We start from the raw sequence: 72,089 nt of genomic DNA, 5'->3' as shown, positions 1-72,089 counted from the left end.
TCTATCATGACGTGTTTAGCTGCCTAGCGCTGCACCCTTCTGGCTGCATTGTGATCTGCAGGGAGGGTCCCGTGTAACAAGCAGCTCATGAGTGGGTCAATCCAGCTTGGCTCTGTTTGAACGACGGGAGCGACCTCCTTTGCCCCCCCGAGAATGCTAGGTCGAGACAGGTCCTCTATGTGCACGGTTCTCATGGTGATGTCGCTAGTGCTGGCTAACTTGGATAGGGCATCGGCCTCAGCGTTCTCCGACCTAGGGATCTGTCTGACGAAGTGTGACTGGAAGTTTAGCAGGGCCTCTCTGACTTTGGCTAAGTAGGTGACCATGGTCGGCTCGCGAGCTTCATATTCGCCAATGACCTGGTTGACCACGAGCTGGGAGTCGCTGCAGATAACGATATGCTTGGCTTTTACTTCTCTGGCTAAGGCTAGTCCGGCTATCAACGCCTCGTACTCTGCTTCATTGTTAGACGCCTCGAACTCGAAGCGTAGCGCGTATTCCAGTTTCATGTTGCTTGGGCCGTGCAGAACTATTCCGGCACCGCTGCCCTACTGGTTCGAGGAGCCATCTACGTGAAGGATCCAGGGCTCCTCATCCCAGCTCGCGGTTGACCGAGCTAGGTGAGGTGCCACACTGGCTGCTACTTCACGAGGTTCGGACTCAACCGACCTGGGAGCTTCGGGCTCACCCGAGGTGGGAGCCTCACGCTCAACCGGCCTGGGAACTTCGGAGCTGAATGTGCATTCGGCTATGAAATCTGCTAAGGCTTGGGCCTTAATGGCAGTTCGCAGCTTGTACGTGAGGTCGTACTCGCTGAGCTCGATGGCCCACTTCGTCAACTGATCGGAGACCTCGGGCTTAAGCAATACTTGCCTCAGAGGTTTGTCGGTAAGGACGATAACAGTATGAGCTTGAAAGTACGGGCGGAGCTTCCGAGCTGCAATTATCAATGCATATGCTAGCTTTTCCATCTCCGGGTATTTTGTTTCTGCTCCCTGCAATACTTTGCTAACATAATAGATGGGTCGTTGGACCCGATCTGCTTCCTTTATTAGTACCAAACTGACCACCTCGTCGCTTGCCGAGAGGTATAGTTCTAAAACATCGCCCTCATCAGGCCGGGTTAGGATCGGCACACTAGAAAGGTATTCCTTGAGCTCGTCGAACGCGAGCTGGCAATCTTGGGTCCATCCGAACCCTTTGCCCTTTATTGCCTTAAAGAACGGCAGACAGCGGTCCGCCAACTTAGACATGAAACGGCTTAGGGCGGCTATGCGGCCATTCAACATCTGAACCTCCTTTGGCTTTCAGGGTAAATTCATGTCTAAGATGCCCTTAACCTTATCCCAGTTGGCCTCAATGCCGCACCGGTTAACGATGTATCCCAGGAATTTACCCGAGGTCACGCCGAACACACACTTGTTCGGATTTAATCTCATATTGAACTTACGCAAAATTCCAAAAGTAGAATGCAAGTCTTGTATTAATTCATGTGAGAATTGGGTTTTGACGACCATGTCATCTACATAGCATTCTACTTTTCTGCCGATTAACGGCGCAAACAATTTATTTACAAGCCTTTGAAAGGTTGCCCCTGCGTTTTTCAACCCGAAGGGCATAACCTTGTAACAGTATAGGCCGAATTCAGTGATGAAGGCAGTCTTTTCTTCGTCCGCCGGGTCCATCTTGATCTGGTTATAGACCGAGTAGGCGTCCAAGAAACTTAGTAACTCATGCCCTGAGGTCACGTTCACCAAACGGTCGATTCTGGGGAGCAGGAAGCAGTCTTTCGGGCAAGCCCGGTTCAGGTCGGTGTAGTCGACGCACATGCGCCACTTGCCATTGGCCTTCTTTACCAGGACGGGGTTGGCTACCCAGCTTGGGTAGTGGACTTCTCTTATGAAGTCCGCCGCGAGGAGCTTCTCGACTTCCTCGCCGACCGCTTCCCACCGTTCCGGGGGTAGGTTGCATTTCTTTTGTCTAACGGGCCTAACTACAAGATCAGTGTTCAGCTTGTGAGTTATGAGTTTGGGGTCTATACCGGGCATTTCTGCCGCGGACCATGCAAAAATATCTAAAATTGAAGTAAAAAACTTACCAGTTCGGATCGTAGGGGCCCCTGGACGGAAGCGCCGATCTGGAGCATCCGAGCTGGGTCTGCTGTTGAGGTCGGGACCGCGACTGCTTCTTCTGTGGGCGCGGCTCGTTCTTCGCCTTGCTCCGTGGGTCATTCCAGTTCAAGGTTATTGGCCACCTTCGTTTTCTCCTTTAGGGTGGCAACATAGCACTTGCGGGACTCGAGCTGGTTGCCCCGCGCTACTCCCACACCGAAGTCTGTTGGGAACTTCATGGCCAAGTGGTAAGTGGAGACAACCGCCCGTAGGGCATGGGTGATCGGTCGACCTACTATGGCATTGTAGGGAGAGGGGGTTGCTACCACTAGGAAGTTGTGTTCGAATCTGACAACACAAGGCCATGTGCCGATCTCTACAGGTACTGTTATTTTCCCAAGGGGCCGGACTTCTTCTCCGCTGAAGCCTACCAAAGGAGTGTCTGCGGGCTTCAGGTCGCTTCTCTGTAACTGGAGCTGGTCAAACGCGGCTTTGAAGAGTATGTTGGCCGAGATGCCCGAGTCGACGAGTATGCGTCTAACCTCGAAGTCGTTGATTCTCAGCTTTATTACGAGCGCGTCGTCGTGGGGGTAATGGACCCCTCGCGCATCGTCTTCTATGAAGAAAATTGGCTCTTCCGTTCTCGTCCGCTTTGGGGGGTTCTGTTCCTCCCGGGTGACCTCACGAACCAACGTCCGAGCTGCCGCTAAGGTGCACCCTGCAACGATCGAACCTCCTGCTATCATGTGGATGGTTCCCCGAACTGGCCTCTCATCTGGGGGCTGTCTCTGCGGTTGTTCGGCTGGCCTGCTACTGGACTCGGGAGTGTCTTTGCCATGCTCCCCTTGCCGACTTGTTCTATTACTATTATTAGTGTTATTATTATTTTCTACAAAGTTTCTCAAATATCCGCGACGGATGAGCTCCTCTATCTCGTCGCGGAAGTTTTTACAACTCTCGGTACTGTGACCGTGGTCCTTGTGAAAGCTGCAATACAGACTTTTATTTCTTTCATTGGGATTCCCCCTCAGATGGGGCGGCCACTTCACGTACGGGGCGTCCTTGATTGCCATCAGGATTTCGGCCCGCTTTGCGTTCAGTGGAGTGTAGTCAGCTCGATCTGGTGCAAGAGCTTGGAACAACTGACCCGCCTTTGCACCCCGAACTATTTCCTTTTTTCTTCGGGTGTCCTCTTGACTGGAAGGTTCCCCTTCTCTCTTTCTTTTTTCGGGTGCGCCCTCACCCTTCTGGTTGATCTCCTCTTCGGTGGCTATGAACTTATCCGCAAGCTTTAGAAAGTCGATTATGGTCGTGGGTTGGTTGACGACCATGTGCCACTTGAACTCTTTGTGCTTTACGCCCTTCTTGGCCACTGCTAGGCGTACAGCGGGGTCCAGGCGCGGTATCTGCATACAAGCGTCGTTGAACCGCTTGATATAACTTCGGATGGACTCCCCTTCTCTTTGGGCTACGCTGAAGATGCTTTCTTCAGTCCGCGGGCATCGTTTGCTGGTGACAAAGTGGGACGTGAAGGCTTGTGCGAACTACGCCCAACTTCTTATCGACCCAGGTGCCAAGTTCCAGTACCACGTGCGGGCTGCTCCCGTGAAAGTAGTGGAGAAGGCCACGCACATGCATGACTCACTGGCTCGCGCCAGGTGCATCTGTGACTGAAAGGCGTCTACATGATCATTCGGGTCGAACGACCCGTCATACTTGTCAAGAGGGGGAAGTTTGAAATCCTTGGGCATCGGGACTGCCAAGAGTTCGGAGGACAGGGGGGATGGAACCGAGAGGAGGGGAGCCTTGGCTTCGGCTGAGCCTACCTCTTCTTTGCCCATGAACTCGAGCAAATCGCGGGTGACAGATCGACGAGCTCGGCGGTGGCGTCTCTGCTTCTTGGTGGGTTCAGCGTTCGTGCTGCTCACCTCCGCGTTGTCTACAATGGTTTGCGCCGGGAGTAGCCCGGTCTGCTGGTGATGGCTGTGGATAGAAGGGGCCTGCTTAGAGTCTGTTGCCAAGATCTCGAACCGGTTTTCAAGGATTGGGGTTCCGAACTTCGACTATCAAGGCGACGTTGACCTGTCGGGCCGGGGTCCTCCCGACCTGTCTACCCGTGGCGAGATCGGGGTAGCCGGTCTCTCCCGTCTGCCGTGGGGGGAGGCCTGGTTTTTTGGGAGATTTTGGGGGGCCTCTCCTCAGCCGGAGTGCTCGCTCTGGCGACGAGATTTGGCTTGCTGCGAGGCCAGGTGCTGAGGTTGGAGTTGAGGCTGTTGAAGCTGGGGTTGGGGCAGCTGGGGGAACTGCTGCTGATACTGGTACCGGGAGACCTGGTGCAGCACGTGCTATTGATAGAGCTGAAGTTGTTGGAGTTGTTGCATTTGGGCCTGCATGGCCTTCATGCACTACATCAGGTCCTCCAGCTGGTTCGGGCTGGCCGCTGGAGGCACAACCGAGGGTTTGGTGAACGTCGTTCCGACTGTAGCGGGGAGTGGGGCGATGACAGGTGCCATTGTGAGAGGCACGTTCAAGCTGGGGATTCCATCCGCTGAGAGGGGGACAGTGAACTGTCTGATACAGACAATAGGAGACTGGGGTTGCTCCCTGGAGTTACCCATTTCCGTGCCTCGTCCGACGTCGCTAGAGGAAGCCATGAGCGTTGGGTTGTTTCAAGGAAGAAGAAGTAACTGAAAGAATTCAAAGGGGAAGGCCTTTTGAAGCGTTCCCACAGACGGCGCCAAATGATGCGGCGCGATCCGGGCACTCCTAACTGGCGGCTGGCCGGCTCCTTGTCGGTAACACGCGACACCTGAGAAGATGAAAGGAAGGATTCCCGGGGACTTGCCCGGTGGGAATACTCCGATGCTTAAGTTAGTACTGTGTATGGGGAGTAAAGAGAGAAAACGAGAGCTAAGAGTGGAGGTCGCGCTTTATCACTATATTTGAGAGGTTAGAGGTCTCAAGAGAGAGTTTCTCCTCTGCCCTGAGGGATTTTATAGGAGCGCTCTTGTGAGATCGGGCATAACCGCCACTGGGTCCCTGCCACAGCCGTTACCTACCAGGGCTGAGTAGGTGGCCATTGGGACGTACTCCTTACTCGGGCGAGTGACACACCCCCAAAGTGATAGACACGCCTCTGCCTACTGAGAGACGTGGGCACAGACTGTCGAAAGGACAGGGACTGCGCTGTCAGTTAGGGACGTGGCCCAGTCTGACGGGTACGGCTTATTAAATAGAAGCTTCCTGAGGAATGCTCGTGCGGCCCATTCGCGAGCTACTTTGCAACGAGCTTCGAATACTTCAGAAGTACCCTTAGTAGAATTGGTCCTCGGATGACTTGCCTTGTTCGGGAGCTCAGGCGAGCCGACTTTCTTAGCTCGCAAGTTAAAGTTTTCCTCGGAATATCCCTTGAGGTAGCTCGGGGGACCTGGAGCCCGCATTGTGGCGAGCCCCTCCTTTACCCCGCTACCATGTAGCAAGCTGCTTTATAGACCTATCACTTAGCCGTACTAGACCACAATACTGAGCTGTCGCTTACGCTGAGTCAGCGTCCACGTGTCGTCGTTTCATAAGTCGAGTCAAATTATCCTTCATCAATACTCCTTCCAAACTGAACCTAATGGACATGACATTTAAACACAAAGGAGTGGTGAAACCATATTCAACGTAAAAATGGAAGTGGCTTTTCTTTTTTTTTTTCTTTTTTGCTTTTATTGAGAAAATGTGGAATAGGGTAATGGAAAGATGAAATTTGGGGCAAGACCAGGAGGTCCTCCTTATGTGCAGAATTAACTATTTTATTTTAAATTTAAACAAAATTTTACAATGGCCACCCCTGTATCAAGAGAAAATTTAGAGGCTTAAAAATAATATAGGCTTTACAAATATCAATGAAATTAAAGGCTCTGTTTGATTAGTGGATTAAGGGTAAATCCTGGTTTACTTTTGCTTCCAATTTGGCCCTGTTTTCTAATGTTTGTAAGTAAAATGTTTGGTCCCCAAATCAGGCACAAAATTTGTATCCGGTTCAAATTTGCATTGCACACAAAGTGAACTTTTAATATACAAATTCTAAGTTATAGACGGATGATTTAGATCCCTTTCAACATCAATAGGATTTCCATTATGTAAGCACAAAGACCATTTTTAGATACTAGATGGCCATTCATTTTTTACTTCTTATCCATAAAGAATCAAAAGCTTTTGATATAATATAAATTTTTTTGTGATTTGACATGAAAGTGAAATTAGTAAGAAACATGGAAAAAAAATTAGGAATATTCTATGCCTTTTACATGTCACCCCTAAGGCAAATTTCTTTTTGGTAGTCAAAATAACACACTCATTAACTGATAGAGTCAGCAGAAATTACATCCAACAACCAAAAAGGAGGTCTATCCCACCATACCTCATCTTTTAGCCCATTGAGCTAACACATGAGCTGCCTTGTTAGAATATATATAAACTTTATGGAATCGAAATCTATCAATATATACTCCCAAGGCAAAACTTGTAGAATTGATATTTATATGGGAAAACACATTTTGTGAATTAATTAAGGTACATTGTAGATCACCCCCTAACTGTTCAATAATTATTCATAAAACTTGATAGTAAATTATCACTTTCTTTCAATTCTTTTTAAAAGTATGCCACCATGAAACAAAATTTTTATAAAATTATACCCTTAAAGACAAAATAGCATTTTTTTGCAACATGAGATAAATGTAGTGTGAGTTTCATTTATTTGATAATTAATTGGACAAAACCCTACTTATTACCAATTATGATATTGTAGTTTTAGGTGTATTTTAGTCATATAGAAGAATATCAAATTTTTTATAAAAAACTTATTTATTTTATATTTATATCTAACATATAACTCTCAATTCAACTTGATAAAGCCTTGTACCAATTAAGGCTCAAAGTATCGATACTCTCGATATGCAAAAATGTATATAGAGAGTTTTTTGCCCATCCAATTGTCAATAGGGGTGCAACTTGGATTGGGTTGGGTTGAGAATTTGTTAAATTTTCAATGGGCCAGAATCCTAACCTGAGCCCCATGTAATTGAAATTCTTCAATCTTGCAGACGACAGACCTAGATATATTACATGATGTTTCAATATTTAAAACAATTAAAAGTATATAAGTCATGGTATTTAGCTTATTGGTTCCCCTGAAAAAACCAATACACAGCACTACTTTGATCCTTGGTCCCAACTATATGGGTCGACCATATGGTTTCTCCATCATACTCAGTCAAGGATATGAAAAACATTACTTTTAGGAAATGTTGGCGTAAAAAATCCATGAGTTTGACCAAAGTTTTATATTGACTGCAGACTTCATACAACCCTCCTCCATTTTGTAATGAGACCAGAAGTAAACCCCTTTTATCACTTACTTAGAGCATTCAGGCCAATTGATTCTTTTAGGCTCAGTTTGGAAGGAGTACAAATGCGAATATGTAGAGTGCAAAACCTTATATTTTGCATTATTTTGTATTTGTACTCTTTCCAAACTAAGCCTTAATGTCATTTATGCATGAATCAATTGTATGGCATTCACACCAAGTGCTTCACCTTCATTACAAATGGAAGTAAACATTTTATTTGCAGTCTTTGACATAGTAAGTGGTTATTTCATGTCCTTTGAAGCATGGTTTAAATTTAGGGAATCTGTCCATTTGGGACCTTCTATAAAATGAAGATTTTTTTTTTATCTTTTGAAAATTTAAGCACAATTTTTTGATAATCTTTGTTTTTTATTTACTACTCTTATTACTTGATAAATAATCTCAATACTGACCCTAAAATTTTGGAATTTTTTTTTTTTTTTGTATTGGTTTCAGAAACTAGCTGACACAAATAGACTCAAAATTTAGCCAAAATGCCAGCCTTATTAGAAACTGATATTTAAAACCAAGCATTATTGAACTAAGAGCTCTTCCACCTTTCTTGTGGGCCTCTCTTGTGGGCTTCAAAGTACAACATGGGTTTTAGCCTTTTGGGAGATGTTTATCCACTTTTGGGCCATTTGAATCCCAAGGGAGAGTGGGAGACATATGGGTATGGATAGAGATTTTACCATATTTAAACAATACATATTTAATTCCCTGCACGTGGTAGACCTTTTGTCTAAGTAACCGAAAAGGCTAAAATACCATAAAAACATTTTTTTTTTATTGTTACAAGAAAGAAATTCAATTGGACTATAATTGCTACATTTGTTGGAAAGTGAATTTTAAAAGCATGGAAGCATTGTCTACGTAGATGTTGCCACAGTCTCTACATCCCACCATTAAAGTGGGTTTGGCTTTTCTGGGCCCACCATTAAAGAATTCCACTTGGTTGTGGGATTCATCATGCATGTACACAGAATAATTTTCAATTTTTTATTCAAAAAGAAAAAAAAAATAGAACCTTCGTTCAGTGTATAATACGGGATGTAGAGCTGTCTACACTGTCAAAAATACAGAATCCGTTGAAGATCATCCAGAGGATGAGTCCACAATTCACCAGCAGATGGACCATTACAGCCCATTGTGGTGGGCCATAAGAGCCAGAAGTCCAAAATCAGAGAATCGAATCTTCAGTGAATCCTGCCTGCGTGAACCTCCTGTTTAGAATCTGAACAGCCAATAGAGAGCTAAATTCTATGATAAAATGATTGAATCCATAATGTCGGGCCGAGGGAAGAGTGAAAAGAATAGCCCATGATTCAGAAATAGGCTGGGCCCCTAAATTTACCCATCTCCTCTCTGCCCATGTGAAGTCCAATGAACCCACAGCCATAGAGCTCCTAATGAATTTTGCAGAAAAACACTTCCATATTTATGATGTTATTTCAATAGGTAACAAAGTGAGAGATGTATAGTATTTATTAAAAGAAGTGTTCTTTTATAAATTAAAGAGGTTAGAAGAGTCAAAGGTGGACAAAAAAAGACTTGAGTGAAAGTAATAAAAAATTATTTAAGCATTCATAATTTGACGATGGATGTGACATTGAATAGACACACAATGACAAGAGAGGATTTACATAGCCTAAAGTTGGGACAAAGCTTAATCACTTAAATGGTGATAATAATGATGATGAATCAAATAACTTAAAGTTGCAATTCCATTAACCTTAACAAGTAACCCAATCAATGCATTTCACAGTTGATCCAGAAAAATATGTTTACCAAAAAAAACATAATTCAAAAAATCATGGAAACATGATTTTAAATTTAGGCTTTATTTAATTGCATTTAAAATAAAGGAAAATGTATATATATATTGAAAAATGTTTACTGAGTTATATTCTTAATTTTCCTGCAGCTTCACTTATCTTGTAAAGAGTATTGGAAAAATGAAAGGATATGACTAAAGGGCCTAGCCCATAAACTTGGGCTTCATGCAGTGTAAATTCTTTAAATCAGTTTTTCGACTTGCACCATCAGAATAGAGGTGCAACTTCGGCTGGATTAGCCCAAAACCAACATCAAAAGTCAGGTTTGGTTGATGTTTGGCTTTAGGATTAGCGTTGAAAAATATGAAACCAACTTAAGATTAAGGCTGGAGCATTGCCCAACCCGAGCCCTTCAAATTTGAATTTATAAATATGCATGAGTACATTAGAGAACCTTAATTTACAAATCTTAAGTATAAGAAATGAAAATTTTAGCAAAATGAAGTCAAGAAATAAATCCAACTTGATCCCAACTCACCCAAAAAAGAAAGTTGAGTTGGGTTAGGGTTACAGTTGGGGGTTCAACAACTCAAGTTAATTTAGAGCTGGCCACAATCCTTACTGACCTGATCTGATTTGCACCCTTACCTTTGTTCACAGTGGTTTGCAAAACGCAGATGAATATTGACACAATCATCTATCTAGATAAGTTTATTTACCCATGTTTTTTTATTTTCCGGGTAAATAAGACAATGATGGTTTTAGCCATAAAAAGTCATTATTAAAAGAAGCAATTTCCTTCATGTGGGTAAGTTACCTGGGTAAGTGATACCTAGAAAAAAATTATCGATTGACCCTACATAAATCTGAAAAAAGAACATGAATATCTGGGTCAATGGAAACCAAAATCCCATTGTCTGACTTTCCCCTCTCTCAAAATTGAAAAAACAAATGGGTCCTAAAGCTGTGTTTGGTTGCAGTGCAATTTTATTTGCACTAGTACAAATGCATGGGAGTGCAAATTAAAAAAATGCAAATTATCGTTTAATTTTATTTTGGGTTTTACTTTATTCTACTTCACATCTTAATTTACTTTATTTGTACTAGAATCAAAGAAATTAAGCTACATTTTGAAACAAAAATAAGTAAGAATTTACATTCAAATTATTTGCACTGCCATAGTTTTGCATCAGTGCAAATTTATTTGCATTGCAACCAGACACAACCTAAGACTCAATTTAAAAAGAGTATAAACACAAATATGTCAAACGCAAAACCTTGCATTTGCATTCTACATATTTGTATTTACACTCTTCCAAAACTGAGCCGACATCTATTGACACACTCATCTACGCCTAAACGAATGAATCTTAAAATTACAAAGTCATCTATTGACACAATCATCTACGCCTAAAGTAGATAACTAGAACACCCCTCCACCTGCAAATAGTAGTTAAACTGTGATCTTTAGGCTATGTTTGGTTTAAAGGAAATGGTAGAGAAAGGAAGGGAAAGTTAGGGATTCCCTACCTTTTCCTTCAAACCAAACAGGCAAACACAACTTTAATAAACCAGCCCAACTTGAAATTGAAAAGATGGGTCCAGGGCCCCCAGGCTGGCCCAATTGATTTAGGTCCGACAGCTTCTGAGTTGATGATCGGACTGACCTTGGCCTCTATGCCCAGTTTACTGTGGGACAGGCTTGGCCTGAATCATTGACATAATATTGTCCACGAGGCCCAAGTATTTAGCAGGCTAGGCCTAGGTCTAGGCCCAACGACTTTGCAGGCCGTGTTTGCCAGTATCTTTCAGCCTAAATGGGCTTTTAAAAAAATTCATTTTTAAAACAGATTTTTTTAAAAAGGTGCTGGATTTTAGTGCTTGGCTGGTCATGGACATTTTTTATTAAATTTCTTTTTTTTTTTTTGTAAATGTGAAATGTTAAATGAAATCTTCTTTCTGCTTTTCAAAAGGTTAAGGTTTTTTATGCAATAAATCCCCTTTTGAACTCTTCACTAAATGATTTCTCTCCAATATTAAAAGAACAAAAAAAATGGAGAAGTGCTTCCAAATATGGCCTAGATTTGGATTCACATTTCCAACCTGGGTTTGGATACACATTTTTATGCAACAAAGCCCCTTTTGAACTTTTCACCAAATGATTTCTCTCCAATATGATTCTTCTTTCGCATGAAACTTTATGGCCATTTCTTGTCAAAAGTAAGTGGGGATTCTCTAGATTTGTTCAGTGTTTTGCCAGTATTTTTGAACTGTCATTGATCCAAATGGTTGGACCGTTCGACTTGGGAACCATCTAATCTATCTATTCTGATTCACCCTTAACCTGTTATTTGGCCAAAATCATTGACTTGGTCAGTGACTTGTTGACCATTGACCCGAAAAATGGTTTTTGGCCATTTTTATTTTAATTATTTTTAATTTAGAGCAGGCCTTCCGTTCGAAGCGGATGGTTAAACCACTAACCCAGAAACTGTTAGCCAAAGTGTTAGGCAAGTCTTTCCACAGTCTTCTAGGCTTTGACAAGTTCAAAAGATCGAAATTCAGTCTTTTCCATTTAGTAATCAAAAGCTGGAAGGATGAGAAAACGCATGCACACAAAGACCTAAAAAGACTGAAAACTCTGAATTTTGGGAAGCTTTAAATGAAGTCTTTTGGTCTTTTTGTATGACTAGTATTTAATCATGTGCATTGCATGTAAGAAAATTTTCTTCATATTAATTACTTGAATTTTAGATATATCATAGTTAAGATAGAAAATGAAAATTTACAAATGTAATAATATGATTAAAAATAAATTCAAGTGCTTGTAGTAAAAATGCATGTTAATTGCAGATGAAAATTTTAAATTACAATAACAATTATTATTATTATTATTATTAAATTTTTAATAATTATTTTTATTTAATATGATGAATATATAACATTAGAAATGTTCCCAAATGTTTTTGACAAAAATCTGTACTTTTTCATTTTTTTGTGTTCTATCTTTTTTTTTAAATATTTATTATTCAATTATGACATATACATGGATTTTTTTGAAAAGTTATATCATTGAGCCATCATCCACATAAGAAAATAGCTTTTCTTTCAAATCAGTTTTAAATTATATATTTCATCTACATTATATAAATAATTTTGACTTATCACAATTAATTTTTGTTTAACATAATCAATATATAACTTTTTAATATATTCTTTTGATTACTTGTACTATTTTACTTTTTAAAGATTTATTATTTAATTATCATATCATCAATTAATCCACCACTAACCCACCACCCAAAAAGGAAAATAGTTTGGTTTCTAGATCGACATTAAATTTTGTATTACATTTTCATCATTAATAAAACTATTTCTTATGTATAATACTTACTTTTGTTTGATATAATGACTGCATAATATTAGAGATGTACCCAATATTTTTTTATTTTTTATAAATATATAACATTAGATATGTGCCCAATTTTTTTTCTACTTTTTATTTATGTGATCCTTTGTATTTTTTATTTTTAAAATTTTTATTATTTGACTATGATGTCATTTCATTTCTTGGCTGATTTTAAATTTGGCATTCCATTTTCATCACTAATAAAAATACTTCTTAGATTTCATATCTATTTTTGTTTAGTATAATGAATATACAATATTTTAGATATACCCAATTCTTTGTTTGCATTATATATTTTATTTATTTTTATTTTTATTATTTAATTATGATATTATTTATTAACTCATTTGACCCAAAATGGCTGAATTGAGTACCTAGTACCAGGAGGGAAGAAAATAGTTTTGCTTTCAAATTAATTGTCAAAATATATATTTTTGTAGTATTAAAATTAATGTTGTGGATTTAATTAGTAGAATTTAATGATGAGAAAAATATATCTTAAATATATGATTTAATGAGAGAATATACCTTAGATATGAGATTTAATGAGAGAGTATAGAAAAATAGTTTTATTTCCAATTGGTTTTAAATTTTACATTTCATTTTCATTGTTATATAAGAAAAAAATTTCTTATTTATCATACTTACTATTGTTTAATATGACAAATAAATGATGTTAAAAATGTTCCCATTTTTTCTAATCATACGTTCTTTGCATTTTATCTATTTCTGAATTTTATTATTTAATTGTGACAACATGAACTTTTACTTTAACAATTAATTTTATTTAATATGATGAATAATTTTTGCTTTCGGATCAGATTTAAATTATATATTTCATCTACATTATATAAATATTTTTTTTCTTATCACACTTAATTTTTATTTGACATAATTAATTTATTCTTTTGATTACTTGTACTTTTAATTTTTTAAGGATTTATTATTTAATTATCATGTCATTGATTAATCCAGTTGACCCAAATACTAACCCACCACCGAAAAAGAAAAATAATTTGCTTTCTTGGTTGACATTAGATTTTGTATTACATTTCCATATTTGATAAAATTATTTCTTATGTATAATACTTATTTTTCTTCAATATAATGAATGTATAATATTAGAGATGTACCAAATATTTTATTTTTTATAAATATATAACATTAGATATGTATCCAAAATTTTCTCTATTTTTTTTTATTTTTGTGATTCTTTGCATTTTCTATCTTTAAAAATTTTATTATTTGACTATGACATAATTTCGTTTCTATGTCAATTTAAAATTTGGAATTTCATTTTCATCATTAATAAAAATACTTCTTATGTTTCATATTTATTTTTGTTTAGTATAATGAATGTACAATATTAGAGATATGTCCAATTCTTTGTGTATTCTATATTTTATTTCTTTTAATTTCTTATTATTTAGTTATGGAATTATTTATTAACCCATTTGAACTCAAATGGTTGAATTGGTTACCCACCACCAAGAGGGAAAAAATGGTTTTTTAATTACTTTTCAAAATATTTATTTTTATATTATTAAAATTAATGTTGTGGCGTTAACCAATAGAATTAAATGATGAAAAATATATATCTTAAATATAGGGTTTAATGAGAGAATATATCCAATTGGTTTTAAATTTTATATTCCATTTCCATCATTAATAAAAGTATTTCTTATTCACCATATTTATTATTGTTTAATATGTCAAATATGTGATGCTAAAATGTTCCCAATTTTTTAAATTTTTAAATTTTTTGCATTTTATCTATTTTTAAATTTTATTATTTAATTGTGGCAACATGGGTTGGCCCATTTGACCCAAAATGGTTTAATTTCTTACCACCACCTAGATAAAAACACTATTTTTTCTCAGTAGTATGTTATTGGAATTATTAATTAATTATGTAAGGATTTAATTAATAGAACTGAATGATGAGGGGTAACTTTAAATATGGAGGGGTAACTTTTGTCCTTAAAAAATTCCAAAAATATTCTTGAGGCTATTCATGCTTTTTAAGGTAGTATAGATATATAGCTTATAAACACATTTTTGAAAGCTCGATAGACCTAGCCACTTACCGAACGGTCTTTGTCTTTAAAATAAGATCTCCAAAGATCAAAATGTCTTTTATCCATTTGGGTTGTTGGAAGATGTTTCTAAAAAGACTTACCAAACCACACTGAAATCTGAAAATTAAACACTAACATAAAGGTCAAAGCTTAAAGAAATGTAAAATGTTAACTCGGGCCATCCCGAGTTACCTCCCTAGCAACAAGTATTCACCTTTTTCTTGGACATCAAAAAAATCCCTATGTACTTTTCCTTTGTTGTTCGACAGCTTGCAACCTTCAACAAAGAGGGGTAACTATTAGCACTCAATTTTTGCTTGGTCCCTTCACTCTACCTTTTTATACACACTTTCAAGAACCCAACACTTCAAAACATAAACAAATCAACCTAAGACTTATTGAAACCCAAAATTCTTCTTTTCAGCATAGTCCTCATGTCAACCACTTGATTAATAAATGAAACCTCCAATTAACGAGGACACTAAAATCAATATTCGATGCTACATATGCTTTAGTACCCCAATTAGACATGATCCCTAGACTTAGGAAACTATAACTTAGTTATACGTTAAATTTCATGACTAAACTCCAAAAATCCATTGTTCATCATGCCAACTTCCTTTCTAACAATCTCGATTTACATGATATTCAAACTTCGACTCCACAAAATCAAATCCAACACACTTATTGCCTAAAGATCACTAGGACATGATCAACTAGCAAATCTGGCCACAAGTCTATGACGATCAACCTTAAAAATACCAAGATTTCATTTTGATGGCCTTGAATGAATAGAGATAGATAATCAAGATCTATAAATTCTTCCTAAATCTAAACTTTACACCTAACTCCTTACCTTAATCCGTGCCTACATGCCAAATTTCAACTCAAAATTCCTTCATTTGACCCACCATCAAGCTAAGATTTTGTTTTAGCAAATCTCACTGATTATAGATTATCAACCATCATCCAATGTTTATTTAACCAATTAGACCTCACCATTGTATTCAGAGACCTAAAGAGCCCCTGTGTGTCAAATTCCATGACTTAATTCCTTTGATTAACCGTTGAACAAGAAAGATTGTATTCTAGACCTTTTCTACACTAGATCTTCCAATCCACACCTTTGATCAAAGATCCACCACTTCCATGAAATTAATGATGTCCAAAAATGCCTACCCACCAAATTCCATTCCAAAATTCCCTTATTTGATCCTGTGTCAAGCCAAGATTTTGTTTTAACAAATCTTATTGATTAAAACATACCAACTATAGATTTGTACCATCTAAGCTTCATTTGACCATTAAACTAGAAACATTTCATTTCGATGCACTTGATCAAATCGCCACATACCCCTTACTTGACTTGTTAAAACACTTGAACCAAAAAATTAGGCCTAGTAGACTTAAAAAACCCAAAACCCAAAGATACCCTCACTTAAAGTCAAGAAAAGAAAAAAAAATAAACATTTATGGTTAAGTCAATTTTACATTTTTATACTACTGGCAGCCTTAAATACGATACTACAACGTCTAGCACATTCTAAGCTCTCATTGGACACATGAAATACATAGAAATCCATCCTAATTGAGGTAAAATGTTGCACAAAGAAGGAAAGGTCGACTATAACATTTTCCTTTCAAAATCTTTGCCCTTTTTCATGTAAAAACTCTATTAAAGCCTAGGCTCTGTGATTAGGCAAGATGCAAACATGTTTTCCCTCCTTCCTCTATAAACAGATTCAAACTTGAGCTAAAGAAGGAGAGAGACCTGAGAATTATCCCTAGCCTCTATAGAGACCCCCTTCTACCGAATATTCCCAAGCACTTGAACCCAAAACTTTAAATTCACCTTCCCTATTTTCAATCTGAAGATTTGCAAGCAGAAGCACTCTCCAACTCACTAGCACATTCAAGCTTCATTTTAACTTGTTTCACTTGTTGGAGCACTCCTATCAAGTAGACCTGTTCATGGGCTGAGCCGGGCCAGGCTTTCACTCTTCATTAATAGATGTTTTTCAAGCCAGAACCTAAGCTCAACTTGACCATTGGGCTTACAATTTGGGTCTGAGCCTGTCCCTCATAAAAATCCCAAAGACTGACCTGACAAAATGATTTATTTTAGGACAAATTTATTAAACTTTCCCTAAGGTTTAGGAAATTTACTAACTATACCCCTTTGTTTCAGTGTTGTCTTAAAAAGTACCCCTACTATTTCTGACAATTGTCGCCATTGTTAAATGTTAACGGAAAAAAATAAAATGTCGAAGTGTTGCTTCGTCCCTCTTCTACCGGGTAAGAATTACTATCACAGTGTTCCTTCGCTACCTTCACCTTCACAGTGCTCATCATCCTTTGCATAGTTCTATATCGGAGCTAGGTTTATCTCTAAAGGCCATAAAGCAATGAGGAGATTCATCCGAATCGAAGGGATCAACAAAACTATTGAATTTAGATCTTTTTCGCTCTCTCTCACACTCATAAACGGGGTAATCCTATAGCCTCCTCTGTATTGAGAGGTAGGGACCATAGATCAAAGAGTGTCTCCATCCCCACTCTCAAAGAAAGAAGCAACAAAAATAAAAAGAGCCAAAATGTGCTTTTTTCATGGATTTTAGCATTCACGATTTACCCATTTCAAATTTAGTAGCTACCAAATTCTTTATTGAAAAATATTGTTTAATGGCAATCATTTCAAGCTCTTTGGTTCTGACGAATGCTGAGGAATGAGGATTGGCTGGCCTCGAATTGAGAGAGAGAACAGATCTTCCCCTCCATGACCATACCCCATTCTCCATGCACCGTTAAATCACCCCCATAGCTATAGCACCACCGCCTATTTATTATCTAGTTCCACTACGGGCTTCTCCATTTGGATGATTGAGTAAAGAAGAACTATGAAGCAACAATTAGTTCGCTACACTCCATCAACCAGAATTGTTGTTCAAGAACCTTCACACCATTTTCGATGACCAAGTGACTTGTATTTTGTATTTTGACTCCTATCGTTGTCTCCTCTCTACAAGATACCTAGAGAAAGACACTTGAGAAATGTTGACACAAGGGATCCAATCCATCTCCTTCCAAGTGCATTCACCTTTTGCTAAAGAGATTCACATAATATCACTTTATCATTAACCAATTGTTGAGAAAAAGCCTACTATCTCACAATAGCCAAATAACAAAAATATATATCTGAACAAAACAAAATAATTTTGTTTTCCTCTTTATGCAATTAAATGGGCACACAAGCCAATAATATCAACCAAGTAGAAAAATTATATGCAACAATAAGAACACAATCCACAAATAGAAGACACAAGATTTTAATGTGGAAAACCCTCCAAAACGAAGGGAAAAACCATGGGCAACTAGCCAATTAAAAGCTTCTACTAATAAATCAATGGGATACAACAAAGTTCTTCTCTAGTAGTAAATCTAGAGGCTATCAATATCAACTACTCATCCAAAGGTGTATTTCATCACATATATCACCAAATAACTCAAAGACACAAATAAATCTCTCCAAAATGATAATAGAGAAGAGGAATAGCAAATCAAACCAGTAGATATGCAGCTTGAGGTGCCATCGATTGTATACTAAAATCCCAAGATGATTGGAGAAAGGGTCACCATGCAGTTTTGTGTTTCATCCATGAAAACCCAAAAACCTCTCTACTCCTTTCCCCTCTCTCTCTCTCTCTCTCTCTTTTTCTCTCTCGTTCTCTCTTTTGTTTTTGGTGGAAAACTTCACCGAACTGTTCAAATTCACCCCACTTACCGAGCAAGTTTTTATTTGTTCATAACTGTCTTTGCTCACGTGAGGCTTCCTTTTATGAGCCTCTTCGACTTCTACCCTTGTTTTTTAGTGGGTCCTCCACGTGGGAAGGAAGCCCAACCAACACCAATCAATCTGTATTATGTTTTCACAGTTTGTTCAATCTCTCCAAAGCAAAACCAGTGTCCTATGGTGATGCTAAAATTTGTTTGTTGTCCTTTAATTTTCTTGGGAATAAGAGTTTAGACTTAATCTTCATTCCTATGCATGAATTAATGGTGAATTAGATCACCAATTGCTTTGGCAATTATCCTGAACCAATTTGTTTTGCATTAAGTTCTTGCATGTATTTTAGTGTTTATAAGATGTCGGGTTATTTTATTGATTTTTCTTCAAGTTATGTCATCATTTTTTTCTCAAGTTGAAGAGCAGTTGCCATTTTGTTTCCTATTTGAGAGCCTAATGAGAGAGGTAATTTGGAGTCCGAGATGGGTGAGAGTGTGAAATGAACTTCAGTATTGGCACCACCTGCATCGTTGTTGGGTTCTAGGTTCAAGGTCTATGCTAAATTAGTTGTATTTTATTTTGTAGTTCTCTATGTTGATGCCTTTATAGGACCTGAGAGAATGCATCCTTCATGTTTGGGCTGCCACTGGCCATATCTATAGATAGCAAGAAGCAATAGGCTCTTGTTTTCACCTATTAGAGGTGGAGATGATGAAACAAGGGAGAGAGAATGAAGGAGAAGAAGAAGGGGGGAGAGAGAGAGAGAGAGAGAGAGAGGCTAGAAGTGGAGGGTTTGCTACTACAAGGTTGCAACAACGGTGATGAAATAGGGGAGAGAACGAAGGGGAAGAAGGAGAGAGAGAGAGAGAGAGTGTGTGAAGGGTAAAGTTGAGTTTTAAAAAAAATTATACACTACGCATGTATGGAATTTGACGGAATATTAATGGATGATAATGGTAAGGGTAGAGCTAGTTAATTATCAGAAACAATAGGGATAATTTAAGACAATACTGAAACAGTAGGGGTATAGTTAGTCAATTTCCTAAACCTTAGGGGTAGTTTAAGAAATTTGCACTTTATTTTATTTTATTTATTAAAGATTTCATCGTGGTTTTCTTTTATGTTTTAGAGCACATGTTCACCACCTACAAAGAAACAGTTTCACATTCTTAATTCTTAAAAACTGCTTAAATGAACATAATTCATTTTAATTACTACAAAGAAATCATTTCACATTCCACTTTAATTCCATTTTTTTTACAAACAACTAAAAATGAACAGATAATATAGAATTCAATCAACAACCACATCTCTCAAGTGCATAGAAATATTTGAATGCTCTACATGACAATGTCATATCACATTCACACCCACCAACAATAAGCCTATTTTCAGTCGACTCATCATTTGCAAGACTGCAACAATCTTAGCTTCTTATGTCAAATATTCTTGTTTCTTCAACAACCTTTAAGGTTATTTAATATGTTCCCTCTTGTTTGCTTGTTTCTAAACAAAAAAAAAATCTTATTTAATCAAAAGTCAAAAGAAATATCTATTGTGGTTTGTGAATAAGAAAAGAAAAATAATTAAGCAAGCATATTAATAGATAAAAATTAAAGTTCGAATCTCCTTGTTTCTAGCACTTTTTCCAAATAAGGCAAACCTGAAAATAAAACACATGAGACAAATTGATATAACTTCATATTCCTACAAAAAGTATAGCACACTAAAACTAAAATCCATATAGCTTCATATTCCTTTAAAACCATAAAAAAAAATATATGAATAAAACATACAAAATCCACTAAACATGTTTTAGCCATCTCCATCCATTCTTGAATTAACCAACAAGATTGAATATTCCAACTCCCAAGTTTCGATCCATCATAAAAAAGAAAATAAGAAACAAATTCATTGCCATATAATATATATAATTTGTTATCATGTCAAATGACAAACAAATAACTGAAAGATATGCTAGTATAATACCTAAAACATATCATTAAGTTCAACATTTTCATTATCATCACTATTATTTGATCCTCCATCCTCTTCTAACAAACTTGAAGATCCTGAAGGAAACCCTAACAAGCTTAATCCCCTTGAATACAATTGAAAAAAAAATAGAATAAATTCAATATAATGAAGTGTGGAATCATATATTTTAATAAACAATAGATAAAAATTACATAATACAAAGACTTGTGCACGAAGCCAATCTTCAAGACAAACTAAAGCTTGAACTGTTTGGGATTTAAGTGAACTTCTCCAAGGAATGATCACCTTTTTTCCAAAGCTAAATGTTGATTCATATGCAAATGTGTAAATGGGAATAGCTAAAATATCTCAAGTCATTGATGCTAACTTAGGATACCTAAGTGAATTCTTACTCTAATACTCCAAAACATCAACATCTGCCTTGATATCAAAGTTTTGTTCCTCCAAGTAAAGGTTCAATCGAGTTTTTTTTTTTCATTTTGAGACTTTCTTTTTTAACTCAAAAATTGCTCAAAATCCTCTAATCCATCACTATCATCATTTTTCTCACTCATATCAATTTGACTAAAGAATCCAACAAAAGAGGTCAAGAAAAAATTTTCCTTATATTCACCAAGCAAAGCATGAAGAGTTCTATTATAGCATTAACACACTCCTTGGCACCACCACCATAAAGTTTATTAAAATAATACTCCACTAACCTTATCTTACAACAACAATCCAACACAAAAACACAAGACAAAATCATAGTGTATTCATCCCAATATTTATGAAATTTCTCTTTCATATCTTTAACCATGTCAATCATAAAATTATGAGATTCCTTAATCATTGTCATTAAATGCCTATGAAGCATCCACACTCTCTTGAAATAAATGTTTGAAGTAGGGTACTTAGTGGTAAAAGACATGCAACTAATATCATAAAAAACATTTAAAAATTTGTGAAGCATATCCACCTTTCCCCATTCTTCTTTAAAAGCATTAACATTTTGAAAGTATTATCCCTTTGCCCCAATGTTATAAGACTTGTTTATAATATATGGCATGTTTAGGAATTAAATAAGTTGAATTTCATCTCACACACATGTCTAACTCCAATCTTCTAGTTGTGTTCAAGTAAAAACTTTTTTTAGCAAGTTCATAAAACATATGTTTTCGAGCAACTGATTTCTTTATATTTTTTACATCATCACAAATCTTAGCAACAACATCATTAACAAGTTTTAAACCAGCTTGCACAATAAGATTCAAAATATGGCTACAACAACAAGCTTTAAAAAAAATCACCACCACACACCAAAGATTTATATATTGAAGATCTCAATTTCAAAGAGTTAGCCACCGCATCATTATAACTAGCATTATCTAATGTGATGCTAAAAATCTTCTGATCAATATTTCGTTCACTTAAGCACAGAGCCACCTCATTTGCTAAAAATAGTCCATTACAAGGAGGTGCCAAAGCTATAAAAGTGAATAATTATTTTTCATAACTTCCAATTGTTGTCAATCCAATGAGCAATTATATACATGAATTCATGACTAATATGCTCAAATCTCCAATTATCAGAAATTAAACAAATTCGGCCATGTGCATTAGACAAATCAATCTTCACACCCTTCCTCTCTTTCACATAGATAGACATGATATATCTTTTAGTAGTATCCCTACTCACATTTTTAATTTCAGGATTTATAGATTGAGTAAAGAATCTAAAACCAAGTTCTTCAATAGTAGTAAAAAGTGTTTTCCACATAAAAGAAAAACTGATAGTGCCCTATGAAACTCTTGTTAATCAAACTTATAGTTTTTAAATGAAGTACCCCCGTTGGTGTTTGATTGAGTAGTTACTTTGTACTGTCTAATATCCTAAATTGTACATTTAGGGCAACATTGTAAATGACGCTTTAAGTGAGTATTTCCCTTACTTGATTTACCTTGTAAAATCTTCTTACAGTTCTTACATCGTGTCTTCTCTGAATTAATCTTTTCGTAGATGGCCCTGACCATTTGCAGGCTTATGCATGTCGGAGTAGAGCCTATCAGTAGATGCACGTTGCCCAGTTCAGCGGATTTCCAAGAACCAATGAAGTAGGGTCACTTGGCGGCCTAGGATGGCCATGCCCTTGCGTACAAACTAAATCCCTACCGTCCAAGCTCACCTACCTCCAGGTGGATTCAAGTATAAATATGAGGTGACCCCCCCCCCCCCACAAGTAAAGGATCGAAACTCAAGACTCTCTTACTAGCACTTGAGATTTCTTACTCTCTTGTAGCCTCGTTTGGGGACTCATACCTCAGACCTTGTCCACCTCGTACCTTAATCCTAACTAGACCATCGGAGTCTCCGCCTCAGGTCTCCACCTGAGACCTTTAACACTCTTTTGTCCTTGTAGAGTCAACCTTCCAGTCCTTGGAAACAATAGACCTCGAACTCCAAACTCGTACTTTGGACCTCATTCACCTTAGGTTCCACTCCTCGATCACCTTAGTCCTTGGCCCTCATACACCTCGGTCCCATTCAGGCTTAGGGAAAGAATTAACAGTGTTGTTCTTGGCCAATCCAAGCATCAACAATTGGCGTTGTCTGTCGGATATGTCGCTAAGGCATCCCTCAACATACCACAAATCCGAAAGAACACCCTAAGCTCCAGTCAACATGGTACGAAACACCAGGAACGCCTAGAACCTGGTCACTAACGAACGGCTCCAACCGGTCCTCGATTGACTGGACCACCTCACCCGGAGGGTCGAGGAGGTGTGGCCCCAAGCAGGAAGCCACCCTCACGGTGGCCGCCCCACTGGGGTGTCGGGCCATCAAGGGCAGCACGAGTCCATGAACCTACTAACCTAGGCTCTGCCGACTCCCACCGGGCCGAGTCCTCAGAATCTGGTAGTAGTTGATGTGCAAGCCAGCTATCAAGGAACGCAAGACCCCCTAGCCGAAGAGGGGAAGAATCAGCATAGTCCAGTGACTACCACTAGAACTCTGAACAGCACCACCGCCGCCGAAGAAGAGAGAACTCCCAGGATGAAGGCGGGCGATTTGGCCACCATAGCCTCCACTCCATGGAAGAGGGCCAACGCTGTGCCTCTCCCTTGCAGGTCCTGGACCTCCGTGACCTCCTAAATGATTGCCAGTCTAGAAGGAACGAACACGAATCTACATCTGAATACTCGGGAATCTGGGCTAACCACCACTAAGTCCGTGAGGACTGGGACAAGGCACAGGCCCCCCTTGACCCATGGATCGCAGACCTGCAAGCCTAGCTTAGGGCCATCAAGGAAGAGCTCCACCAAGTCAGAGAGATTCGAGTTGACGCCTTGGCTAGCCAGAGCCATCCAATCGGAATGATGGACGCGTTCACCTCAGACATCATCTCCAAGCCCCTTTCCCCACGCTTCAAAGTTCCCGCGCTGGAGATGTACGACTGGATGATGGACCCCAACAACCACCTGGAAAGTTTCAAGGCGCTCATGCTCCTTTATGGGTACTCCAACACGTAGATGTGCTAGACTTTCCAAATGACTTTCAAGGGAGCAACTCGGCAATGGTTCTCTGGCCTCCCACCTTGCTCAATCAGTTCGTCAGAGCAGTTTGGCACCCTATTCCTTGCCCACTTCATCAGCAACAGATGATGCCAAAAGAGCTTCATCTTGCTCATGTCCATTAAGCAGAAGTGCGGCGAGAGTCTGAAGTCCTACATCGGCTGCTTCGACAAAGAAGAGCTCAAGGTCTGAGTCCCCGACCCAATGGTCTCCATGCATACCGCCATCAATGGCCTCCTCCCCGGCTCGGCCCTAAAGTGCTCGGTAGCCAAGACTCTGCCGAAGTCTAAGGCGGAATTCCTCAAAAAGGCACAGAAGTACATTGCCGCCAAGGAGGCCTCAACCGGCGACCACCAAGAAAGGGAGGCCGAGGGCCTCCATGGAAGCTCGGAGAAGAAGAGGAAGAACAAAGACCACCGCAACAATAAGAACAAGGAAAACAAGAAGCCACTGGCCTCGGCCTTGGCTAATAATCAATACACACCACTCAACTCCACCCAAACTCAGATCCTGATGTAGGTCGGCAAGGAGGTGTATGTGAAGTGGCTAGAAAAGTTGAAGAGAAACCCCAAGAGGGGAAACCTAAAGAAATACTGCAGGTACTACTGCAACACCGGCCATGACACCGAGGACTGCTATGAGTTGAAAAACGAGATAGAGTTCCTCATCCACTATGGTCACCTCAAGCAGTACATCGGGGCGAGGCTGGGGCCTCGTCCTCCCAGCAGCAACATTAACAGCTCGTCGGTGTCATCGACATCATTGTTGGGGGCACGGCCTCAAGTGGGACCTTGGCTTTGGCCCACAAAGCCTATGCCAGGCAATTGAACATCCAAGAGCCAGACCCCAAGAAGCCAAAGCAGGAAGAAGCCCACACCTTTATGGATGAGGACCTAAAGGGGGTCACGATTCCCCATGATAACGCCCTCATGATCTCGGTCTTCGTCGTAAAATTCTTGGTGAAGAGGATCTTGATAGACAGCGGCTCCTCTGCCAATATCCTCTTCCATGAGGCATTTGAGAAGATGAAGTTGGTGTCGGAGCACCTACAGCCCACCGATGTCCCACTCGTCGGCTTATCCGACAACATAGTTCGGCTGGAAGGAAGAATTACCCTACTAGTTACGATAGGGATAGAGCCTCGGTAGGTGATGAGGACGATTGAGTTCCTAGTCATGAGGATCAGCTCCCCCTACAACGCCATCATTGGGAGCCGACAATCCACGCGCTCAAGGCACCCATCTCCTCTTACCACCTTGCCCTCTCATGTTCCCTACCAAGCATGGCATCGGAGTCGTTCGGGGGGATCAGCAAGCAACTCGTTAGTGCTACATGGCGGCATTGAAGGGCAAGAATAAAGAAGCACTGCCACTTGAGGGCCTCGACCTCAGGGAAGAAAAAGTGAGCTGAGGACCTCATCTCGGTTCCCCTAGACGAGGCCAAGCCCGAAAAGATAGTCCGCGTCGAGTCCAACCTTCCTTTGAAGAGCCTATCCGAGTTGGTAAGTTTCCTTAAAACTAATCCTGATGTCTTTGCTTGGTCTACCAATGACATGCCCAGAATTAACTTGTCGGTCATTATTCATAGGTTGAGCGTGGACCCAAGCTCTAGGCCAGTTCAGCAAAGAAAGAAGAACTTTGCATCAGAACATTGGAAGGCCACAGGAGAGGAAGTTGACAAGCTGCTTGACGCCGACTTCATTCGAGAGATACACTACCCTAACTAGTTGTCAAAAGTGGTTATGGTAAAGAAAGCTAATGGGAAGTGGCGGATCTATAATGATTTCACAGACCTCAACCGAGCTTGCCCAAAAGACAGCTTTTCTTTGCCGAGGATAAACCACTTTGTCGATGCCACCACAGGGTATGAGCTACTCAGCTTTATGGATGCTTTCTCCAGATACAACCAAATCAAGATGCACCTTGAGGATGAGGAGAAGACCTCGTTCATCACCGAGCACAACACTTACTATCACAAGGTCATGCCCTTCAGCCTCAAGAATGCCAGGGCACCTACCAGCACCTTGTTAACAAGGTTTTCAAGAATCATATGGGGAGGAACGTCAAAGCCTTCATGGACAACATGGTGGTGAAGAGCCTAAAAATCCGAGGCATACACCTCAGACTTAGCCAAGACCTTCAACACCCTGCGAAGGTTCAACATGAAGCTCAACCCCAACAAGTGTGCCTTTGGCATCACCTTGGGTAAATAACGAGGCATAGAGGCCAACCCAGAGAAGATCCAGGCCATATTAGATATGGCACCACCTCGGTCGGTAAAGGAGACACAAAGACTGACCGGTCGAGTGGCCACCCTGAACCGTTTCATGTCAAAGTTGGTCAACTGCTGCCTACCCTTCTTTTGAGCCATTGAAAAACTAAAAGACTTTTAGTGGATGGAAGAGTGTTAGTGCACCTTCGAAGAATTAAAGTCCTACCTCACCTTCCCTCCCCTCCTCACTCCTCCCCTCCTGGGAGACGTTTTGTACTTGTACCTGTCAACCAAGGACGAGGCCATCAGCTTGGTCTTGATCAGAGAGGACGGATCGTAGAGTCTGATTTATTATGTCAACACGGTCCTTTGTAACGTTGAGACTCGATACTCCGACGTGGAGAAGCTGGCCTTCGCCTTGGTGGTCTTGGCCAGGAAGATCAGGTCATATTTTAAGCACACACAATAATGGTCTTAACCAATCAACCTTTCAAAGTCGTCCTCACCAAGCCTGAGACCTCGGAATGCCTGACAAAGTGGGCAATCGAACTCTCTGAGTTCGGCCAGCAATCAAAGCTCAAGCCTTGGCAGATTTCGTGACAGAATGCACCTTTAGCCGAGCCCTCCATCGAGACCCCAAAGACGAAGCCGAAAAAGGACCTTGGCCAACCGAGGAAGCTCAGCCCACCTGGAATCTTTTCGTTGATGGATCATCCAACTCTAAGGAAAGTAGAGCCGGCCTCATACTTCTCACCCCAAACAATGCTAAAGTGGAGTATGTGCTAACGTTCAACTTCTCAACATTCAATAATGAAGCTGAGTATGAAGCCCTCCTTGCTGGACTATAGCTTGCTAAGGACCTTGACTTACATCACATTAAGGTCTTCAGCGATTCTCAACTGGTGGTGAATCAAGTCAATGACGAGTACGAAGCAAGGGAACAAAGTATGGCCAAGTACCTCGCCAAAGTACAAGAATTAGCCTGCCACCTACAGTAAGTCCCGCGGTCCGAGAACATGAGAGATGATGCCCTATCTAAGATGACGAGCACCTCGAGTGCAACCCTCGGTTGTATAGTTTGCGTGAAAAAGTTAGCTTGGCCCTCAATTGAAGAAGCTCGCATCCTCTCAATCCAGGTCGAGCCTTCATGGATGAACCCCATCATCAAATTCCTCTTTGACTGAACAACTGCTCGACAACAGGAACCAAGCCAAGCGAATCTGATGTCAAGCTACCCACTATACCTTGCTTGAGGGAGAGCTATACCGAAGGTCGTTTACCTTGCCCTACCTCCAATGCCTCTGCTAGGAGGAGGATGAGTATGTGCTCCGAGAGATTCATGAAGGCATCTATGGTAACCACCTTGCGGGTAGAGACTTGGCCCAAAAAGCACTAAGGCAAGGGTATTTCTGGTTGACACTTTAGAAGAACGTAGCCAAGCAGGTACGGAAGTGTGACAAATGCCAAAGACACTCCAACATCTGCCATTAGCCAGCCATGGCACTACCGGCCCTCAGAATCCCTTGGCCCTTTGCTAAATAGGGCATGGATCTCCTCAGCCCTTTCCCTCAAGCAACAGGAAACAGAAAGTACCTCGTCATCGCCATCGACTACTTCACCAAGTGAGTCAAAGCCGAGCCCCTAGCCACCATCACAACTCGAGTGATTCAAAGTTTCTTTTGGAAGAACATAATCTGCTGCTTTGGCCTCTCCCACATTTTGGTCATGGACAACGGAAAACAGTTTGACGATGCAAGGTTCCAAGAATGGTGTGCCTCCCTTGGCATCAAACAACAATACACCTCGGTAGGCTACCCTCAAATGAACGGCCTGGCCGGGGTCACCAACCGGACTATCTTGGATGGACTAAAGACCAGACTCGACAGAGCAAAAGGCCTATAGGTCGACAAACTAAACAGTGTCCTCTGGGCATATCGGATGACACCTCGGACAGCCACGGGAGAGACCCCGTTTAACCTAACTTATGGCACTAAGGTTGTCATTCCATCATAGATTGGCCAGTCGGCGCTTCGAACCGAGGCGTACAATGAGTCCAAGAATAATGAAGAACTTAGAACAAACTTGGACATGTTGGAAGAAGTCCGAGAATAGGCACAAATCAGGGTGGTGGCCTACCAGTAGAGGGTGACCCGCTACTATAACTCAAGGGTCAAAGAAAGACACTACCGAGAGGGAGACCTCATTCTCAAAAAAGTCATGGTGCCCAAGACAGACGTAGGAAAACTCAGCCCTAACTAGGAAGGTCCCTACAAGATCAAGCAAGTCATCGACCCTAGCTCCTTTCAACTCGAACAATTGGATGGAAGCTTGGTCCATTGGATATGGAACTCGAAAAATCTCCGAATGTACTACCAATGATTGCAATACCTATTGGCTGAACAATGAATACTAGTGCAAAGTTTCTCCTCGACTCAATCTTTTAATGTGTAAGTTCTTATTCTAAGTGGCCAGGACCCCTCAGCCACACAGATGACCGACACGCCCAACCTCTTCTAGGACCCACACGCTCGGACTGTATTGTGGTTGGGACATACAGTTCATCTTGAGCCAAACGTCCATCCAACCTCCGCATCTAAGGCAAGGACAGGTAGGGGACTCGGCTACAAACCACAACCAACACACTTGGCCTATAACGAACAAACACGATTAATCTGAGTACCTTGCCAAGAAACAGCTAGTCAAGTTGGCCAAGGTGTTACACACCTCGCCCTAATCTTCTGTGGCAAGCGGCCACCTTGGATCCACAACACTTAGTGTGACAAAGGAAAGAGGAATGCAACCCAGATTACCTCAGTGATTCACCTCGACACGTAGCCCTGATTACCTTGGTTTTGCCTAAGTCGATACTTAAGGGAGTAAAAGTGAGCCAGGCGAGCTAAACCTTGGTGGCATACCTTGGTAAAAAAAAAAGAAAGTGGAAAGAAGAAGAGAGAAGAAGCAAGAAACATTATTATATAGAGGCAAAGATATGCAAAAAGTTTTCATTTCATATTCATTATGTTCAGCATTTACAACAATTTCGGCCTCAGATGGGGAGGCCGAGCCCATTTACAAGGTAAAACAAAAACAAAAAGGAAGGCTAGGAGACCAACTATGCATCATCCGCGGTTGGAGGAACAACGGAGTCCTTGGTGCCAGTGCCAGCGGTATCTGAAGGGACCTCGACATCGTCCGCGGGAGGGAGTCAGGGAGCACTTTTAGCTTGTCTACTTGGAAGTCCAGCACTAGCTTTAGAAGCTCCTTCTTGGTGTCCTCGATCCCTCTAGGTAAGCCTTGCACGTATAGATCGCCAGACACCTCTGATACTCTAGAGTCTGCTGCCAAACAAGGATAGCATTCTGGTAGTTAGCCTCAGTTTCCGCTACCACCGCCTTGACTTCCATTTCCCAAGCCTTGGCATCTACTACCTCCCTCTGGGCTTCAAGTGCAATCCTGTCAAGGCAAGCTCGCTCCTCCTCAAACTTCTTCAGCTGGTCTTAGAGCTAAGCATGCCAAGCCTGCTCAACCTCCAGATCATCCTCCAACGTCTGCTAGAGTTGCTTCTCCTCACCCAATGCCGAGAGGATCTCGTCTCGACTACTCTTCGCGAAGGCCACCCACACCTGGAGCTGCTCATTTTTCTTCTCGAGCTGGCCCATGCGATTGAGGAGAAGGTCGACCCGGTCTCCTAAGCCGACGTAGTGACGGCAGACCTGTCAGCAAAACAAACGGAAGCCAATGGATAACAAGTCAAAATTGAAAGGAAACTTATCTCGGCCAAGAAGTCCATCCCTTCGTCCCGGATGATGAGGGGATTGGTTTGCATCATCCCGAAGCGGTCCCTCGAGGGGACCATCCCTTTGATTAGGGCCCTGCCGACCCTCTTGATGTTGATAGAGTCCCCTTCGCAGACGTTCCACTTAGGGCAGAACACCCGGGTGAAACGTTCCCTCTCCTCAACTGGATCTAATGAAGAGGGGGGGGACAGACAAAGGCCCAGTGGCAGGCCCCCAAGAAGAAATCTTCCTTGAAGCAGCAGGAGGTCCCCTTTGTTCATCGCCCTTAGTAGAAAGGCCCTTATGCGTCGACTTCTTTGTCGGAGGTGTAGGCGGCACGCTGGGCAATCTATTCTTGTTGCTCTCCCTCGGCCAGTTCTCCTCAGTCGGCTTCTTCCCTCGATCAACCCCTCCTCCAATGGGGGCCTATAGCTGAGGGATCCCCTCAGCAGGTGCATGCCCCCTCTCCACTCTTGTGGGCACTACCTCGGTAGACCTCCTCGGTGTTTACCCTCTCGACGTGCCCTCGGTCGGGCCCTTCTTCCGTGCCAGGGTGCTCTCCAACAGAATCCACTTGGCATCCAATGGCATCTCTACAAAAAAGAAACAAAAGATCAGTACCTTGAAGTATAGAGACACTTAACATGTGAAGTAGCCAACACTGGGACTTCTCCTATCAAGGGAAACAGAACTGAGCCCCGCAAAAACCAAATGGAGCTTGGCCTCCACTAGGGGCATGACCCGAAGTGTTCCCAACACAGAGGTGGGTTACTGCAGCGGCTTCATCGTCCCAAAGCATTGGCATAGGCTTCTCGGCAGCTAAATACATCTCCCCCCCAGCTCGACTTGAAGGATCAACCCTCAAGATAGGAGATAAAGAAGAGTTTTCTCTTCCAATTATGGATAGACGAAGGGTTGTCTATGGGTCAGCCTCGGCGAGGGTAGAAGTAGTACACGCCAGGCTCGAAGGAGTGCTTCCTCAACACAAACATGTCTCAGAACATCTTCGATGTTAGGTCCCCGTCTCGAAGCTGAGCCACCACCAGCATGGCGGTGATGGTTCTGAGGGCGTTGGGGGCTAGTTGGCTAAGGGTGACCCCATACCATTTCAATAGCTCAGAGATCAGCGAATGAAGGGGAAACTTGAGGCCAAAGTCAAGGAAATGTTGGTACACATAGATCTCCCCTTCTTATGGTGTCCACAGTTGATCACCAACGTCGGGGACCTTCAATCGATAAGACTTAGGGATATGATACTTCTTAGCTAGAGGCTTAACTTGGTCATAGTCAAGGACACTGTCATGCTCTGAGCGTGGAAACTTGAGGCCAAAGTCAAGTTAATGTTGGTACACATAGATCTCCCCTTCTTCTGGCGTCCACAGTTGATCACCAACGTCGGGGACCTTCAATCGATAAAATGAGGGATATGATACTTCTTATCTAGAGACTTAACCTGGTCATAGTCAAGGACACTGTCATGCTCTGAGCGTGGAAGATGCTCTATTTTCACCCTTTGGGCAGCATATTCATCCACCATCCTCAGGCTGACCTCGGCAACTGGTGCCCTCTCTGCCACTAAGGGACACCCTTCGGCCTCCCTTGGTGCCGCAGACTCGGCGCTTGCATAGGGTGAGTCCTCAACCCTTCGGCTACACTTAGTGTCCCCGGGGGCAGCCCTCTCCCTCAGCACCTCAACCACTTAGCACAGGGTTGGGATCTCAGCGAACGATGAGCCTCGGTCGGAACTAATAGGGATTGGGGTGTGGAACGAGCTCGCTCCCGAGGAGTCTGGGAGTTTATACCACTCAAGGTCAAAATTGGAATAAGACATGGCAAAGCGTACCTAAGACAAGGATGAGGACGAAGACGAGGAGTTCTAAAGGCGAGAGCTAAAACCGAAGGCTCTGGAGAGCAGGAGATTCTTGGAAGCGTAGGCACTCGAAAGCAAATGGTGGGCACATGCGCGACTAAGGCCCCTATTTAAAGGAAAATGGACGGCCTAGATCGCGCTAGATCCACCCAGCCGCATTGACTCATTTGGAGTGCAGCCCAATTCATCCGTGCTCTATCCCTCCTATGGTAGCGACTTCGCAACCCATCATGGGCACGACCCCAACTCACCAATTTGGGGACCCGCGACCTGTATGACCCGGACCTGGCACTGGGATCCGCCTCCCTCACGGTCCACATCATCGTAGAATGAAATTTCCTCATAAAACGGCTAAGTTACTAGCTTGAGCACCCTCAGCCGAGGCCAAGGCCTCAACGGATTCTCCATCGCACCGGCAAGGCATTAGAGGAAACACTCAACATTCATGCAAGGCAGGGGGGCAAGTCTCCCCCTCATCCACATGCAACGGTAGCCTTAGAGCCGAAGCCACCACATGCCACTACATGCGCAAAAGGCCCATCGATGCCTCCCAACATGAACTGATGCACTCCCTTCGGCCGATGTTGAGGTCCTCTTGTCTCGGACCTCCACCCCAGCCTTGGGAGTGGGGAGCAAATGATGTTGGCGCAAATGGCCTTGACTATTCGCAGGCTTGCGTATGTCAGGCGGTGCATGTCGGAGCGGAGCCTATCAGCAAACATGCGCTACCCAGTTTGGCAGATTTCCAGGAACCAATGGCACGGGGGTCACTTGGCGGCCTAGGATGGCCACACCCCCCACGTACGAACTAAATCCCCACCATTCGAGCTCACCTACCTCTAGGCGGATTCAAGTATAAATATGATGTGACCCCCCTCCAGGTAAAGGATCCAATACTCAAGACACTCTTACTAGCACTTAAGATCTCTTACTCTCTTGTGGCCTCATCTGGGGACTCGTACCTCGGACCTCGTCCATCTCGTACCATAGTCCTAACTTGACCGTCAGAGTCTCAGCCTCGGGTCTCCACCCGAGGCCTTTGACACTCTTTTGTCCTTGTAGAGCCAACCTCCCGGTCCTCGAAAACAGCAGACCTCAGACCCCATTCACCTCGGGTTCCACTCCTCGGTCACCTCGGTCTTCGGCCCTTAGACACCTCGGTCCCATTCGGTCTTAGGGAGTGAATTGACTATGTTGTCCTTGGCCAATCCGAGAGCATCAACATTTTTCGTTTCATCCCACACCTTAGATGTCAATATTTTTTTATTAGGAGTCTGGTCATACGTACACTTGATAGCCATCATCTACTACATCAACTCCTACAGCTACACTTTCACTTGCCATTGACATGACAATTATTAAATATGAAATAACTTGCATGATATGTTCCAATTTCTTATTTATTCATTTTTTATTTGTTCTTACTTCATAATATCTATACATAGAAAATATACCTCAAACAATTTGTTTGAAAGACATTGTATTAATTTTGATATTACTTCATAATATCATTTTTTATTGCTTCAATCAATTTCAGCTTCAGCCTTCAACCACTAAGGAGCTCCTAACCTCCTTAAAAATTTTAGTTAAGCTTTTACTTTCCTATCACCACATTTTAATTTTTATACAGGGTGTGAAATTGAGTCAAAATGGGCCAGAAATTACACACCTACGGCTGATCCAGCAGAAGTCTGATCTTTGGCCCAAATCCTACAAGATTTTGAAGCTCTGTCTGGACAAAAAGTAAACTATACAAAATCATACATCATGTTCCACAAGAATGCGCCACATCAACACTAAAATTTTCTCTCAAACATATACTCAATATCAAACAACCTCTTCATGGCTCCAAATACCTAGGTATTCACTTAGGTTAAAGGAGAGAATTGTGAACTCCCACAAAGAGATTACAGAGAAGCTGGATATGGATCAAAAAGCGAATCAATGGAATAATAGACTTGTTTTTCGAGTGGGTAGGTACACTCTCATCAAGTCAACTCTCCAATCCATACCAGTGTAGACAATGCAAATCACACTTAATGCCAGTAGAAACACACTCCAATATAGAGAGAACAATGAGGAATTTCTGGTGGCATGACAATAAGCACCAGTCGAAGCATACAATACCTTGGTCCAAACTTTGTCTCACAAAGAAAATGGGAGGCTTAGGGATCTGCCACAGTCTACTAATGAACAAAGCTTGGTTCAGTGAACAGGTATGGAGACTCCTTACTCGTCCAAAACTACATGGAACAAGGCCATGAAAGCCAAGTATTTTCCTCGAACCAGTGGCAGTAATTTTGAAGCAAAAAGAGATCTAACAAGTTCACACTGGTGGAAAGGTGCTCATGATATCCTAAAAGATGTGAAGCCAAACATGCTTTGGCTACTAAAGGATGGATCATCGATCCACGCCATTCATGATTCTTGGATACCGACTATTCATGATGGTGTCCTCTCATCCAAGGCACCTAAAAGTATGTGACCTTCTTCAAAGCGACCAAAACTGGAATCACTCCATCATTTCTCAGTGTTTTGAGGCTTTCCAGTGTCCAACACATCCTGGCAACATAGCTGAACCCTAGTTTGGATTCAGATTGATTATTCTGGAAATTTTACAGTTGCCTCTGCCTGCTACAATCAGCAATTACCCGACCTCCCATGTCCCATCTCCATCCACTCCCCACCCTATATGGAAAGTCGAAATCCCACCAAGGTTCCAGATTTATGTATGGAAGCTTCTGTGGAATGGAGTGCTCAGTGCTCACCAAAATAAGTCCACAGCTTGGCTATCGACAAATGAATTAAAATGCCCTTTTTGTCTCTCAACACTTGAGACACAGACATTAACATTTTCTTCCCTTGTTCTTATGCTAGGGCCTTGTGGCTTTTGGGTCAAGTAGGACTCAACCCGGATAGAGTTACAGATCAATCAACTCTCTTTATCATCTCAGGTTGCTATCAATCGTTATGAAATTTAACTTAACTAATAAGGAGACCCAACTTTATTTATTTGGGAAGGGTTGCGTCATCCTTTATTACATTTGGAAGGCAAGGAACAAAATTATCTTTCAACATGAACAGACTCCACCCATCTCAATCATACACCAAATCCTACCACAGCTTGGACTACTTACAACGGCCCCAACCATCTCCGTACTATATTGACTTTCATTGTCTACAAATTGACGGTTCTTTTGATTAGGGATGCAAATGGATCGGATAATGACCCGAGACCCGATCCCATTTGCTCGAATTCGGATCCCCCTTGGATCTTCGGATCGAATCGGATAATAGGATCTGATAAAAAATTGGATCAGATTCGGATCACCCCTATCCGATCCGATATATATTATATAAATATATAATACATATATGTGTTATTAATTTATTTATAAATATATTTTTTATATTATATTTTTATAAATTTGTTATATTATTTATTTTAAAAAAACATGTATATATATGATGAAAATAATTAAAAATACTTATATTTTTTGTTTTTACTTTATTTAAATTAGTATGTTTTACTTTTCTTTTAATAATTTATTAATTTTTAAAGAAAACAAATCGGATTAGATTAGATCAGACCAAAGGTCCAACTTTCCGATAGAATTCAAATTCAAATTGAGTCCTATCAGATCTGATATTCGGATCGGATCGGATCTAACATGAATGGTGTCGGGTCGGATTTGAACCAACCCTGATTCAAATTCAATCCGATCCGTTTGCATCCCTACTTTTGATCCCACCACAGGATATGTAGGATGCGCTTTCATAATCCAGTGCCATCGAGGCAAAACCATTGTAGAACCAGCTATGACACTCAACTAAGAGCACTTATAGCAGGTCTGGAAGCAACCTCTCATCTAAGGCTTCAACAACTATCTATATATAGTGACTCGCTAAAGCTAGAGTCTAGGGCTGGCAAACTTGACCCCAACCCATTTGACCCACCCAATATGGTTGGCCATGAGCCGCGAGCCTTTCACGATCTATTTGAGTTTGGCTCGGCTCGACAAAAAATCGAGCTTTGAGCCAAATTCGAGCCTAATATATAGGCTCGTTTGCTAATCGAGCCAAGCTTGAGCCCAAGGCTCGTAAGGCTCGTAGGCCTACCATTAAATAAATAATTTTTATTACGTACATACATATAAGTATATATATATAATAAATAATTTTATTTATATAATAATATTTTTATTTTTCATGTATAATAGTAAATAATTTTTATAATTCTTAATTTTTTGTCTAAAAAATAAAAATATACATATAATTTTTATTTTTCAAAAAAAAACTTGGCTTATAGTCGAGCTCAAACTCAAGTCTCTAGCTCAAATTGAGCTTGAGCTTGATACTATTCTTACAAGCCGAGTTCAAATAGCCAAGTATTTGGCTCGGCTCAGCTCGACTCGAATCCACCCCTACCACCCAACCCACCCACCTTGGAACCTACCCATACCCATCCATTCTATTGGTGAGTCAATATGGGTCGAGTAACTCATTAGGGTCAGTGAAAAAGGGTCAAGATGGGTTGGGTCGAGGGTTCCCATTAGGGTTAGGATGGGTTAGGTCAAAGTTAAGCCCTATCTATACTCACCAAATCTCAAAAATAAAAATCAATAGTTAACATGACTTAAACTTAAGCCTCCTAATGCGTCCACATTTCATTACAAATCCAAACCACCATGCCACATTTCATTTTGTGATAAAAAGTGAAATAAGATAGATTTTATTAATTTTCATGTTCACATGCACTTTTACACGAAAGCACTTTTACAAAAAGCAATTTTATAAAATAATTTTATGAAAAATACTTTTACGAAAGCACTTTTACAAAAGTATTTTTATGAAAGCACTTTTACAAAAGTACTTTTACACAAAAACACTTTTATGAAAGCATAAAAGCGCTTTTACACAAAAGCCCTTTTATAAAAGTACTTTTATGAAAGCACTTTTACAGAAGTACTTTTACAGAAGTACTTTTGTAAATGTACTTTTATGAAAGCACTTTTATAAAAGTTATGCATTTTTGCATTTTCTGCTATTTTCTACATTTACTAAAATTTTTTGGTATTTTTCTGCTTTTTTCCATTTTCTGGTATTCTCTACATTTTTTGAAAATTTCTGGTATTTTTTTGCATTTTCTACAATTTTTTGTGCTTTTTTGCATAATTTCAGCATTTTTTTATGTTTTCATGCATTTCCTACAATTTTCTTTTTTTTTGCATTTTTATGATTTTCTGCAAAAGTTTGCATTTTTGTACTTTTTTGGTATTTTCTACATTTTTCGTAATTTTTTGCATCTTTTGCAATTTTTCTGCTATTTTCTGCATTTATCTACAATTTTTGCATTTTCAGGTATACAAGTTGACCTAACCCATTTTTGTTATGTGGTAGTCTTGAGAGCACTATTTTCAAAACAGGACCGGACCGGACGGTCAGACCGAAAAAACCAGGAACCGGTCATCTAACCGGTTCCGCTTTCCACCAAAACCGCTTTTCCCCCTAAAATCGTTGATTTTGGTCAGCAAACTGCTGAATCGGCCAGTTAACCATTCCAACCATTCAAACAGTTTTGACCGTTTTCCAATTTTTTAAATTTTTTTATTTTTTTGTTAGAACGGGCCGACCATTCGGGTCAAACGGTTGGATTGTTCGAACCGGTAACCAGACCCCTGACCAGTTCGATCATTGGTTTGTTTTTAAAAACCATGCTTGAGAGAGATGATTTTCTCAAAAATGTTTTTTTTTTTTTGTTTTTCCGAATATACAGGTTAACCCAACCCATTTCTATCATGTGGCAGTCTTAAGAGAGATGATTTTCTCAAAAATGCTTTTTTTTTTCCAGGTATACGAGTCGACTTGGCCCAGTTCTTTTATGTGGCATCCTTGAGAGAGATTATTCTCTAAAAAATTGTTATTTTTGGGTATACATGTTGCCCCAACCCATTTTTGCCACGTGGCAGTCTTAAGGGATGTTCCTCTAAAAAAATTATTTTCAGGTATATGGGTCGACTCGATCCATGGTGAGAGATGTTCCTCTTAAAAATTATTATTTCGGGTATACAGGCCATCCTGACCCATTTTTGTATTTATAGGTGAGGATAGGTCGGTTAGGGTGGTTAAGAGTCAATATGGATGGGTCAAGTGGGTCAATATGGATGGCTCAGGGTTAGGGTGGGTTATGACCCTTTAACAAGAAATGACGATGGGTCATGGTGGGTTGGTGGATTAATATGGGTGGATTGGTATTCAACCCTTACCCAACCTAATCCACCCATTTGCCACCCCTAGATATTAACTTTATTACAAGAGAAGAAGAACAAGGTAGGTGACTGGACAGAGCAGCTACACAACCTGCAGTGGAAGAAAATTACAAGTCTTTTGAAAACTCTTACTTCCCTATCTCTTTGGCATGTAAATAGATCACTGAACAGAGCAGCACACACTTTGGCTTACTTAGCATGTAAAGGCTAGATGGCCATTAAGTATGGAACTCCATATGTATCTATGCTAACAACGTAATGGAGCTGCTTCCTCTTTTATTGTTTTTTTTTTTTTAAGTTAGGGTTGGCTGAAAAGTATGAACCTGATTTAACTTCATATTTGCATGTATAAATATTAATATATATGTATTTGTACATGTAAGTACTTATGTATATGTATATCCATTATTCATGCATGTATATATATGCAACTATGCATCCATAAATGTATATATCTTATTAATGTGTTTTTTCATCATGAATATTAATGCATTTATGTATGCACATTTATCTATCTATTTATCCATCTATATATTTATGCATGTATATCAATAATTTTAAGAGACAATTATTTTTCTAAAACATGATAATGGTGTTCTTTTACATATAATGATGCTAATATTAAATTAACATGAATCCGAGTCTAAGAAATAAGTACATTTGACAAGAGGAAGTAAAGAAATCATGCCAATCCAAGAACAACCTGAATCCAACCTAAAGTTTTAGGTTTGGGTTAGGGTTAGATTTGGGGATTCAACAACTCGAATTGGGTTTTGGCCCGACTTGTACCCCAAGACATTCCAAAAACACCTTAATGGAAGTTTTAATTCAAATATATAGAATAGATAAACATTCCTATTTAATGGAATTTAATAGGGTGATCATTTCTAGCCTGACCCTACCCAACCCACTAATTTATGATAAATAATGAGTTTGGGCTTTATCATGCCTGGCCAGGGGCCCAAGCTCACATCAAGGTCAGGAATTTGTGGTTCTGAGCCTAGGCCCAATACTTCTAAGGTTGTAGGCATGGCCATCATCAGCCCTAAAAAATGATTCTGCATTACCAAAGAAAAAGTTCAACTAATCAAGATAGTGTTTAGTACCATTATCATTTATCATAAAATTGGTGCAGTTCAGGGCCAAATAGGCATTTCATCCAATGGAATTTGAAATTTTATTTGATTAATCCGTTTATCAACAAAAATTCCGAAACTTATGTAAGAACACGTTTTTTTATTGTTTGGCTTAATGTGACGCCTAATAACACTCACCTTTCATCAAGTAAAAATAAACTTTTTATCCTATTTTCAAGGCAAAATTCTTAAAAAATGTTTATTTAAATAAGGGCAACAAAATCAAACGATTTCCTCCCCACAAAATTGATTCTCACACCCACCAAACAGCCCTTGTGAGGAGGAAATCCGAATTTTCCAAACATAGCCCTCTCATTGATAAGATCGTCAAGTCATCAGAGTTATCGCGATTATTATCATGTTTCAGCTTTTCTGGCTGAATTGTGAACCAAATGATGAGAAACCCATCCAACCGTGGACTCTTACCCTCCACCAAGCAACACGTGGCAAGTTTTAGGGCCGACATGATATTCACAGTGACAGCAAAATGGAATATGATGACAGGTTGACTCTTGTAACGCTGCCAAGTGGAACCAGACTTTTCTGAGGATCTGCCTAAAGAGAACGCGGAAGCGCCGAGACGAAAGATTACTTCGCAGCAAAGGATTTCAAGAGAAAAAAAAGCTTTCAAAGGCGAAGAAGGAATGCAGAGAAGCTTGAAATTGTCAACGGCGTTGTTGGTTGTGTTGGTTTTGATTTTCAGTTCGATAATGGCTGACGGTGCTGCTGGAACAGGCGGTTCTCCTGCCTCCTCTGAAGCTGCAGTTCACATAGTTTACACTGAGAAGCCCGAGGGTGAGGAGCCCGAAGCTTTCCACATCAAAACCCTTGCTTCCGTCCTCGGCAGGTTTGTTCCACTTCTTCTTGTTCTTCATTTCTTCCCCTATCTTTCTCTGTTCGTTTTTCTTTACTGAGTTTAATATTCTTCGTTTTTCTTTTCTGGGTTTGATTTTTACAGCGAGGAGGCTGCAAAAGGGGCATTACTTTACAGTTACAAGAATGCTGCAAATGGGTTTTCGGCTAAACTCACACCTGAACAAGTCTCTCAAATCTCAAGTATGGATCATCTGTTTTTTTTCTCTTATATCTCTTTTCGGTTTATCTAAAGAGTAATCAATTGGTTGTGTTGTTGAATTTCTGGGGAACTGGGGTTGGGTGGTTGTTCTGGATTCTTATGTTTATATAGGGCAGTATTCTGATCATGTTTTTATTTCTCATAGTTTGGAGTTTTTCCAACAACTGAATTGAATGAATCAGATAAACTGGTGTGTGATGATTTTCTTTTAGCGATGTGAAAATAACAAAAATGCTACGCAATCTGTGCAAAGAAAATAAGGAAGAGAAAATTTCCCCTCCGAATCCAGCGGAACTTATACAGTTCTATAGATTGCATCAAAGGAGAAACTTTGTTTTGTGTGGTCCACGAGATTGACTGTGTTTTATGAGATAAAATTCTACATTTTGCTGTCTGAAAATGGGTACATGGGGTCATATTTTCTGCCCATATGATAGGTGATATTGAAGCGGGTTCTACAAACCAGTTGAACCAGATGATTACTTGAAGTTGATTTCCTTGAATCTATACTCTCTTTTCTCTCTCTGTCTTCTGTTGCCTCCAAGGTTCCCTTTTGTGGTCCTTTGGAGTATACGTAACTGTTGTTTTGGGATCCATAGACATCCACAATAGAGATTGCTAACACAATTTATAACATTGAAATTTCAGAAAGCGAAATAATAGTCTTCCCCAACCCTTTCCTTAGGCTTTCTTTTAATATTAATGATTGTCACCAGCCTATTACGAAAAGTCTGTGGATATTCCCTTGTGAGAGGATGATGACTAATAATTTCATAAATTACATTTGATTACATGTATGTTAGCTATCAGATTGCATTATTTCTGGTTTGCTTCTTCTAACTTGTGTTTTGTACTTTAGTTAAACGTAAGATATCTGCAAATTACATTTGATACATGTATTTTAGCTATCAAATTGCATTGTTTCTGGATTGTTTCTTCTAACTTGTGTTTTGTACTTTAGTTGAATGTAAGACATCTGCCACCAGTTATCAATCATCAAGATATTTAAATATAAGAAGAAAAGAGGATTTTCTATCCTGAATTGTCAGGGAAAACTGGAAAAAGTGGAGAACATGGATGTCCATCGTCTGCATGTTCCATGCAGAACTTGGCCTACAAAAATCAAATTAATAATTTGAGTTATAAATCTCCTTAACAAAGATAATATTAAAAAAGCATTTCTTGCAGAGCACATCAATTATTCAATTCTACCATGTGAAATTTCATAAAAAAAATTATACCATGTGGAGTAAAATTGAGCCTATATCTTCTATCTTTCAAGTATAAGAAGCTATGGGGCTATGCAATGGGGGTAGTTTATCCCCCATGCCCATAACCCCCAACCCTGGTGACAACGGGATTTGATCCCAGGTCTCCTCTACGACCATCCACACAACTTACCAATGAATCCACCATCAGTTGGTTCTTCTACATCTAACTTTACACTTTGTCGTTAATACCTTCATGAAACGTAAGCTAGCCGAATACTCCAGGGAAAATTGGACAAATTCTGGTTACTGAAAATTTTAAATATTGGAGAAACTGGAAAATTCCTGTACAACAGAAATCATGAATGTTGGTTATGGTAAATTAAGAGTTGTGGTTTTTGTTCACCAGATCATACATAATCCTCCTTGCATCCACACATCCAAGGAGGTGAAGTTAAAGTGGATGTAATCCTACAAGAGGAAAATCAACAATCTCTTGAAGTTGGAGATTCTTGGACAATTACAGATGATTTATTTCTAGTTACCTTCATTTTCATTACCTTTAGTGGTGGAGAAGAGTTAATCCATAGAGGTCTATCTCAGATACTTGTCTTCAGGCATCTTTAGACAAGCTTGATGGAGTGTTGATGTTAGAGCCCTCAACTAGGGAAATGTTAACTATCATTTTGTCAAGGGAAGTGGCCAGATGCTTACAAGTCTCCTGTTCTGTATTTAGGAGGCTACACTTTCGTTTTAAAGTCAACAAATACAATGTTCTGTAAGTTGGCAATCCTTTCTTTTTTTTTTTTTGAAAAGAAGAAAACAAAAGAAGAAAAAATAAAGAAAATGGGGAAACATCCTTCCCTCAAAATCAAGAAAAACAATGAAACTAAGGTCCCAGGGGACCTCTTGAGAGAAAACAGCTTCTTGCTCTAACCCTTTTATTATCGAGCCAGGCAACTGCACAGTTGCCTTCTTGATAAGTGTGATTGTAAACAATCAAACCAGACTGATCACAAGCAAGGCTTCTGCAATCTTGAATAAGAGATGAGAATCTCCTTAGGAATTGATATTCTCCTTTTAGCGCCTTGATGGTGATGAGAGAGTTATATGATTATTGGGCTATCAGGAAAGCAGGGTGAAATTTTGTGGGCAGGAAAGTGGGATACAATTTTGTGGGCCTCAAGAGCAGCCCAAATTTCAGCTACAGCCCATTTTAGCTGTCATAACTTCACCTTTCGAGTTTCTCATAATGCAGTCATGACCACACTTTTCATCTTCTTAGCCAAGGCACCAAATTTATTTTTAGGGAGTCTTGGGGAGGGGGGCCAAGTCAGCTGGACCAGTTAATTTTAGGTTTACCTCCAAGAACTCCTTTACCATTGTGATGATTTTTTCCAGTTTTCTCCTGTAACATTGAATCCACCAAGCTTCTAGGTTTCATCTTCCAGCTAATATACAACCAGCTATTCGTTGATCCATCAACCTCCAAACTTGTTTTGATATTTGGAAATGCACTAGAATATGGTATCTATCCTCCACATCCCAACAGAAATGGCACTCAACGTTAATATTTAGGCCCCTATCTACCAAGTTCTTCTTTGTTGGAAGCTTGTTTAGAATTAAAAGCCAAAGGAAGACCTTAATCTTTTCCTGGAAAAGAATTTTCCGTGAGTTTTTAATTATTTTAACAATTCTTGGTTCGATGGTCCTCTCCTCTCCTCTCCGAGGGAATTATAAGCCAATTTTACTGAGTTTACCATCCGGGCTCTCACCCCAAACTCTTCTGTCTTCTCTATCCTCCAAGGAGATATGGATTTCCTTTATTTTGTCTATTATATTTTGAGGACAATTGCCCTCCAAATTACTTTGCTCCCAACATTTATCTTGCAAATTTATATAGTTTCCAACCTTATAATTCATAATTGCTTGGGAAAGAACCCTTCCATTTTTTAGCTCCACAATGAGTTGAGAACTAATCCAATTATCCAGCCAGAAGTTGCATTTCCTTCCATCTCCAATGTCCCACATTAATCTTTTTTTAAATGAACTTGTTGCTGGTTTATTCTTTTCCAAGCCCATGAAGCCGATTTTCGAGCTTTATGGTCCAAAAACTCCTCTTGTTTTAGGTATTTCTTTTGAACAACCTGGACCTACAAATTTTCCTTCTCTGTCATTACCAATATTTTAAACGTGGAGGCATTACATTAGACGTTCCACTACCTAGAACCTAGAGGTGTGAGGTGTAGCTCAGAACATAAAAAAAGGATTAATGCATTCTATTGTCCAATGAACCTATTTTTTCTTTTCTTTTCTTATTTTCTTTCCTTCCCTTCCCTTCCCTTTTCTTTTCTTTGTTTTCTTTTTTTTTTCTTCTCTTTTTCCTTTTCTTTACCTTCCCTTCCCTTTCTTTTCTTTTTTCTTTTCTGTCTTTTTATATGAGGTGTGTGTCAGGTGCATGAGGCATATGCCTCTAGCATGCCTCATAAAAAAGACGTATAGGGGCACCTCACTTTTTTTTTGATCGTTGAATAATAAGATTCATTAAATCAAAAACCAAAAAACACAACTCAGGGAGAGGCACGAGATGCTACCTCCCCGTTAAGAAAGGGAGGAGGAGGATTCTATCTACCCTTTAAATGATTACACAAAACAAAGAAAAGTTACACAAAAGCCCAATACAAAGTAACCCGAGAAGTCCCTTGTTTAGCAAGAGCATCAGCCAAGGCATTTGCCAACCTTCCCACCCACTAAAACCTAACTGTCATATTCCTTGTGAGCCATTTAACCTTTTTTAGAACATCCTTAAAGCCCCAAGTGATAGCATCCGGGTCAGCCAACCATCCTACTACCACTTTGGTGTCTCTTTCAATTATTAAATTCTGTACTCCAAGTTGGTTTGCAATCTGTATCCCTTGTGCCGCAGCTAGAAGTTCAGCCCTTATAGAGTCTCCTATTCCCACTAGTCCTAAAAAAAGAGAGAGAACGTTACTGTCCTCTACTCCTTTTTTCTTAGAACACCACCAATGCCAGACAATCCTGGATTGCCTTGACTATCCCATCAAAATTCAGCTTAACAAAACCTTCCACAGGAGGAGTCCAAATTGCTTAAATTCTGAGCTTCTTATAAGAAGTAAATGCCAATGTAGACCAATTCCTCCATATATCATCGAAGGAGTAATTTTCAGAGAGTTTTGTGGGGGCACCTCACTTGGAGGCGCCCTCCAAGTGTATGCCTCCCACACCTTTTAAAACAATGCTCATTACCTTCTATCCTAGTCTCATTAGGTTTGCCTGATTCACTTTATACATCTTTCTTATTCTAGGCCTCCCCCATTTTTGTCCTTGCATACTGTATTCCACTTAGTGAGTGCAAAAGTTCTGTGGTTTTGATTTGCACCTCAAAGGAATTTTCTTGGTACTTGTCCATTACCTTTGTTGTCTCCTTGGGGATCCCATAAATACTTATCCGGTATTGGGCAAGGTTGTTTGTTACTGCTTTTAGGAGAGTTATTCTTCCCCCTATTGATAGAGTTACTCTTCCTCCCATTAATAGAGTTTTGCCCCTCCATCCTTCTAGCTTGCTCTTGAATTTTTCTAGTAACTAATGGGAAGTGCTTTTTGTTACTCTTTTTTCAATTGTTGGAGCCCCAAATATTTTTCCTCTTTATTGCTTTTGGGATTCCTACCATTCTAGACAACATTATTTGGAATCTATTCGGAGTATTCTTTGAGAAAACATGGTCGATTTTTGTTAATTTGGTCTTTGGCCTGAGACTTTGGCATGTTTTTTTAAAATATTTTTTATACTATGGCAGGCCTCTAGATTGGCTTTTGCAAATAATATACAATTATCTACATATTGAAGCATGGGGATTATTGGATCTTGTTTGGAGGTCTTTATAACAAGGTTCACATGAACCCCTATTGATAGATTTTCTATCTACCTTGTGAAAGCCTCAACACAACACAAAAATATATGGAGATAGGTGATCCTCCTATCTTATTCCTCTATTAGGTTTGGAGTTGTTAGCCAGGGATCCATTTACAAGGACTTGGTAACTAACAGTAGATATGCATTCCATTATCCAGTGAACCCATTTTTCATGATAACCTATCTTTGCCATCACTTTTTGGACGTAACCCCAAGATAATTTGTCATAGGCTTTCTCCATATATATTTTGTAGGCTACCAGTCCAATTTTACCTTTTTTCCTCCTCATAGAGTGGAAAGTTCCATGCATTATTAGAAGTTTAGAACATTGTTTGATATATGTTTGCCCGGGACAAAAGATGACTGAAAGGGGGATATTAGTTTTGGTAAAATTGGTTTTAGTCTATTAGCCATTATTTTTGCTATAATTTGTAAATGATACTGCACAGGCTTATAGGTCTGAAATGCTCCATCTTTTTTGGGTTTTTAATTTTTGTGACAAGGGTAATATAAGTTCTATTCAAATTTTTGTCATTTTACTCGAATGAAAGAAAGCTTTTATTGTACCTTTGACTAAGTCCCCAATGATTCTCCAATTTTTAAAAAGGCATGCATTCAAGCCATTGGGACCAAGAGCTTTTAGACTATTCATTGAATTGAGGGCCTCCATTATTTCTTCATTTGTGACTTCTTTTATGAACTCCAGATTCTCATCTTCCATTATCAAGGGGAGAAGGACCTCAAGGAAGTCATTAGGGTCTTCTGTGCGTATGTCTTTCTTTGAAAGCTTCAATCAGAGCTTGTTTAACTGGATGGACGTTAATGATCCAATTGTTATTTGGGTCTCATATTCCATTTACTGTATTCCTGTTTCTCCTAATCATCATTGTCAAATGAAAGAATTGTGTTTTTGTCTACACACTGTAGTCATTTATTTCTTCATTTTTGGGTCTAAAATAGTTCTTTTTCTAGAATTTTATTTAATCTTTTCTTAATGGCAGCCTCCTTTTCTAGAATCATGTTATGTGGGTCCTGTTGTCTTTCTTGTTGTGTTTTAAATAAGTCTTCAATTAAAGCTTGTTTCTGAACAAAGATATTTCTGAATATTTACTTATTCCATTGTTTTAATTCCATTTCTTTTGTTTTTTTTTTTTTTTGGAAAATTTGACCCCATGTGAGCCTGTAGCATTGGTGTTTCATGCATTTCTTGTTACATCCTCAACACTTTGCTCTTGCATCCACAATTGTTTAAATCTAAAGGGCTTTAGGCCCCCAACTTATTTTATTATCAATGTAAAATATAAGAGGGGCATGATCTGAGCTAAAAAAAAAGTTAAGTTTGTGAGTTGGGCTCTTGGATATATCATTCTCCATTGTTCATTTGTTAGAACCCAGTTGAGCTTTTCATATAAGCTCCCTATCCTCCATGTAAAGTGGTTGCCTTTTGCTTCTAAATCAACAAGATTACACATGTTTATCATATAATTAAAGTTGTTCATTTGGGTCCTGCTTATAATTCCTTTATTTTTGTTTTCTTGGGATCTATAAGAGTTACAATCCTCAATTAGGCACCATGGACCTTGAATTTGGTCACTAATTTCACTGAATCCAATCCCATAGAACTGGTTGTTCGACTCTATTTAGTGGGTCAGTGGGTCTTACAAAAAGTGATAAACCAATGATAGGGATAGTGTGTGAATCACCCATTTACAAGGGGGTGACATTAGGTGGATCAAAAATTTGAAATTGGTTGTCCATCTCTTTGAGCAAATGTCAAAATTTAAAGATAAATTTTGATAAGAATTGCATTGTGGGGATGAATATGGGAGAGATAGAGAGAGATCTCAAAAAGTTCAAAAATCCTAAGTTGTGTGGTGTCGCAATGGCCTATGAAAGAAGAAAATTCAAGTGGGTTACACAAAGCATGGAACTTAAGCTGCAGTGGGTAAAAAGAAGTGCAAATTTTTTTGCTGATGCTTTAGTGAAACAAGGGGTGGGAAGGGATAAACTTTTCTAGGCTGTGTTGTAGCTAGAGTAATCAGTTTTCATCTCAGAGAGAATTAAGAGAGTTCACCTCTCTCCGTGGTGTTCCTTTGTAACTAACATTTTTTATCTTAATGAAAATTTTCTGCTATTGATCAAAAAACAGAGAGAGAGAGAGAGAGAGAGAGAGAGAGAGAGAGAGAGATTTAGGGTTCTTGGTGAGCTGAATTACATTTGCCAAGAGAGATGGACAATCCTGCCTTAAGTAGTACAAGAATGTCAACCTTGTCAGGATAGACTGCCCAAATCTATCCACTGGTTGAGAATGTCAAATATGCATACTAATTATGGAGTCTCAGATCATAATCCTAAAATTCAGTACAAGGGTAATTCACATAAACATGCCACATGCCACATGTAATAAATTCAACGTTTATTCATAATAAGATTCAATTGCAACTCTCATTGGAGGGATGATGTGGCAATTCCCACTTATCCATTAGTTGGGGTCCTCTAGATTAGTCATTTATTCATGCAGCTCGGTTGAAAAACATTGTATCTGTATTTGATGAATGATATTTGTACCCACAAACATATCTCATGTATTGAGCAGTGCTATACATGCTTTCAAGTGTTACCTGTACTTGACCATCTTGGCAATTCATAGCAACTATTCTACATTTTTTTTGTTAGTAAAGCGGCACCTGCAAACCATTAATTTATTATAGACCCACCAAAATAAGTTCAAATGACAAATAAAGAAATATCTTCACCTTATGGGTATAACTAGTCAACACTTTACAGTTGTTTATAATGTAGGATGAAGCCTATTCTGATCAAGGATGTTAAGTATCACTTTTTTTTCCAAGTCAGAGAGTCTTGAGCTTGTTACAATACTTGAGTCCTTTTTTTTTTTTATCAGCCTACGAAGGTTCCTTTCCATTGATTATGATTCTTTTTTTATGCATTTGAGATACTCCCATCTGTTTTGTAGCATATAGACTCGTTAAGGACCTTTGAGAAGTTCATTGGTTGTAATAACCAATAGCTTACCATATCCACTCAGTTGGCACTAGAATCGTGACCTATTAGGAGCCCTGGTTTCTGGTCTCTGTAGACCCTCAACTTTTTCTGTACATTGAAAGTGAATCTTCTATGGTTATTGTGCCTCTTGAAAATTCAAATTCACGAGGATGATACCCATGCTTACTCCATTTCTGAGGGCATGCAATTTTTTTGAGTCACTAGTAATTAAGCACGTGCAACATTTTTTTTCATATTAATTACTTGAATTTTAGATATATCATAGTTAAGATATAAATTGAGAATTAATAAAAGTAGCAATATGAATAAAAATAAACTTAAGTACTTGTATTAAATTTTGTGTTCCATTTCTGTTTTAAATAAAAATAACTTTTATTTTAACAATTATATTTTTTATTTAATATGATGATTATATAACATAAGAAATGCTTTGAAATGTCTTTGACAAAACTCTGTACTTTTTTATTTTTCGTGTTTGATCTTTTTTTTTAATATTTATTATTCAATATGACATCATGAATTTCTTTGAAAAGTTGGATCATTGACCCATCATTTAGATAAGAAAATAGCTTCACTTTCGGATCAGTTTTAAATTATATATTTCATCTACATTATATAAATAATTTTTACTTATCACAATTAATTTTTTTGGCATAGTTAATATATAATTTTTTATATATATTCTTTTGATTATTTATACTTTTTATTATTTTTAAATATTTATTATTTAACTATCATATTACCGATTGACCTAAACTACTAACCCACGACCCAAAAAAAAGTTTGATTTCTAGGTTGACATTAAATTTTTTATTACATTTCCATTATTGATAAAATTATATCTTATGTATAATATTTATTTTTGTTCAATATAATGAATGTATAATATTATAGATGTACCCAATATTTTATTTTTTATAGATATATAACATTATATCTTATGTATAACATTTATTTTTGTGATTCTTTGTATTTTCTATTTTTAAAAATTTTATTATTTGACTATGACATCATTTCATTTCTAGGTTGATTTTAATTTTGACTTTGACATTCCACTTTTCATCATTTATAAAAATACTTCTTAAATTTCATACTTATTTCTGTTTAGTATAATGAATATACAATATTAGTGACATGCTCAATTCTTTTTATTTTTTTGTATTTTATATTTTATTTATTTTTTTATTATTTAATTATGGCATTATTTATTAATGCATTTGACCCTAAATGGTTGAATTGCTTACCCACCACCGAGAGGGAAGAAAATGGTTTTGTTTTCAAATTAATTGTTCAAAATATTTATTTTTATATTATTGAAATTAATGTTGTGGATTTGATCAGTAGAATTTAATAATGAGAAAAATATATCTTAAATATAGGATTTAGTAAGAGAATATACCTTAGATATGAGATTTAATGAGAGATAATAGGAAAATAATTTTACTTCCAATTGGTTTTAAATTTTACATTTCTTGTTTATCATTAATGTTTTCAACCTATTGTTGACCTGGCCGATTGAACCGTTCGCTCGGCCTTGATCCTAGGTTTGGTTCTGTTGAAATTCTCCCTTTTAGTTAAAAATTGTCTAACCCGGGTGATTCAACCATTGCCCCATTCGACCCAATAACCAGGTTATAGTTTGCACACTTAATTATGTGCAAACTTTTGGAAGCCATAACTTTGCATTCCGATGTCTGGTTGGGGTTATTGTTTTTTTTTTTTTTTTTTTGAATAACTTTTCAAGATTTATACGTTCCAAGGGCCTTAGGCGTCTTGCCTTGCTATTTTTGCAAGAAACCCCTTTTTTGCCCTCAAATTGAAATTTTAATATTTTTCATAAATAAAAAATTAAAATCTGAATTAAAAAAACATAAATAAATATAACATAATACATATATTATATGTCGTAAAACATAATTATATTATTTATTGATAAAATATATATTTTTACATACACACACATATAGTGTTGACGCAGAGCGGTTTGACTCATTTGATTTGGATAGTTGAATCGATGACCTGGACCTAAGACAAAAGCGGGTAGGCCTCTAGGTTGGTTTTTAAAACATTGTTTATCATACTGATTATTGTTTAATATGTCAAATATATGATGTTAAAAACGTTCACATTTTCTTAAATTTCTATATTTTTTGCATTTTATATATTTTTAAATTTTTTTATTTAATTGTGGCAATATGGATTGGCCCATTTGACCCAAATGGTTTAATTTCTTATCACCACCTAAATGAAAACACTATTCTAGGTAGATATTAAAAGTATAATGGATTTAATTATAGAATTTAATGATGAGAAAAAACAAAAAATCTTTAAATATATGATTCAATGAAGGTAAATGCAAATTATTACCTTAAATGTTGGATTTAATGAGAGAGAATTGAATATATTGAATATCCTAAAATTACCTCTTTTCAATTCATTTAATATCAATAACCAATCATCCTATTTGCCCTCATTTTTATCAATAAATTTTTTAGAGAGGTAAGTTTGACATGCATTTGTTCACCACGTTTCAAGGATGTGCATCTTGAATCAATGACGGACATGTTTCTATTATCACCACCCCCCCCCCCCCAAAAAAAAAAAAAAAAAAAAAAGGATATTTGTGCTTTGATTTTTGATCATATGAAGAACTTTTGTTGGTGCTTAATTCAACTAGATGTATTTTTTTCGGTTATCATCACTCATTTTATAAGATATTCTTCTGATATTGCAATCCGCAGCATTATAGACTAAAATTCTTTATTTTGGCAGAGCAACCAGGCGTCCTTCAGGTGGTGCCAAGTAGGACCTTACAACTGCATTCAGGACCTGCCAAGATACACTAGAACAAGTGAAACCCTTCCCTACAGAGGGACTAGCGGATCCCTTAAATAGGCTTTATATGTATAAGTTCCAACTCATCCATGGCATGGTATTTACGATATTATGGACCTGAAACTGTTCTTGATGGATTTACTCAGGATATATATGTTAAGAGTTGTGAATTGTTGACATTTAAATAAATCATAGTATATAAGTTTGTTATACAGACTTTATCTGCTATTTGCAATAGTAAAATGCCATCTTAGAAGTCCTGTCAGTTAAAGATTAAAAATGGAGAAAGTGGAATGGGGGAGTGATAGCAGGTTGATTTAGAGGTGTGCTTCAGCAAAAGCTTGGACTTATTTTTTCACCACAAAAAAAAAAAAACAGATGTTATCAGCTACAGATAATCCGTTGAGTAGCTCTATTCCCCTCCTACAAGTCGTGAGCTATCTGATTATACTGCCTATTTAGTATATTTTAAGACTAGCAAAACGCTTTTGTAGATCCACTGATTCACATCAGCAAGTTGAGGTTCAATACTTGTGCTTCACTGATTCACATCATGGGTTTGTTTGTAAAATGTATGACGTTCAAGCTTGATACAAAACTAGCCCAAGCGGGTGGGAGAGTACTCAATAAGCATTGTGACAAAAAAGAACATTGGGGACCCTTCCTTTGGATTCAATTGGAAGTTGATACAACAAGGCCTCTTGTGTAAAGAACCAAGGGAGTTGAGTTGCTTGTAATGGTGGGAGACATTGGTTTAATTTTGTTTTAGGAGAAGCTCCCAAATCCCAATGTTGTGTTTTCTATTGTGGGGTCTTAGGCCATGAAGAACCAAGATATATCAAAAAGTTTGAAGTAGCCCAAGGACAGAGCTAGGGATTTTCACTTTATGGACCTTGGTTATGATATCTCAACGACTCAATCTCCAGCAGTGGGAAAGGTGCAGTTGCGTAAGGTGCAAGACACTGGCGAGAGGAGGAAACAAAACAAGCTATTTGGGTCGAGGTATCAGGTCTGGAAATTAAGTAAAAACCATAGTTTTCAAAACCGGATCGGACGGTCGGACTGGAAAAACCGGGAACTGGTCAGGTGACTGGTTCCGGTTTTCCCTCAAACTGGATTTTTCATAAAAAATATTGATTTTGGTCAGAAAACCGTTCACCTGGGTGGTTAACCGTTCGAACAGTTTTGTCCGGTTTTTTTTTTTTTTTAATTTTTTGTCAGAACAGGCTGACTGTTTGGTTCAAACGATCGGACCGTTCGATCCTGTAATCGGACCCCTGACCGGTTCAGTCTCCGAGTCGATTTTAAAAACCATGGTAAAAACCAATATAATTTGTGAATGTGGAGCAGAATAACAAAAAATAATATCTACCAAGTGACCCTGCTAACTGGGTTCAACAGTTCAATCAGTTGGGTCATCAAGTCATTAATTGAGGAAACGATTAGTTGCAAGCAGGCAGTTTTTGGTGGTGAGATAGACTTGGAATTCTAATCAATAACTAGGTTGACCAGTCCAATTGGCCAATTCAATTGCAAGTTGAAAACACTACTATCTTGGGTGAACTTGGGCGAAAGAGATCAACTTCGGTGCTTCTTCAATGCAGCTTTTCGATTTTCTAAAAATGTATATGATAACTAGAACATGGAAATGGCTAAAATGCAAAAAAAAAAAAAAGAAAAGAATTAAATTCTAACTCATGACCCATTAATTAAGTCAGACAGGTTATTATTCAGCCAATTAGGTCATCAAATTGTTGACCAAGTCAATGGCATTTTGAAAAAAATGAAAGTTCAAAATGAGATAGACTTAAAAAAGGTGATTAATCAATTAGTACAACCATCTGGTTCAACCATGGTTTAAAAACATTAACACAAATCACAAACCTAGATTATTTGTCACAATCCAATAAATATTTGCACATTTCAAATTTAAGTAATCATATTAATTAATACTGCTTAATATTATACATATAAATAAATGTAATAAATGTTGTATCAAACACAGCCTTCAAATGAAAGAGAAAAATTCTTCTACTAAGCTATGACATGAGCTTTGAGTTTCAACTTTTAAGCTATTTTTATCAACTTTTTTTAATTTATTAGATTGCCAATCAAAATTTACAAAAAAAAACAAAAAACAAAAATCAATTGATAATTGAAATTAATAATTTTCCAATATTTGCTTTGGCAAATGCTGTTGGCCCGCCATATTGGAAACCGCCATCACTGTCCACCAGGGGTGTAATATAGATTGTTCATTGTTGTTATAACAACGTTCGAATTGAGTTTCTCCTTGAACTAGGAAATTTGGTCGAGCTATGTACCACACTGACCATGTTGATTTTAGGCCCCTTTTATGGTGGCTTGGATGCCATCATAAGCTTTGAAAATTCAATGAATAGTTTAGGCTGAATTTGGAAGGAGTACAAATGCAAATATGTAGAGTACAAAATCTTATATTTTATATGTATTTATGTTGTACATACATTTGTACTCTTTCCAAACTGAGCCTTAAGTACATTTTTGTCCTTTAACATTTTCTCTTTTAAAATTAACATTTAAAAATCAACAAGGTATATATATATATATAGTTTCTTAAAACCTTTGGGTATATATAAGTTATTAACCCTTTAACATATTGACATGGTGGAATTTAGGAATGCCAATAGGGCAGGCTCAAGGCAGGGACCAAGAACCATACTCCCCATTTTTTAAGTAACTCTTCTTTCCCCATCCTCAATCCTTGTCAGGGAGAAAAATGAACCTCCATCCCCAATGAAGACAGGTTCCCCATTGAGGACCTGAATTCCCCAATTTTTTATTTTTTTTAATTAAAATCATGTTTTGGGAAAAATGATTTACTTAAAATGAAGAAAAATACAATAATCTAAATTGGTTTAACACTTAACTATCGTCATTAAGCACCAAGGTAATATAGAAATTTGTTCAATATATGTAGTGGCATTATAGTAATTGTACATAACTATTTTCAAAATTTGTCCAATTTGGGGTTCCCTATTGGGGTGGAGACTTTACTCCCCATTCTTGTTCTTGTCCACAAACATGCATTCTTCTTATTCCTTGTCCTTGTCCTTATCACTGCTAGCTAGAGCAGCCCCATCATTGAATTAATCAAATTGAGAAGGCCATATGTGTGTAGCTAGTTTTCACACATAAGTAGTCTCCTTGTTAATAGATGCCACTTGAATAGAGAACAAACCCTAGTTTGCTGTTGTAAGAAGCAGAGCATGATTTATAAGTTTCTCCTATCCATATAATTTAATAAGGTTTAATGATAGGAATAAAATGCAATTGGCAGTTTGACAATTACTAGCAGTTGAAAGGCTGTTTGAGGGCTTAACAAGATGTCAGGTCTACAAGGCTGAATCACCAATCTAGCTCATGGATCAAGTGTACAATGCAAAGTCAGCATTGGTGCAAGTTAGTTATGTTTCCATTTTTAGTAGTGTTACTAGACAATTGTAACTGCTTTCTATTACTCATGTAAAGGCCAATATATAAGCCTCAATTAGCATGAGGATGGTTATGGAATGATAACAAATTTGTCATTTTCTCTCAAATACTTTCTTCGCTAATTCTTCCCCCATTTTTCTCTTAATTTCTTTTCATCTTCTCCTTATCTTCTTCCCGTTTTCATTCTTAGTTCTTTTTGATCTCTAAAGATTTTGGAGTTGATACACAAGTGTGTATCAAGTGGTATCAAAGCTCAATCTTGGCATCATTGCTTGAGAATTTTAAATTGCAGCAGACCAGTTAGGGCTACTAGGGGCTAAGAAGATAGGAGGCTCAAGGAATCCTTCAAGAACTTCACTCGAGAGGCAAATCAAAGGCAAGATCGAGCATATGCTTGAATTGCTAAGTTAAGCGAGAGGTTCGATAGATCTTTGGCTAAAATGAAGGAGTTACTTATAACATTGAGCTTCCGGGTTCAAACCATTAATACTCAATAGAACCAATAGATGAACATGCCACAACAGAATCCCTTCACAAGGATTACTCAAATTGTTTTTCCAAGATTTAATGGTGATAATTTCAAGGGTTGGTTGTACAAGGTGGAGCAATTCTTTGAATTTGATTGGATTGCAATTGAGAACAAGATCAAAGTAGCCTTAATCAACTTAGAAGGTAAAGCCCTACAATGGCATCAAATGTATGTTAAGAGTAGGGGGTTAAGGGGTTTATTTGTTTGGGAGGAGTACTTGAGAGCTATGAATGAGAGATTTGGTGAACAAATTTATGATGATCCCCTCACTAAGCTCAAGAACCTCAAACAAACTGGTTCTCTCCAAGATTACTTGGATGAATTTGATCAATTATACACTCAAGCAAATGTGATTGAGATCTAAGCTCTCAGTTTCTTCCTTGCAGGCCTCAGGAAGGAAATGGCCAGGTTACAAGAGGTTACTAATGAGTCAATACTTGCAATGGCCAAGACTCTCCTCAAACCACAGTATCAGTCCCTTCCAAGGCCTCAGCCTTATGTATTAACGAAACCACCCAAATAGGCTTTATTGCTTGGGCCCCCATAGCAACCCTTGTTGCCAAGGCCATCACCACCAGCTTCCTCAGCTAGAAACAATCATGTTGGAATCCTACCATTACCTCATAGTGCACAGCCTCTGAACAAGGGTAATTCCAGAAATACTAGAACCTTATTTAGTAAGGAGTTGGAGAGAAGAGCCAAGGGGTTGTGCTTTACATGTGGTGATAAATATGAACTAGGACATAGGTGTAAGGGAAAACAATTGTATTCCATCAAAATTGCTAAAAAAGAAGAAGGTGGAAAGGTATGTGTTTACAACTGATGTGTTGATACTTAGTTTAGGTGGTTCTGACCTAATACTTGGAATACAATGGTTGGAAACACTTGGTGATATCTTTTGGAACTTCAAAACCTTGAGGATGGAATTCACCTTAGCTGATAGACAAATAGTATTGTTCGGTGAGCAAACTGCAACATTGGTGGTAGTACCTAAGAAAGCCTTGTCTCAACAACTAAAGAAAGCCACTCACAGTGAATTGGTTCAGTTCCTTACCATTCGTGTCAAGAGCAGGGAGGAATCAACTATACTTCCCTCAATTATGTAATTGACAACAAGAACTTCGGTAATCCCTACATTCAAATTAGAATGCATATTAGGGATGAGTATAAGGTTGCATTTAGGACTCATGATGGTCATTATGAATTTCTTGTCATGCCATTTGGCCTTTACTAATGCACCCTCAACATTTCAAAGCTTAATGAATGACCTATTTAGAGCTTTCTTAAGGAAGTTTGCACTAGTTTTTTTTTTTTTTTTTTTTTTTTTTATGACATACTAGTGTATAGCCCTTCCAAGGAACAACATGTGAATCACTTTAGGCAAGTACTTACCATGCTTAGAACTCATACTTTGTATGCCAAGATGAACAAGTGTAGCTTTGGCGGTATCAAGGTCGAGTACTTGGGCAATTTTATCTCTATAGATGGGGTCTCAACTGATCCAAAGAATGTAGAAACAGTCCTTAAATGACCAACACCTGCAAAAGTTAAGCAATTAAAGGGATTTCTAGGCCTCACAGGTTACTATAGGAGATTTGTAAGGAATTATGGTCATATCAACAAGCCCTTAATTGCTTTATTGAAGAAGAATGGGTTTAAGTGGAATGATGAAGCAGAAGAGGCTTTCCAAAGGCTCAAGCAAACTATGGTTTCTGCACCAATACTTTGCTTACCAAACTTTTCCAAGGTTTTTGTTATAGAGATAAATGTTTCAAGTCAAGGAATTGGTGTTGTTTTGATGCGAAGGCCACCCACTTGCATTCATCAATAAGGCACTCTCCAAAAGGCACCAACAACTCTTAGATTATGAGAGAGAATTGTCGGCCTTGGTTTATGTAGTTGAGGTGTGAACACTACCTCAATGGAAGGCACTTTGATGTGAAAACTGACCATCAGAGTTTGAAGTATCTATTGGAACAGAAGATCACAACCCCTGGACAATAAAGATGGTTGATAAAGCTACTTGGATTTGATTATGAGATCTATTATAAGAAGGGAAGAGAATATGTAGTTGTTGATGCTCTTTCAAGGGTGCACAATTCTGAGTTGTTTGTTTTATCAGTATCAAGCATACAATCTGGCCTCTTGGAGGAAATAGAAGCCAACTGGGAGAAGGATGAGTGTCTCTAGCAACTCATTGCTTCTGTCCAAGAATCTTAAGTTTCTTCAATTACCCTAGACACAGTATTCTTGGGAAAATGCAATCCTTAAGAAGAAGGGGAGGATAGTTGTGGGGAACGATCCTGCTTTAAGGAAGAAAATCATTCATCTGATGCATAATACACCAATTGGTGGCCATTCGGGTGTATATGCTACCCTCAAGAGAATGCAAGTAGTGTTTTTTTTTTAGCAGAATGGCAAAAGATGTGTGGCAATTCATCAAAACTTGTAGCATCTATCAAATATGCAAATATGACCACTCAGTAACTCTTAGTCTCTTGTAGCCTCTCCCAATTCCAGAAGGTGCTTAGCAAGCAATAAGCATGGATTTCATTGAGGGTCTACCAAAGTCACAGGGCTTTGATGTAATTTTTGTTGTAGTAGGCAAATTTCTATAGTATGCTCACTTCATGCCCCTACTTCATCCCTTTAAAGCTTCTATGGTGGCTCAATCCTTCATGGATCATGTCTTTAAGTTTCATGGCTTATCCAATTCTATTGTGAGTGACAAGGATTTTGTCCTTTTGAGCACCTTCTAGTAGGAGTTGTTAAGTTGCAAAGTGTGAACTTGATGTTTTCATCTTCTAACCATCCTCAAATTGATGGCCAGACTGAGGTGGTTAATAGAAGCTTGGAGACTTATCTCAAGTGCATATTTTGTGATCAAGCTAAATAGTGGGCTAAGTGGCTCTCTTTAGACGAGTGGTGGTATAACACAACTTTTCATACAACTACACGCACTTCTCCATTTGAGGCCTTATATGGGTATCCTCCTCTTATCCATGTGCCCTATTTCTTAGGAGATTCAGTTGTAACTTCTGTTAATCAACAGTTGTAGGACAAAGAGTCAATGTTGTAGCTCCTGAAATATCACTTGACTCAAGCTCAGAAAATGATGAAGACCTTGGCTGATAGAAGAAGATTTGAAAGGAAACTTGACATTGAGGATTGGGTTTATGTGAAGCTTAAGCCTTATAGGCAAATTTCTGTAGCTTACAGAGACAATCATAAGCTTTCTCCTCTTTATTTTGGCCCCTACGAGGTGCTTGATAAGGTTGGTGAGATAACCTACATACTGGACCTCCCAACTTTTTCTAAGATTCACCCCACCTTCCACATTTCACAATTAAAGAAGATTGGAACTCATACATCTGACACTGAAGTTCCTGCTTAGTTCACAGAATATACTCATCAGCCTACTGCTATTTTAGCTAGGAGAATGGTGAAGAGAGGCAACTAGGCAGTTACCCCAAGTCTTCATACAGTGGAGCCATAGGCCTAGTTGTAGGGCTGTTTGAGGGCTTAACAAGGTGCTAGGTCAACATGGTTGAGTCACCAATCCAGCTCATGGATCGAGTGTACAAGGCAAAGTCAGCATTGGTGCAAGTTAGTTACGTTTCCATTTTTAGTAATCTGTTACTAGACATTATAACTGCTTTCTATTACTCATGTAAAGGTCAGTATATAAACCTCGATTAGCATGAGGATGGTTATGGAATGATAACAAACTTGTCATTTTCTCTTGAATGCTTTCTTCCCTAATTCTTTCCCCTATCTTCCTCTCAATTTCTTATCTTCTTCCCATTTTCATTCTCACTTTTTGTTCTCCAATTTTTCTGATATGACAGTTGTTTTTGTTTTCAAAAACAAAACCAACCTTATTGTTGAACATCCCTTATAATATTGCTAATAACATGGAATGAGCAAATGGGAATTTCCGATATTTACACCTAGTTACAGAAAGACAATTTATTGTGGTTACTACCACATACTTGATTCCATCATTCCCTTTTCTTAGTAAAATACAAACACTTGAAAGTTAGAACACTAGCTGTTAATTGCTCGTAAAAAATTAGAAACTGTACAACACTTGAAATCATAGCATTTTCCACTTCAAACATGAAGCTTCCAATTGGATGGATAAGAAGTTGCATTAGTTGGAATGTACAAGGAATACAATTCGTCATTATTTCTCCGAATGTTGCAACAAATAATGCACAAGATTCTAGCCTCTAGAAACTTCCTATTGATTCTTCTTTAGCTTTGAGGTGGAAGGTGAGGATCTCAAATCCTGAGAAGTTCTAATTATGAAAAGAAGTGTTTCCAGCAGCATACCACCCACCAGTCCAAGGATACCTCCAGCAGCATTCTACACATTAGAAATAGGAGCAGCACTTGTCACCAATATCACTTTGAAATATCCAATATGCACAGAAAAAAAAAAAGAAAAAGAAAAAGAAAAAACAGCACTTAATAGCTGAAGGCCCACTAGAGTTGTAAATTGGTAAAACATTTCCAAGAATTTTCTGAAAGTTACCATGATAGGACTGTGATTGAACAGAGCCCTGAAAGCAGCATATCCAACCAAGTAACCAGTAAACATTGTAAGAACAACATGCAGTCCTGCAAAAATTTAAGGCTGGCCTTGTCTTCAAAGCTTCCAATTGGATAAATAAATCTTAAAAACAAATGAGAAGCTCAAAAATAAAATTACCTCACCAACTGACACAGTTAAAGGAAAAACAAAGAAAATATCAAAACAGCAAGGACAAGCTTATAGCAGAGCTAATGATAGAAAAAAGGAAAAAAAATAAGAAAGAAAAGAAGATAATAGCAGACTCTGACTCTAAATCTTAGGGGAAAATAAGCTTCATTAAGTTGGAAAAACAATGTAGTTAATAGCTGCACTGTAGTAACATTTTGCAGTTACAAACTACCATTATTACTTTGAATGAAGCCGCATGTGTCACAAGTCACAACTAGAGAAATCAATGTCATACTTATATCATAAAAAATGCAGTATATGGGTATTGATGGATAATAAGTCAGATGAAGCATATTGTTACAACAATTATTAAATATCTATGTAAGTAGCTCAAAAGTTATAAGTGACAATCCCAAGCAACATGGTGGCATCAGCAAGTGACTAGTTGCTGTCAAGAGATGTTCATAGCACTCAAAAATGCTGTCAAATAAATTTAGTCACAAAGCCAGAGTTTATGTTGTTTTGATACTGGAAAACAATAAACATAATGACATGTTAAACAAAAAAAAGGCTTTTTGTTGGAAAAATTGCAAGAACCACCACCACAAATCCAACCAAGTCAACTTGGAAAACAACAAACACTTCCATATTACTGACTTTTCCCCATCAACTTGGATTGAAAGGATTTTGTTCTCCTGTTCTGAAGATATCAATTATCATGCAAATTATCTCTTCCACCTTTGCATTTAAGAGGTCCAAATTTCATTTGAAAACCCTCATTTTTCCTATGCTTTCTTTCCCTTAACTTTTATTTTATTTCATTGTTTTGGTAAGTAACTGTAATATTAATGATTAAAAACAGTAAACAGATACGTACAAGCTTTCATACACCTCAGTTACCAAAAAAGAAAAAAATTCATGTACCCCAAGCTAGGATAGTGTCTTCCATCTATTAGCCCATCTTTGCATCCACCAAGCTGTCACAGTCACCTCTATATTCCTGGCCAGCCACCTGGTTCCTAGAGTTCATTTCTATACAACCACATAGCCTGCTCATGATGCTTCAGCCAATTGATCACCACCTTTGATGATTAGTTTTTCCACATTCATTTCTCTAGCCAGCCTTAATCCTTGAAGAGCACCCAAAAGCAACACTCAAATAGAGTCCTTATCTCTTATTGTACCTCAGAACATTGCCTTCATTTTCCATTCATCTCTGGAAACACCTCACTCAAGATGGGCACAGATTTCCCAAGCTACTGCCATCCAAGTTGAGCTTTAGAAAGCCCCTATGAGGTGGTGTCCATAGTTTTCAAGGCACCAAGGAGAACCTAGGCGACCAGAGAAAGTTGACTAGGTGAAAATTAATCTTTGACTAATACTTACCATTATCCTCATGAAATAGGTATAAACCTCATAAAAACATAGAAAAGCAACATATTTATGAGAAGAAAAAGAAGAAAGAAAAGAAAACATAGGTGCTAATCCCTTGTTTTTATCCTAGGAGGAGGAACAATGATAATATAATAATAATTCCTTGGTATCTCTTGTATGCTGTTTGGATAAAAATCTTTAAGTTCTTAATTTATTGATTCAGGTATTATTTTTTGAAAGGTGGAAATGAAAACTTTATTAATCTGAAAAGAAAAAGCTATGGGAGAGATTCCCTTAAAACAACAGCATCAAGAATAACCAGTGCAAACATCACAAAAAAACACCAGAGAATAGATCAAAAGACAAAGTTTTCATCCCAAATGATTCTAAAGTCAAAGCCCTTGAACAGGCTGTGGATGGAAGCCCATTTCACCAGAACCCTCTCCACTTTGCCACAAATCCTCTCAACTGGCAGTGATTGATTATGAAAAGTCCTGTTTCTTTCTTTCCAAACTGACCGGCAGATTGCTCCAGGTGTCATGTTTCAGAGGACCTTTCCCCACTTTGAAAGGCTGTCCAAGCTCCAGGATGAGAACATTGATTCCAAATCTTGGGGAACAGCCCAAGAGACCCCAAATAGGTTGAAACAATGAGACCAAACTGCGGTGGAGAACTTGCAGTGTATGAGAGTATGATTCACATTCTCTGCTGCCAACCCACATAAGCAACAATGGTTAACAATGAGCCATCCCTTTTGATTGAAGCAGATCAATAGTTTGAACTCTTCCCTCACAACCAACCACATGAAAAAAATCACCTTACAATGGATCTTCAATTTCCAGATCCAGCCCCAGGCCACCGCTGATTTGAGGAGTAACCAGATTTTTAAACATTGATTTTATTGTAAAACAATTTGAACTCTGACTTAACCACCCTAACCCATCTTCAAGATCGGGCTGAGCCTGAGGTCTTACTCGGTTACTCCTAACAGAAGCAACAAGTTTGAGAGATCCTCCAAATCCCAGTCATTTACTTTTCTGTGCAACGAGGGATCCAAACCTGCTGTCCGCCTAAAACTTCATAACCTCTGATCTTGGCAGATTTATTAGTTGCAATGTATGGCATAGATGCCTAGAAAAACTTGGCTTAGGGGTAGAGAGCCACACCACCTGTCTTCCCAAAAATGGACTCTCTCTCCAATTCCTATTTTGAAGGTAACAAATTTGAAAAACTCCTCCCTGTTCTGCATGACTCCTTTCCACAAACTTGTGCCATAGGATTCATTTACAGGATTTGTTTCCCACCCCAAGTCATTTTCTCCATACTTGCAACTTATAATGGATCTCCAGAAATCCTACTTTTCATGAGCAAACCTCCACAGCTACTTTGAAAGAAGAGCTCCATTGATCTGTTTCAAATGTCTTAAACCTAAACCACCTTGGTTTTTTGGCTTACAAACTTCTGTCTAGGCAATCAAATGAAACTTCTTCTCTTCCTCTCTACCATCCCAAAGGAAATCTCTTTGAAGCTTTTCTAAAGAGCTAGAACTGAAGCAGAAGCCACAGAGTGACAAAAAATAGGTAGATAGATTTGAAAGAACACTCTGAATCAGTGTTTGCTTCCCACCCTTTGAAAGATAAAGCTTTTCCCAACCTGCCAGTTTTTTTTTATCATTTTTTTATCAATTCCCAACCTGCCAGTTTTTTTTTATCAATTCCCAACCTGCCAGTTTTTGCTGGACCCTCTCAATCACCGGATCCCAAATCTCTTTGGATGTGTAATTTTCTCCCGAAGGCAGCCCTAAGAATTTGGAAGGGAGGAAACCTGTCCTGCAACCCAAGTCTTCTGCAAGGTTTGCAATGTTTGGGAATTCACCCACAGGTATGGATTCACTTTTCTGGAGGTTGATCTTCAAGCCTAAAACAGCTTCAAAACCAATCAACAAGCAGCTCAAGAAAAGCAAGTTGTTGGCTGCCAGCCTTGAAAAAAACCAATGGATCATCGGCAAATTGAAGTGAACTCACAGTTTCACTGTTTGTTGCAACCTTAAAACCTTCCAAGTGTTCCCCCTCCACAGCTCTACTTACTATCTGCTAAGAGCTTCCACCACAATGATGAAGAGGAAAGGGATCACCTTGCCTCAGCCCTCTCTCAACAGCAAAGAAGCCTTTAGGGATACCAATCACCAAGATGGAAAGATTCTCTGTTGATAGACATACTTCCATCCACTTTCTCCATTTGACCCTGAAACCCATTCTTCTTAGGAGATATTGCATAAAACTCCACTGACGTGGTATAAGCTTTCTCCATGTCTAATTTACAAATACTATCCAGTGACTCAGTTTTGAACCTTGAGCCAATACATTCGTTTGCAAGCAAAGAACCATCCCAGATCTGCCTCCCATCTACAAAGCTCCTTGGGATGGGGAAATAATATCTTAAAGGGTTCAATATTACGTCGCCAATTTGTGCGAATCCAAAAACATAAGAAAATAATAAAAAGTAACTTATATAAGATTTATAAAAAATATCATAAACCCACAAAGTTTAATGTAATAATATCTATTGTAAAGCTATAAAGTTACAATGTCATAAAATAAAAAAAAATACAAAAATACTATGTAGAAAATAGCACCTAATACAAAAAAGATGCAGGTGCTTGGTTGAAGCTACCCTCCAAGGGCACCTTGTCACTTAGATGCCCACCTAGACATCACCTTGACAACTATAGTAATTCCACAGCCTTGGAACCACAACCTTTATGGAAGAAGTTCCAACCACTTCTCCCCATTTACAAAAGACATCATCAATTGAGAAGGCTTAAAAGACATCAACAGACTTGACCCAATGGCAACTCTGAAAAAAGGCATCAATTCCGAACAACAATCTTCCACTCCAAAATTTTCTCTTATCCATAACCAGCATTCCTCCCAAACCTACAATCCAACACATGATTCACTATTTCATCACATTCATTACACAACACACAACCGCCACTGCCCACCATCATAACCCTCCTTAGCAAATTACCCTTTTCAAGCATCTGTTTAATGCAGCTGTCCACACCAGGAATCCAACCTTCAATGGGACTGTATAATACCAAATTTTGAAGCCAGAAACGTGCTAGGAATTGTGCCCACCAGTCACTTATAGAAAGAACTTGCTGTAAATGATCCTGATGCTTCCCACCTCCAAACCCTTGTGTCCTCCTGATTAGGATTTGGCTCAATGTACTGAAGTTGAGATCTGTGGCAACTCGCAGCCATTAGGATCTCTTCTAAATATGGGTTGCCAAACTACAATTCTCATAAAAGTTGGGTTACACCACTTGCATTCTGAGCGATGCCTAATGCCTCCAGGTAGTGGAACACCTCACATCATGCCTGTGCGTTTTAGGACATTTATCTAAGTTAACCAGGATGAGGTTCCCTCAAACTAAATACAAAATCCGCTCCCCCCCCCCCAGGACAGAAAAGGCTAAATGAAAAGATACTACAAAAAGTTTACTGATTCCATAAGACTTGATCACTTATTAATGATTTATAATAATCCACAAAAAGAATTCTAAAAATAAACTGATCTTGCGTCATCCACTGAACTCTTTCAGAACCCTGGCCCACTCAATCAGACACCTTTCTATCTTCCCAATCAACCTCTTAGTCTCTAAGGCTGATTTATTAACGGCACCACTAACCAATTGCCATAATTTCTTTCCCCTGCTACTAAACATCTTGGCTGGTCATGCCGCAATCAAAGAGAGCAGATCCCTTGGAAACACTATCACTACCTTGAACAGTTACAGAAAATGGCTCCATATATAGTAGGTAACAGGTCACCAGATTAACATATGAGCTACATCTTCCACCTATGATTGACAGAACCAGACATTGGTTAACAATGGTGATACCCCTTCTATTTAAGTGATCTATAGTAGAAATTCTGTTGATAATTGCAAACCATACAAAAAACTTCACTTTCAGAGGCCATTTAACTTTCCAAATCAACACCCATGGGACTGCTTCAGCATTTAAAGGAGCCAAAATCTGGAAAAAGATTCGACTGAGAATTACCCAAGGTTTCTGGAGACTAGAGCATAATATACTGTTCATTTGGATTCAGATTAAACTGCTGCAGCAACTCTATCAATCTCATGAACTCCACAACCTCCCAATCATTTAGGCTTTGCCTCAGCTTTGGACCCCATAGCACCTGACTCCCCAGAAGTTCAACATAATCTTTTTTATCAATAGAACTTCAACATAATCTTTATTCAAGGCATTTTTACTCTTAATCAACAAATAAAGAGAAGGGAATAGCTTATTTAAGGATTGGTTTCTGAGCCAAGGGTCTTTCCAAAATGCTATCTGATCTCCACTCCCTGGTCTGAATTTAATACTGATATAAAAAGGCTGATTCATCGTTGTTATTAATCCAAGTATATTTAGCCTCCCACCAGTGGGAGATCCACCAACTCCCACCTTTCTTTAAACTCTGCAAACTCCCTTAACCTTTGCCGAGTATCTAATAGATGAAATCATTTTACTTATTCTGTTATTATAATATAAAGAGAAATTTAAAGGATTTTATTTCCATAGTAAAGTTAAAAATAAGAAAGAGTAGCAATGAAAATGTAGAAAGCAGGTGGGAAAAACTAATAATATAAACCTTACGCGAAAATATTCTAAATGTCAGCAGTTCATCCGAATTTTAATGGCGTCCAGTTATTGAAAATAACAATTCGCTATAAGAATTAATTTACTGAACTTCGAGGATTCAAAACATGGATATTAAGCCTGATAATGCTGCAAAAAAGGATTTAATTTCAAACAAACAAGTAATAACCATTGAACAACAACGAAAACAAGATCCTTTTTTATAATAAACGAAAACAAGATCCTTACCGAACCCTAATTGATCTTTGTAGGATGAGAATGGTTCATTAGTAGACTTCTCCGGCGTTATATCCTTAACGATCTCTTCATAAGCCTTTTGTTCTGCCAATTCTTCAAGCCTTCTCAACCTCACCTTCAACTCTTCACTCTGAAATAAATAAACAAAAATGCCATTTCAGAACAAGAAACAGAACCGGAGAATAAAAATTTGGGGCACTTTTTTTACTCTCTTTGTCAATCCCGCAATACCTTCTCCCTGGGTTTGGGGCTGGAGAAGACGAAATCAGAGCCCGAGAAGAGCTGAAGAAGCTTAGGTCTTGTGGAAGAGGGAGATGCAAACCAAATAGTCCTCAGTGATTTGTATGGAACAGAGGTCTGAGACAAGAGATTGGAAGCAGATTTTCGGAGCTCGTCGGTGAGATTTGAATCCTTGGAGGCCGACCGTAGGAAAGAGCGGATGGTTTCACTGTTGGCGATGACCAATCCACCTGAACTTGCCGTCTCATCCGTTGTCGCCATATTCCCAGTTTTCTCAACCTAGGCTTGTGCACCAGAACAAAAACGGAGTCACTCAGACCTTTTAGTTTTGATGTGTAGTCACTCAACTCTACGGGCAACAAATTCTATTGAACCACATCATAGAGGACATTGTCCATGGACTGTAAACGGATCGGATTCGGATCTAAATGAAAAGTGAAGTCCAAATCTGATCCGTAATCTGATCGAATTTCGATTTTAATCCGCTTTTGCTTCATTTTTTAAATAAAGAAAAAAATTAAAAATTTATTACATTTTAAATTTTATAAATAAGTAATTAATATAAATACAAAAAATTGAATTTCTTATCTATATAAAGTTATATGTAGTATAATATAACTTTTATATAAAATTGTACTTTTATATTTTCTATATAATTATATAAATTATATATATGTATATATATATATATTAAAATAAATATATTATAATGTAATCAATTCGGATCTTAATCATATTTGGTGGAGTTAAATCGTAAAGTCCAAATCCAACCTGATATCATTCGAATCCGGGACAATGGCATCAATGTTTGATAAGATTTCAGACTTTTAGAGTCCTTAGATAGCCCTATATACAATATTACCTAAGAGCCCATCTCAAACCATGGGCCTCTAATGATGGTTTGAATTAGGGGTGGCAATGAATCAAGTTTTTAGGAGCCGTTTGAGCTTGGCTCATGAAAAACTCGGTTTGGTTTAGTTTAAATCGAGTTTTGAGTTGAGCTTGAATCCAATTTATAGGGTTGTTTACTAATTGAGTCGAGTTAAAGCCTAATAAAGCTTGACTCGTGAGCCTAATCAAGCTTCTACATACACATTCATACATACATACTTAAATATATATAATAGTTTTATTCTTATATATAATAATAATTAATTATTATAATTATTAATTTTTTAAATATCAAATAAAAAAATTATTTTTTATATATAGTTTTTTTTTTTACTTTTATAAAGCATTTGATTCAGTCAACCTCGAGCTTATGAGCTTTTGACTCAAGCCAAACTTGAGCTCAAGTCTCTAGCTCGAATAGAGCTTAAGCCTCATACTGTCTTGGCGAGCCAAGCTCGAATAGCTAACTATTCGGCTTGACTCGGCTCAAATCCATCCCTAGTTTGAATAGGCCCTTGAAATGGATTATTATATAAAATAAATCTCAAATTTCATCCTCACCATTTTAGGCCCCATTTGGCATCTTATGTAGAAACAATTCTTTTGTTTCTTGTGTTTCTCATATTTCTCTAGATGAACCACATTTAATCAACATATATACACTAAAGCAAGAGGGAACTAAGATGCATGGAAATGGAATCTAAAATGGGCTAAGTATCTTTTTGCCACACGCAATCTAAAATGGGCTAAGTATACACTTCCTACTTTTTGCCACACGCAATCTCCTAATTTTTTTGCGCTTGACCAAATTTACCTATAAGGTACACATGGGCCAATGCCTTGGTCATAATGATCCCTTTTCAAAGAAGATAAATGATAGTTGTGAGCTCCAAGAAGCTTATGGCCAACTCAGAGAAGGCAGCGTCACCACCCTTTTTTCAAAGGAAATGAACCATTGTTTCAGTTTCAAAAATTGATTTTATTTCCTTGATAATGACATCATTTTTTGTAGAAAAGGCAATTAACCAAGAGATTTTGGATTCTAGAGGCAGGTGTTAAGCACACCTCTCTCTAAGTTGGTGTAGCAGCCAAATATGAGAGTTTTTCAGGCTTAATTTATAACAAAAGATTAAAAAACTATTGCTAAGAATTCCTAAAATTTGGTAAAAAATGCATCCAATTTCTCCGAGAGTGATTTGAGAATGCAAGTTTTCTCAGGTTTCAAAACTTCAAAAAACCTAGAATTGAACTAAAAAATAGAGATTATGAACTTGAGCTAAATGGTAGAGTGAGAGGCTTACCTCTCATATGTAACCTTAATTATGGAATTCCAATAGCAAAACTGAATAAAAGGGGTACTTAAATGAGCTCTTGAGCTCGTAGTACACTTCTAGTCAATCCTTCAAGGTCAAGAAAGATCTGAATTTGTCGAAGGCTTGGATGTTTTGTGTAAATCTAAGATCAGAAACACAAAAGGCAGATTTGAATTTTAGGCTCAAATGCTTAGATTTCTCATGAATGGAAGCTCTACAAAGGTTGCGAATACTTCTAGGATCTCTTCCTCTTTTTTCTCCCATATGAAAAAATCCCCTCTAGAGCTCGATTTATGTCCTATTTATAGAGATGGAAGGATGGGGATTGTCTTAAACTCATCTTCCACATGTCCAAAGTTTCAAAAAAGCCTTAACATGCAAGGAAACATAAGAAACTTGACTTTAACAATCTTTTTAGAGGGTCTAAATAATAAAATCGAGATTTCAATAAAATTTTTTGGGGTTTCTCATGTCCAATGGGGTTATTTTCATATATTGTTCATGCCAAGTTCGAATTTGACTTTTCAGAGACATAAAACATAAAATTGAAGTGATTATATTCACTTATGTGTTAATTTTTATGTTTAAGAAGGTATACTTTGGTGTTTTTGGTCTACTTGACTTGTCCTAATTAATCTAATGGGCCAGGAGGATTAAGTAAAGGGCTGACATCAGCCTTTACTCTTTTGAGTTCCTAGGTTGGGACAGATGAAGGGGGCAATTTAATCCAGTGCATCAAAAAGGAATCTGATAATTAGCACTAACCAATGATATTTGCTAAAATGAAATCTTAGCTTAATGGAGGGTCAAATGGTGGAATTTTGGGATAAAATTTGGTGAGTAAGAATTTGTGGATGTCCTGAATCTGATGAAAGTTATGAATGTTTGATTAGATGTGTGGATTGAAATATTTGGTTTGTGTCCAGGTTTTAGCTTATGATTTATTAATCAATGGGGAAGCTTGAAATAGAATCTTACTTGTTTTAGATGGAAATGGAGAAATTTAAGGTTGGTCTTGGATGGGTGGATTATTTTGAAGATTTTGAACTTAATGAAAGGTGTTTGGTTGCTTGGGCTATGCCTTCTTGTGCGATTTGATCATAAATGTCAAATAGAATCTTTGGTAATCAGATAGTTAAAGAAGGGAATTTTTAGTTGAAATTTGGCATGTAGAAATGGATTGGTATATATAAGGAGTAGGGTGGATAGTTCAGATCTGAGAAACAATTTTTTTTATCTTGGTTGTCTCGTTCAATTCATCTAAGATTATCGAAGTGGAATCTTGGAATTTTTGAGGTTGATCGTCATAGATTTAAGGTGAGATTTGGGGGTTGATTGTATCTTAATGTCCTTGAGTCAATGAAAGTGTTGGGTTTGAATTTGTGAGGTCAAGGTTTGAACATTGTGTGAAAAAGAACTATTTGAGAGAAAGTTGGTGTGATAAATGATAGATCATTTTTGGAGTTTGGTCATGAAATTCAATGTGCAATTAAGTTTTAGTTTCCTATATCTAGGGATTGTATTTGATCAGGCATTAAAGCCTATATAGTGTCAAATGTTGTTCTCATTAATTTGTGTAGTTTAGATGAGTGTGACATGCAAGAAGAGATTTGTGTTTGGTTATGTTTTCAAATTTTAGGATCTCAGCAGAAGGTGTACAGAGGTAAGGTGAGGGAACCGAGCAAAAATTGGGTGTTGACAATAACGTGTCTCAATTTCATTGGTCTTTGTCATCTCTCTTTTCACTCTGTCTAGTTTGATATTATCTTTCTCTCTCTCTCTCTCTCTGACACCTCCCTCCATCTAACATGAAGTATTTGTCAAGGGTTCAAGAATCTTCTTCGAAAGGGTTCTATCACTACTTAAACCAATATTCTGTGTTTGCTTTGGGGGGTTTTAGCTTGAATAATCTTCTTACAATGTCTTTAGGTTAAATGATTGAGGATTCTGTGAAATCTACATCTATAGTTCCAATACAATGTTTCTTACATCACTTTGGGGTTTCTTCCAATATGCAGGGGTAAAAATGGATTGGACCATGATCCAATCTGATCTGAGATTCGATCATATTTGATCAAATTCAGATCACCCCAATTTGAATCTTTGGATCAGATTCGAATCAACCCTAATCCGGTTCGAGAAGACCCTATGTGATATATATGATATATATTTATTTTATAAAAATATATAATACACATATATATGTTATTTATTTATAAATATATTATTTATATTGTATTTTTGAAAATTTGTTATATCATTTATTTTTTATGAAAAAGATGTAAATTATTTTTTAAAAAAAAAACAAATAAGATCGGATCAAACAAAGTGATCTCTGTCTTCACCATCTCTATTTTGTATTAGAACTCTTATTATTCTTGCTTGTTGTGGCTTATAACTACTTATTTGTTGTTCTTACCTGTCCTGAAGTGCTTATTTTCAAGTTTGTACAAAGGGGCTTGTTCCTATTGATGGTATCCAAATTATTTTGCTCAGATGTGACATTTTCTTTTGTTTTTTCTTAATTTGTTTTGCTTTTTCATTGTTTCTTAATTTGTTCTCTTTGCACCTTTGCTCTTCTTTGTAATCACTTGGAGTTGGAGGTTTAGTTATTTCATGACAATTGATGCATTAGTTCTATACTCTTGCCTCTTGATTTTATAGGACATGTGTCATTTTTAAGGTTTTCCAAAGTTTGTAGGTTATTGAAGTCATGCTTTTTCTCAACATTTTGCTTGTAGTTTTCTTGAAATGTTTATACTATTTTGATTTTAAATCTTCTTTTTATCAAGTCATTAACTTCTTCACAAGAAATTCTTTCTTTATCTTCTCTTTTCTTTTTATTAGTTGATGTGATTAATTCTTACATTTAATATCCTTCTCTTATTCTATGGCATATATCGGATCGTATAGTTGTGTTGTTCTTTTATATGATTGTTATATCATTATGCCATTATATGGGTAATATGATTATGAATCTGAATTCTATGATCATATCAGTAGGCATTTTAAAAGTACCAAATCTTATTGAGAAAAAGGCTTCACCTGTTTGATTGTTTCATTCTTTTTCTTTAGATGAACTTTTTTGTGGATAGGTCTTAGATAGGTATAAAACCAGGGAAATATCTATTAGACATGTACAAATTACAACAATATTTCATATTGTATAACAAAAAAAAAAAACATTTCTATCTTTTGATTTTTGA

The 72,089-nt window shown here is 38.3% G+C and overlaps 2 protein-coding genes across 2 annotated transcripts; one reads left to right on the top strand and one right to left on the bottom strand.

Moving 5' to 3' along the window:
• The first annotated feature begins 39,944 nt into the window (after positions 1-39,944).
• Positions 39,945-51,668, top strand: LOC104596920 (Proteinase inhibitor, propeptide). The gene is made up of 3 exons (XM_019197663.2): positions 39,945-40,215; positions 40,327-40,424; positions 51,385-51,668. Exons 1-3 carry the CDS (start codon positions 40,013-40,015, stop codon positions 51,456-51,458), a joined length of 375 nt encoding a protein of 124 aa, XP_019053208.1. The 5' UTR covers positions 39,945-40,012; the 3' UTR covers positions 51,459-51,668.
• A 7,736-nt stretch (positions 51,669-59,404) lies between these two features.
• Positions 59,405-67,022, bottom strand: LOC104596808 (ER-based factor for assembly of V-ATPase). Its single transcript, XM_010258102.2, has 4 exons — positions 66,671-67,022; positions 66,431-66,569; positions 59,988-60,073; positions 59,405-59,819 (listed from the first exon to the last, which is right to left on the bottom strand). Exons 1-4 carry the CDS (start codon positions 66,938-66,940, stop codon positions 59,694-59,696), a joined length of 621 nt encoding a protein of 206 aa, XP_010256404.1. The 5' UTR covers positions 66,941-67,022; the 3' UTR covers positions 59,405-59,693.
• Between the last annotated feature and the right edge of the window lie 5,067 nt (positions 67,023-72,089).

Source organism: Nelumbo nucifera, chromosome 5, assembly GCF_055504915.1.
Source record: "Nelumbo nucifera cultivar China Antique chromosome 5, China Antique-T2T, whole genome shotgun sequence".
In the NCBI taxonomy this organism is placed as follows: domain Eukaryota; kingdom Viridiplantae; phylum Streptophyta; class Magnoliopsida; order Proteales; family Nelumbonaceae; genus Nelumbo; species Nelumbo nucifera.
This window is presented reverse-complemented; position numbering and strand designations above follow the sequence as displayed.

Coding starts and splice junctions, on each gene's coding strand:
- LOC104596920 (XM_019197663.2), top strand. CDS start 40,013: ATGCAGAGAAGCTTGAAATTGTCAACGGCGTTGTTGGTTGTGTTGGTT. Junction 40,216..40,326: donor CTTGCTTCCGTCCTCGGCAG/GTTTGTTCCACT, acceptor TGATTTTTACAG/CGAGGAGGCTGCAAAAGGGG. Junction 40,425..51,384: donor ACAAGTCTCTCAAATCTCAA/GTATGGATCATC, acceptor TTATTTTGGCAG/AGCAACCAGGCGTCCTTCAG.
- LOC104596808 (XM_010258102.2), bottom strand. CDS start 66,940: ATGGCGACAACGGATGAGACGGCAAGTTCAGGTGGATTGGTCATCGCC. Junction 60,074..66,430: donor CAAAGATCAATTAGGGTTCG/GTAAGGATCTTG, acceptor AAATTTTTGCAG/GACTGCATGTTGTTCTTACA. Junction 59,820..59,987: donor TCAATCACAGTCCTATCATG/GTAACTTTCAGA, acceptor TCTAATGTGTAG/AATGCTGCTGGAGGTATCCT.